A 60,500-nucleotide genomic window follows, 5' to 3' on the forward strand; every position below is an offset into this window, starting at 1 on the left:
AGGTGCTTGGAAAATCAGCCAGTCAGGAATAGCCTCACCCCAGGGACTATATTTGTGAGACTTGGCACATAGACGATAGGCCCAAGCTTCAAAGAGTGGGCAAACCATCTGAACAGGCAAATTGCAGAAGACATTACAAATGTCCAATAAATGTGAAAGATGTTCAACCTCATAAATTGCAGAAAAATGCAAATTAAAACCACAATAAGGAAGGTCACATAATATCAGATAGTAAAAAAAAAAAAAAAGAAAAGAAAAAAATTCAAGGTAATTCTTTGTGCACTGCTGGTGGGAATGTAAAATGATTGAAGCACTTTGGAAAACCATTTGGAATTGAAAGGTTTCTGCTGAGCTGTGAAAGACGCTGGGATTCTTGGCCTCTGGAGGAGAGGAATTCAGTCTGGGGCCAGTGATTAGGCTTGATTGCACAGAACTTTTGTGTAATATAATTTTCAGTTCAGTTCAGTTGCATAGTTGTGTCTGATTCTTTGTGACCCCATGGACTGCAGCACGCCAGGCTTCCCTGTCCATCGCCAACTCCCGGAGCTTTCTCAACCTCATGCCCACTGAGTCAATGATGCCATCCAACCATCTCATACTCTGTCATCCCCTTGTCCTCCTGCCTTCAACATTGTCCAGGTTCAGGGTCTTTTCTAATGAGTCAGTTCTTCACATCAGGTGGCCAAAGTATTGGAGTTTCAGCTTTAGTATCAATTTTATTAAAGTATAAAAGAGATAGAGAAAGCTTCTGACATACACATCAGAAGGGGACAGAAAGAGTGCCCCCTGCTAGACTTTAGAAGGAAGTTATATACCTACTAGCAGGCTGCTAATTGAGAAAGGAAATGCCTCAAAACACAGACAGTGGCACCAGGCCCCTCATCCACAACATGCATTTTGAGATAACATTGGCACAAGGTGAGTCATCCCAGGCCATAAAACGATTGACATGAATCTTGAAGAAAGGCAGGTTTCCAAGCAAATACATAGTCTCATTAATACAGATTTGGAGAACAATTGTATGAGTAAAACATACTGGTTTGTTGAGCCATTGTAGGTTCTGAACCAACTTGAAGAAAGACAGAGTCTAGGGTAAATACATAGTTCATTAACATAGCTTAAGAAAAACATTTCCGTAGGAAAAACACATTGGCAAACTCAACATTTGAGAAAAGTTAAGTTCAGCTGTTGGAACAAGCTGTTGTCACGGCAACACAGAATTTTAAAAGAAACTTTTTAATTTTGTATAGAGAAGGGGAAAAAACTGACACTTGTAGTTTGTTTCCTCCATTTGGGGGCCTCTACCCTTCCTGCCTGTTACCCTCTCAGAATCGTTTAAGAAAGTTTAAATATATGTGTTTTCTGTGATCCAGAAATTCCGCTTCTACAGGCACATTGGAGAAAGGATAAACAAACTGTGGAATAATACACCAAATAAATTATCCCTGGATGACAAATGCCCAGTCCTAAGAGTCAGGCAGTCAAAAATCCTCCTGAATATCAGCCAATCAGAGACAACCCCATGCTTCTTCCCAACAGTCAATCAGCAAGTCCTCACTCCCAGAGCCTGTTCTAAAGTGGACAGTTGAGACCAACCTTACTCCAGCCATTGCAGGAACAGGCTACAAGTCCATTGATGCCTCCACATTCCTGCCTCTCATGTCTGCCGTCTCTAGACGCCCAGCTCCTCTGAACCTTCTCAAAACTCTGGCTTCATTCTGGAAATCTGTACCTTATAAAGTACAGCTTGCCCTCACAGGTAAATGTGAAGTTCACCTTATTTGAACAAAGCTAGTGTAGGTGATGGAATTCCAGCTGAGCTATTTCAAATCCTAAAAGATGATGCTGTTAAAATGCTGCACTTAATATGCCTGCAAAGTTGGAAAACTCAGCAGTGACCACAGGACTGGAAAAGGTCAGTTTTCATTCTGATCCCAAATGACAATGCCAAAGGATGTTCAAATAACTGTACAATTGCACTCATTTCATATGCTAACACGATTATGCTCAAAATCCTTCAAGCTAGGCTTCAGTAGTACATGACCCAAGAAGTACCAGATGTGTAAGCTGGATTTAGAAAAGGGAGAAGAACCAGAGATCAAATTGCCAACATACACTGGACCCTAGAAAAAGCATGGGAATCCCCCCAAAATCATCTATTTCTGCTTCATTAACTACCCTAAAGCCTTTGACTGTGTGGATCACAACAAACTGTGGAAAATTCTGAAAGAGATGGGAATACCAGACCACCTTTCCTGTTTGCTGAGAAACCTGTATGCAGAACATGAAGCAACATTTAGAACCAGATGTGCAAGAACGGACGGTTCAAAATCAGGAAAGGATTATGTCAAGGCTGTATATTGTCACTCTGCTTATTTAACTTTATGCAGAATGAATCATATGAAATGCTGGGCTGGATGACTCACAAGCTGGAATCAAGATTGCTAGGAGAAATATCAATAACCTCACATATGCAGATGACACCACCTTAAGGGCAGAAATCGAAGAGAAATTAAAGAGCCTCTGATGAAATTGAAAGAGGACAGTGAAAGAGCTGACTTCAAAGTCCACATTCAAAAAGACTAAGATCATGGCATCCAGTCCCATCACTTCATTGCAAATAGATGGGCAAAAAATGGAAACAGTGACAGACTTTATTTTCTTGGGCTCCCAAATCACTATGGACAGTCACTGCAGCCATGAAATTAAAAGATGCTTGCTCCTCGAGAGAAAGCTGTGACAAAGCTAGACAGCATATTAGTAAGCTGAGACATCACTTGGCTGACAAAGGTCCATATACTCAAATAGATGGTTTTGCCAATAGTCATGTACAGATGTGAGCATTCAACCGTAAAGAAGGCTGAGCACCGAAGAATTGATGCTTTTGAACTGTGGTGCTGGAGAAGACTCTTGAGACTCCCTTGGACTGCAAGGAGATCCAACCAGTCAATCTGAAAGGAAATCAATCCTGGATATCCATCATAAGGACTGATGCTGAAGCTCCAATACTTTGGCCACCTGATGGGAAGAGCCGACTCATTGGAAAAGACCCTGATGCTGGGGAAGATTGAGGGCAGGAAGAGAAGGGGATGACAGAGGTTGAGATGGTTGGTTGGCATCCTTGACTCAAGGGACATGGGGTTGAGCAAAGTCCAGGAGACAGTGAAGGACAGGGAACCCTGGTATGCTCTTCCTTCATTCCTGAACTTCCAAATTTCCCTCTGGTGTCATTTTTCTTGATCATTTCTTGTAGAGCAGGTCTGCTGTTGACAAGTTCTCTTAATTTTCTTTCATATGAGAATGTATTTTGTTCTCAGTTCTGAATGTCAGTTTTGCTGATTGGAAGTCTGAGTTGACTGTTACTTTCAAGACATTGTTCCAGTGTCTTTTGGCCACTGTATTTCTGATGAGAAATATGTTAAATTTATATCCTTTTCCTCCTCTGAGTGATGTGTTGTTTTTCTCTAATTGCTTTCAAGATACTTCATCTTTTGTTTTTGGCAATTTGATTATGATATTTTTGACATGATTTTCTTTGTGTGTATGCTCTTGGAGATTATTGCATTTCTCACATCTGTTTATTTCTTTTACCCAAGTTGGGGACAATTGTCCTATTATTTCTTCAATATTTTGTACTTACCAGTAACATCCTCTGTTTCTTATACTCCAATGACATGAATATTAGACCTTTTGGTATGATCCTGTAGGTTCCTGAAGTTCTGGCCACATTTTTCAGTATTTTTCTTTTTGTCCTTCAAGTTGGATAATTTCTATTCAGTTCAGTTCAGTCACTCAGTTGTGTCCGACTCTTTGCGACCCCGTGAATTGCAGCACGCCAGGCCTCCCTGTCCATCACCAACTCCCGGAGTTCACTCAAACACACATCTATCGAGTCGGTGATGCCATCCAACCATCTCATCCTCTGTCGTCCCCTTCTTCTACTGCCCCCAATCCCTCCCAGCATCAGAGTCTTTTCCAATGAGTCAACTCTTCACATGAGGTGGCCAAAGTACTGGAGTTTCAGCTTTAGCATCATTCCTTCCAAAGAAATCCCAGGGCTGATCTCCTTCAGAATGGACTGGTTGGATCTCCTTGCAGTCCAAGGGAGTCTCAAGAGTCTTCTCCAACACCACAGTTCAAAAGCATCAATTCTTCAGCACTCAGCTTTCTTCAAAGTCCAACTCTCACATCCAAACATATACATGACCACTAAAAAAACCACAGCCTTGACTAGATGGACCTTTCTTGGCAAAGTAATGTCTCTGCTTTTGAATATGTTATCTAGGTTGGTCATAACTTTCCTTCCAAGGAGTAAGCGTCTTTGAATTTCATGGCTGCAATCACCATCTGCAGTGATTTTGGCGCCCCCCAAAATAAAGTCTGACACTGTTTCCACTGTTTCCTTATCTATTTCCCATGAAGTGATGGGACCAGATGCCATGATCTTCGTTTTCTGAATGTTGAGCTTTAAGCCAACTTTTTCACTCTCCGCTTTCACTTTCATCAAGAGGCTTTTAGTTCCTCTTCACTTTCTGCCCTAAGGGTGTCACCGTTGTTCAAGTTCACTGACTCCTCTGTCATACCCATTCTGCTATTGAGACTATCCAGATAATTTTAAAATTTCTAATGTATTTTTTGGTTCTAAAATTTCCACATGGTTCTTTGTTATAGTTCCTCTACAGTTTTTACGTACTCTGTAAAGTACTAAAGAAACTTTATAATCTTTAAAACATGTGCGTGCATGCGTGCTAAGTCGCTTCAGTTGTATCTGACTCTTTGCGACCCTATGGACTGTAACCTGCCAGGCTCCTCTGTCCATGGGACTCTCCAGGCAAGAACACTGGACTGGGTTGCCATTTCCTACTCCAAGGGACCTTCTGACCCAGGAATTGAACTCGGGTCTCTTATGTCTCCTGCTTTGGCAGGGGAGTTCTTTACCACTAGCAGCACTTGGGAAGCCCCTTTAAAACATATTTCTCTACTAAAAACTTCTAGCACACTGTTCATTTCAGATGTATTTACCTTTGCTTCATGAGACATAGTTGGCATAGCTTTTTTTTACAGTCTTTTAAAAAGATTTTGAGAATTCTAACGTCTGAGTCTTTGCATGTTGGTATCTGCTGTCTAGTCTCTGAGAATTGGCTGCATTTTCTTGGTTCTTAGTATGTATAGGAAGTTTAGGTTATATCTTGGATATTTTAAAGACTGTGTTGTTTAGACTCTAGGTCTTTTTAAGTTCCTGAAAATAATGATTTATTTGTTTTACCAAACAATCCACTTGTTTAGGTTCAAACCACAAGTTTTATCTCCCCTTTGGTGAACCATAATATTCAAAGCTTTGCTATCCTTATGCAGGTACAGCTCAGGAGTAAGCCTGAGACTTGTGTCAGTTTATGCATAGAATTAGGGGATTCCTTTCTCTATCTCTCTCTTCTGTGGAATTTCCCTCCCCATTCTGCAGCCTTCAGGAGCTTGTTTTCTTGGTCCTCTGGCCAAATGGTGTCATTTCTCTTGGATATTTAGCTGCCTACTCTGCTGTCATATGGTTCTGGACTGGGGCCACCGTTCAGGGCAAACCAAGAGAGAGAGAAAAAATCCTCAGAAATCCCCCCCACTACTCCCCCACACTCTTCGGATTATAGTTGGGTACTGTGGTTCTGGGTGCAAGATCCTTATACTGTTGGAAGTTCATTCTAAAGAATATGTCAAAAAAAAAAAAAAAAGAATATGTCATCTCTCAGATCTTTGGGAACTTTATTTGAATTAGGAGTTACTTTAACTATTTGAGAGCTTTCGCTCAGATGGCAAAGCGTCTGCCTGCAATGTGGGAGACCTGGGTTCGATCCTGTAGCAAAGAATTTGAAAACTCTGAATTATGTGTTTGTGTGTCTGTCCAGTGGGTGAGGTGTCTTGGAACCTTTGATTTCTGTGTCCAATGACCTGAGTTCCCTAAGTTGTTTGGGGGTATATTTGTGAAGTCTCTGTTTTTTGGGCTGGTGGTGGTCCTATCAGTTTCAGTGTGTGATGTTATTGATTTATTAAAGTACTGTTTCCAGTGACTGAAGTCTCTAAGCCATTTATGGACCCAAATCCCAAGGAGTGAGAGCTCTAAGGTGTTTGTAGTTCCTGTACTTGAGTGTGAGGTCTCTCAGTTGTTTTGGTATCCAGATCTCAAAAGGTAAATTCTCAGAACTCCTTTGGCATCTGTCTTGAATGGTACAAGATTCCTGAACCATTTGATACATGCTTTAAAGCACCATATTTCTGTTCTTTCTGGAAAATCTCAATTCCAAGGTTAATCCTCTGTGCCTTATGGTATGTTGTATCTGAGCTCTTTTGGAATGTGTGTCCAGGCTGTGAGAGATCTGAAAAAATATATATTTTTCTCAAGAATTTGAAGTCTTTAAAAAAAAAAAAAAAGAATTTGAAGTCTTTGAAATATGTGAAGAATTTCTTTCCATGGTGTTAGGTCTCTGAAGCATTGCAGTGGGGCAGATGTGGGGGTGGGGACTCTGTCCCAAGATATGATGTCTCTGAGCTGTTTGAATTATTGCATCCCTGGGTGTGTTCCTAGTGGCTCAGATAGTAAAGAATCTGCCAGCGATATAGGAGACCCAGGTTTGATCCCTGGGTCAAGAAGATCACCTGGAGAAGGAAATGGCCACCCACTCCAGTGTTCTTGCCTGGAGAATCCACATGGACAGAGGAGCCTGGTCGGCGACAGTCTATGAGGTCACAAAGAGTCAGACACGACTGAGTGACTAAAACTTTCCCTTTCACATTGGGTGTGTTCCACAGGGTGATGTCTTGGAGGTGATTCTATATCTGTGCCCCAACGCTTGAGGTCTCTGAGTTTCTTTGGGATGTTTGATATTGGTACAAGGATTATGAATTATTTTTTAGTCAGGGTCCAAGAAATGAGTTCTTTTTGCTGTTTGAGAATATGAGCTGTCTGAAGGGTATGAGGCATCTGAGTTCTTTTGGGTGTGTGTTCCATGCCATAAAACCCTTGTCACTTAGGGTATACGCACACATTTGGTGGTTTCTGTGTAAGGGTGTGATGCCTGTGACTAATAAGTGGTCTGTTAGAAACTGTTCAATTTTATGTCTCAAGTTGGAATTGTGTTTGCCAGTTGGTTTCCATGAAGTTTGTGAAGTTTGTGAGTCTGTTACCAATTTAGGAGGTTTCTGAACAGTTCTTTTAGGTGTTCTGTGTCCAAGGTGTGAGATGTCTGAAATCTCTAAGTGAATTCAGAATCTCTGGTGACTATGTCTAGGCTGCAAGGACTCTCTGGAGACATGTACCCATAGTATGAGATCTCTGGGCTATTTTGGATCCTGGTCCCAACATAGGAGGTCTGTGAACTCATGGGTATTTGTGTTCATGGCTGGAGGTCTCCAAATTTTTTTTTCTGGTCTCTGTCCAAGGGTGTGAGTTCTCTGAGCTCTTTGGGATCTGGGTCCCTGGATGTGAACATTTTCAGATTTGCGGATCTATATGTAAAGTGTGAAATCCCTGTTTTTTTTGGGGGGGGTGGGGTGGGAGGTTCTGTGTCACATGATGGGACTTCTGAGCCATTTGGGATATGTTCCCAGGTATGAAGAATCTGTTTCTATGGACGATCACTATTAATGGTATGATGTCTCTGACCTCTGTTCTAAGGAGTGGGATCTGTTTAGCCATCTGTGTAACTGTGTGGAATCAGCTGTCCATGGATTGGGGTTCCACAGTGTGAGACCTCTGCAATGTTTGGGGATTTGTGTCACGTCTTCTGAACTGTTTAAGTGAGATGAATCTCAAGGAGGTGAGATCACTGAGGTAGTTGCCACCCATGCACCTGAGTGGTTTGAGCCCCTAGGGGGTTATGTGTTCCTAGGATGGGAATAGTCAGAGCTGTCTGGGGTATGTGTTCAGGTCTGACAGTCTCTAAGATATTAGGATTCTATGTGACAGGATGTGAGATCTCTGCTTTGGATTTTCTCTGAATTTGTGAGGTCTGTGAGGTTGGCAAGAGTAGGGGGTGGAGTGAGTGGACTCGATCCAAAGCTTAAGGCCTCAGAATTGTTTTCTGCTGTGCCCACAGTGTAAGACAAATGAGCTCCTTGGGACACTGTGTCTCAGGGTGTGAGGTCTCTGCAGTGTTTCCGAATCATTGTCCCAGCCTATGAAATCTCTGAGTTTCTTGGGAATCACTGTCCAAGGCCTCAGAATCATGTTCTGTGTCCAGCTGTGTGAGGTCTTCATGCTTGAATAGTGTGGTACCACAGAATGAGATTGTTGAGGTGTCCATAGTTCTTTTTCTTGCAGTGTCAGTTTTCTGAGCTGTTGGAGTGTATTTTCTGCATGCGTGTGAGGATTTGTGCTTTGTGGGGGGATGTGGGTCCAGAGTTTAAAGTTTCTTAACTTTGCAGAAGTCTCTGTCAAAGATGTGGGACCTCATAACTCTTATGGGTCTAAATCTTACCACATGAAATCTTTGAGCTATTTGGCAGACGTTTTCATGTGTGAGGCCTTTGATGTTTGTGTGGGTCTCAGCTATAGGACGGAGAAGGCAATGGCACCCCACTCCAGTACCCTTGCCTGGAAAATCCCATGAATGGAGGAGCCTAGTAGGCTGCAGTCCATGGGGTCACACAGAGTTGGACATGAATGAAGTGACTTAGCAGCAGCAGCAGCTATAGGAATAAGGTTTTGTGTGTGTGTGTTTTTTTTTAAGTTATTGGATTATAGTTGTTTATCATTAGCTTATGGGCTTCCCTGCTGGCTCAGCTGGTAAAGAATCCACTTGCAATGTGGGAGACCTGAGTTCAATCCGTGGGTTGGGAACATACCCTGGAGAAGGGAGCAGCTACCAACTCCAATATTCTGACCTGGAGAATTCCATGGACTGTATAATCCATGGGGTCACAAAGAGTCAGACACAACTGAGCAACTATAACTTTCATGTGCTTTTACAGAGCCTCAGCAGAGTGAAGCCACAGTGTACAAGGAGCCTGGGGTCCTCTGCCACTACTTGGAAATCCACCTGTCAACCAGCAACACAGGTATTAGTCTGTGATGTTTATTATTGTGTTGCACCACTGACATTGGGGTGTTGGTTTGTTACTGCAGGAGAATTCATTCCTGAACACACACATACAGTACTGTGTGGATTGAATCCTCTGTGGAAATGGGCTCTGCAAGCTGAGGAGCTCAAGGACAGGGCAGCCTTCTTCTGGGAGGGCCTCCTAGCTTCTAGGATTTGCTTTTCCTTCCTTAATAGTAGACACAGCTCTGACCAGGTGAGGGGATGGGAGAGCATTTGCATTTCCAAGTTGAACACCGGCTCTGGGCAACACTGCCAGGAACAGAGAGACCATGGACACGGAATGCTATTCTTCAGAGACGCAGAAGTGAATGAGGCACTGGTGTTCCATAACCGTGCTCGGCTTTAATAGTGGGCTTCAGGGTCCATCTAGAGTTGGGAGAATTCAGCCACAAATGTCTGTACATACATTAAAGATAGCTTTGATTTCACCAAATGGCTCCAACAGTGGATTTCTTCTCCTTGGAATGAACGCACTTTCTGTTGTAAATGAGACCCATCATGCTCCTTTCCACCCCCACCATTGGACACAGTGCTTCTCCTAGGACAAAGCCCCTGGGGCTAGTGGGGCAGCAGGCATGGTTTCCCCAACTATCAGGGCCATTTGATGTTATGACACAGGGCCACACAATTTGCTGCGACAGTTCTTGTTTAGAGGTGTCAACTACAAATTGGCATTTACCAAGAGCATGGCCAACGACTGAACAACAAAGGCATTTGCCATCTGCCTCTATAGAGACTGAACCCTCAGCTGCTATAGCTGTTGACCTTCAACAATCCCTGAGGGAGTTCAGGGTGGAGTGAGGCACTCTCTGCTCCAGGGAATCTGGTGGGACGGGTCTTTAGATGGATGTTTTTAAGAACAGATTTTATGATCTCAATCCTTGCATCTCCTCATGTCTAGAGAAGCACTAAATCCCTTCATGGTGACATCAGATCCTTGTGACTAACAAAAACCCTTTTGTAAAATGAGTGCTTCATGGTATTGAACTCCCCTTTCGCCAAAACCTTATATATTGACTTTCACAACCTCTGCTGCTTTGCAGCAGTCTCTCAGAGCTATTTGAGATGCTGCCTCCCGGGCTGCAGTTCTCATTTTGCCCCAAATAAAACTTAACTCACAGCTCTCAGGTTGTATATATTTTTTAGTCAACAGTTATGGTGACCATGAAGGGACCCAGAGTGGACTTCCTTCCTTTGACTGGACTCCATGAGGAACCGGAGCTTTGGTACCAGCAGCGGCTCCTTGCACCCGTCTGCCTCCTCAGGGGATGCAGACGAATTTGGGTAAGTCTCTCCTGGTTCTTGAATCTACCATATTGGTTGAGATTCTCAGTTTTATTTGGCAGTGGAGCAGGTTACCTGCCCCCTCCCAGTAGGAAAGATACTGGGGCAGGGGCCCAGGTGAAACATCCAGGACATACCCACTCATGGTCTAGACACTGAGTGGTGCTCTGTTGAAAGATACTGAGGAATTCCCACCCAGTCAAAAGAAACTGGGTGGAGGGGCTGGCTGAAAGATGCCAGGAGAATTGCCCACACAGTGAAAAGCTACTGGGTAGGGAGGGGCTCGACTGTGATAAAATTGAGGAATACCCAGGGCTCTGCTGAAAGATACTGAGGTCGTGACATTGAGGTCGTGCTGCTGTAGAGCAGTTAAGAGGCTGATCTGACACTTTTCTTCAATTTGACTGCCTTTATAGAATTTGTCAGGATAAAAGTGAGGAAAATACACGAGAGCTTTGCTCTGAAAAAAATGGACAAGACTCCTCCTGGCCAGTTTCGGTTTTCTCAGCTGACTGAGAAATTTACAGGAGTAGTGGAGGCCTAGTCCTTATACTGTGCAGTGGTCCCATAGGGAAGCCCACTCTTTAATTAAAATACTTGCTCATCCGGGGGGTCACACATAAGAACTGGCCATTCAGCGACCTGAGCAGCCATGGTGGTCTTAGATTGCTGGAGGCAAGATCCGAGACATGTAAGACAAGCTGAAACAACTCTGGGGTGACTCCTGGAGGAGTTAAGCTCACAAGAAGCACATGGGTCCACTATACAAGTTCACTAGTGACTTTTATCCCTGACAAATTCAGCTTAAAATGGGAAACAGAATCTCTCAAAAACAGAAACAAAGGGGTGTTAGAAAGCCAGCATCTGACTTACACTCTAGCCAGATTCATGTACAATATGCATGGAACTCATACCTCCAAGTACCTAGTTAATTGGAGAAATTATACTAAAAGAGATCTCAACCCAAAATGGCCAAATTGGGAATCTTTTGATATTCTAAAATTGATATTTTTTGCATGCACAATTAGAAAAGGCCAGCCATACTTTGACTGGTATCTAAAGCTTCTAAAACAGGAAATGAGAGAGTAACTTCTTCGCAGAAAATCAACAAGAAATTGCTTGAAACTATATCAAAACTAAAAAAGGGCTGCTAGCTCTGACTTTGCCAGGTCGTAGGTCTAGTCAAACTGGGAAGTCATGTTTGACATTTATGCCATTTGGTTTTTTATTTCTGGGCATCACTTTACCATCTTTTTGGGGCACTCTTGCCACTTGGCTTTTGATTTCTGGGCATCTCTTTGCCTTTTGTTTCATTTGGAGTGTGACTCCTGCCTGGTGAAGTTCTGGTTTGCTTTTGTTTTGTTTGTTTGGCTTGAGTGCACAGACATCTGGTACAAACTGCTCAAGCTAATGTGGGAATTGCTCACTATAAGGTTCCACACTCCACCTGGGAACCCCTTGGGGAAAAAAATTTTCCTTGACTGATCAATCTATAGCTATGATCCAATGACAAGAAAAATAGCCTAAAATATTAGATCTTTTATTGACATAGGATAGGAAAATGGACTGAAGTTCCCTTCTGTCTAGGACTTCCTCCTGTAATCAACAGCCTGGGGCTGATCAAACTAAGACCCCCTACTTCCCCAGAGGGACAATCCCTGCTGGGACCAACCTGCCCTTGTTATCAGGGCCAAGGTGAGCACTATCTGGTCTAAATTTTGGCTATAAAACTATGGTCATACACACAAAAATTACAATTTTTGACAGTGTGGTCACTATATTCTTTAGATTCCAGATGAAGCTTGAAGAAAAAATTATCTCTTTAAGAATTCTTGCCCTGAGGAAGTAACTCCTCCTATACCTTTAGACCAGAGCTCTCTGGATCACTTATCTAGACCATATCTAATTCCTGAAACCAAAAGGAAAAAAAGGGAGGAACAAAGCCTTTTAAAATCTTATTCCAACCATTTTTTATTCATAACTAAGTTTGGAAAACAAAGCTATAGGATCTCTTGTGTCTATTTGGATATATGTATGTCTCAGTGTGTATCTTTTTTTAAAAATAATATTACTGATTGCTGAGATCAGTGTGTAAATGAGTTCTAATCTAATTGGGCTTTAAAAAGTATGCACTTACAAATCAAATAATTCTAAATGCAAGAGAAATTAACCTAAATGAATTTCAGGTTCATGTGAACTGAGAAATATTCAGTATTAAATACCTGATATTAATGTGTATTTGTTGACCTAAATAATGTAGACATGTCTATGAGTAATTATCATTAAGCAGAATATTTTCATTGTACCTAGGTTAATATAAGTTAAATATTATTATATCTGTTACAAGTCTGTCAACAAAGAAATTACCTTGAGTGAAGAAACTTCTAAAAAATGTAAATGTAATATGAGCCTTTAGATAAACTCTATTAAGAATAATTATGCTTTAGGAATGTCTGTCTAAAATAGTCTCTCCAGATTGGGGTAACTTTAACTTCTAAGGGTTGTGCTAAACTAAGTGTTGGAAGTCCATTGAATAGCTAAGTCATTTCCAAATAAAATAAGATTTTGAAACATTTACTACTAAACACTTATTACCTTTTACAGAGAAATTAAAGAGATTTGGGATTAAAAATGATGTTTGGTGCCATCCTAAAATGTTTTCTGTAAGAAAACAAAGGTTTTAGAAATAATCACTGATATTTATGCTCAGCAATCTATAAAATGCTAACATAAAAGTCAGTTCTTGGTTGCTTAAGGGAAGTAGAAAGTGTGTTTTTGGAAAATAAGGTATGAGGAATGGAATTGCATTTTGTGAATGGAAAAGGAGGCAAGCCTGACTTACAGGTGGCTTTTTAGGATGGAAGAACATAGTAATGGGTACAGAAAGTGATAAGGTTTGTGAAAAGTGAACCATGAGGAAAGAGTTTTGTATATGGTTAGGACTAACTTTGTATATGGTTAGGGCTAAGAAAAACATCTACTTCTGCCTTATTGACTATGCCAAAGCCTTTGACTGTGTGGATCATAATAAACTGTGGAAAATTCTGAAAGAGATGGGAATACCAGACCACCTGACCTGCCTCTTGAGAAACCTGTATGCAGGTCAGGAAGCAACAGTTAGAACTGGACATGGAACAACAGACTGGTTCCAAATAGGAAAAGGAGTACATCAAGGCTGTATATTGTCACCCTGCTTATTTAAATTATATGCAGAGTACATCATGAGAAATGCTGGGCTGGAAGAAGCACAAGCTGGAATCAAGATTTCCGGGAGAAATATCAATAACCTGATATGCAGATGACACCACCCTTATGGCAGAAAGTGAAGAGGAACTCAAAAGCCTCTTGATGAAAGTGAAAGAGGAGAGTGAAAAAGTTGGCTTAAAGCTCAACATTCAGAAAACGAAGATCATGGCATCTGGTCCCATCACTTCATGGGAAATAGATGGGGAAACAATAAAAACAGTGTCAGACTTTATTTTGGGGGGCTCCAAAATCACTGCAGATGGTGACTGCAGCCATGAAATTAAAAGACGCTTACTCCTTGGAAGGAAAGTTATGACCAACCTAGATAGCATATTCAAAAGCAGAGACATTACTTTGCCAAGAAAGGTCCATCTAGTCAAGGCTGTGGTTTTTTTAGTGGTCATGTATGGATGTAAGAGTTGGACTGTGAAGAAAGCTGAGCGCTGAAGAATTGATGCTTTTGAACTGTGGTGTTGGAGAAGACTCTTGAGAGTCCCTTGGACTGCAAGGAGATCAACCAATCCAACCTAAAGGAGATCAGTCCTGGGTATTCTTTGGAAGGAATGATGCTAAAGCTGAAACTCCAGTACTTTGGCCACCTCATGTGAAGAGTTGACTCATTGGAAAAGACTCTGATGCTGGGAGGGATTGGGGGCAGGAGGAGAAGGGGACGACAGAGGATGAGATGGCTGGATGGCATCACCGACTCGATAGATGTGAGTGTGAGTGAACTCCGGGAGTTGGTGATGGACACGGAGGCCTGGCGTGCTGCAGTTCATGGGGTCGCAGTCGGACATGACTGAGCGACTGAACTGAAATGAACTGAGGACTAAGTTTAAAATAAAGTTAATTAAGTTTACCTTTTAAGTAAAGTAAGATGGTGCAAAAACTTTAATTTAGCTTTTCTTTCTGTTAAGAGGACACCTTTTCTTCAGATATTGAACTGCCTATGATAGTAGATTTAAATTTCTTTATCTTTTAAATGACCTGTTCTGAAATCCCTTATTGTTACTTTGGCTAAGTGAATAGCTGTTGTTTCTCAATGACCTATAATCCTATCTGACTAAGTGTTCTAAACCTTTTGATACTTGTTGACAAAGCTTCCTAAGTCATTCTAATGTAGAAGATTTGTACCTAACTTTGGGATGCTTCAGAGGGCCACTGAAATATCCCAAAGAGAGATATTATACTAATTAGGTTCATTTTGTATACAGAATTACATGAGATGTATTGTAAAGTGAGTAATAAGTCAGGTTATATTGTATGGTAAATGTTATTAATATAGATATCCTAGAAACTGTATGGAGTTCCTAAAAGTCTGATATGTTTGGGTAAAATGTTATCAAGCATAATTCTAGTTACTATCTCAAAATATTGTCATAGCATTAAACAAGTTTCGCCTCTTCTAGAAGATTTATAAAAAGGACTTTGGGATAAATACCAGTTTCTGAACTGGGTAAAAGATTCTAATAGAAAACCTGATGACTTCACAAAGGTTAACAAAAGGACTGAAGGAAGTAGTGAATATGCTTATAAGTTTTATGGTTTCTATCTGAAAAATTACTGATTTGAATCTGTGTTTTCCAGGTGTAATGAAAAAAAAAACCGTCCCCTCAAACTAATTATGACAGTAATTTGGTAAAATTATATTTTATAAACAAATTGAAACATTTATCTTTTCTCTATATCTGAACCCTCCAGAGATTGGAAGCTCTTAGTTTCCAGTAACTTTATCAGATAAGTTAGGAAGATTATCTCAATAACAGGTACAGAAATCTCAAGGAATTTTGGAGACCTTGAGAAGGGAGGAATTTATTTAGATCTGTTAGGCAAAATCTGTGATAAGCCTTTGGCATGGCTTTCCTAGCCCTGAAAGCTTTTATTTTAAAAGTTCAGTCTGAGACTCTATAAAAGTTTCAGCAAAGCAAAATGTCTATGATCAATTATGGTTACATAAGTCATCAGGCCAAGTTTATTGAGACCAGACCCATACTACAAACAGGTCTTAATTTGATTATATTTGGTAAAAATGATGGTGATTTTAAGGAGAAAGAGATGTTTCAATGAATGTTAAATCCCAGTTTGTTAATGGAGGGTTATCTTCTAAGTCTTAGTTATCTACTAAGACTCATTTCCTGGATAGTTCTTTGCTGTTAGGGTATATTAATGTAAAATTGAATTGAATTATTAAGGAACTTTAATAATGGCTTCCCTGGTGGCTCAGACGGTAAAGCATCTGCCTGCAGTGCAGGAGACCCAGGTTTGATCCCTGGGCTGGGAAGATCCGTGGAGAAGGAAATGGCAACCCACTCTAGTACTCTTGCCTGGAAAATTCCATGGACAGAGGAGCCTTGTAGGCTATAGTCCATGGGGTCGCAAAGAGTCGGACACAACTGAGCAACTTCACTTCACATTAAAGAACACTCTAGCGTTGTTTCTGAAGTAATCTATCTTTGGATGCATATCAGATGCCTCACACATGACCTACAATCAAGACTGGAAGAAGACATAATTTAAGGAAGACAATTTCAGGAACTGTCTCCAACCTAGATGGAAGGACCTTTCTATCAGGTACTCTTAACTAGCTCATGCCCAGTGAAATTGAAGGGAAATTGACTCTTGGGTTTAACTCCCACTTCCAAAGGCCCCTAAGCTGGACTGGTCCATAGAGAGGCCTGCTGATCTCAAACTCACCTTAAAACAATGCTCAAACAGAGGAAGCTACTAGGACGAGAAGAAGATGACATCAGAAGTAGACAGCTTGCCCAAGATGGTGATCTGACTTTTATGATCATTTATAATGTTTTCTTGATTCCTTGGACATATGCCTATCAATCACATGTTTTCAATCATGGACATGATTCTATGCTAATTTAAAACTCAATCCAATTGTTGGGTTGTGGCCAATTACCTGTGCCTAGTATTTCTGTGTTACCTTGGTGGATTTCTGTTCTCTAGGGCTCTGATTGGATACCCCCAGGATATTTGTTTTAGATGAGTGTTCAGTACTGTTCTGTCTATTTGTGATATTACTAGATGGGGTCCTCTCACCTGGCCAACTAATAATACCTGCTCTGATGCTGGCCATAGATTTAAGTATTCTCTTAGGATCATTTAAACTCAATCGGAATGATGAGCTAAGTCTCAATAAAAAGTTAACCTCTCATCTGTTAAAAGGAAAACTCCCACAATTATGGGGAGGATCTACATGGTTAACACCAGGCTATGGTCATTTAAGTTTAAAGGCTCCTCTATGTTGGGAACAGTTAACTCATACTAAAAATGATCAACCTGGTAATTATGAGACAAGGCTGGGTGCTTTATGAACTATGCCTATTATTACCCTTAGAGAGAGTGATTGGTATGGAACTCAGTGGATTTATAGCACTAATTTATGGCCTTGACATCTATAGGGATGGATACGAAGGTGTAGCCTGGGATTCCCATGAATTTAAGGTCATACATGTTAACAAATTAGAGGTAACCCTAACTAATCTACCATTGGTATGATCCCAGTGGGTCAAAGATCTGTATTCTACTGGTATGACCATTTAGCAGCTTGTGTGTGTGTGTGTGTGTGTGTGTGTGTGTGTGTGTGTGTGTGCCTTCAATGGGGTTGGAAGATATAGTTGATGATATCTAAGCCTTAACAACTTTCATAAGCTTTAAATGATAGTAATCGGGCTGTTAGTCTATTGAATTCTGAGATCTCTATGACGAGAAAGGCAGTGCTACACAACTGCAAAGCCATTGATACCTTACAGCATCTCAGGAAGATATCTGTGCTAAAATTCAAACTGAATGCTATATTTTCATACCTGATAAATCCTTTAATCCTCTTTTGATGAACCACATGGAAAATCAGATTTCTGCTTTAAGTGACCCATTCCCTAGTCTTAACAATCTTTAAAAAAAAAAAAACTGGTTTGGTGTGTGAGGCTCATGGCTAAAATATTTAATTCCACTAATGTTATTAACTATACCATTTGTATTTTGCTTGTTTCACAAGAGTATCATTTCTTGTATTACCAAGCATATGACTTAGCCTCCAATGAAAATGATAACTAGACTTGAAGCAGTTGGTCAAATGTATAGCCCGATATATGATCAATGATTGTAATAGTGTAAGTCTAGGTATGAAAAGGTGCAATGAGAGGGAATACTTTCCTGGACCATAACTAGAGGACAGGTGTCCAGAGATCTTTGACTATTAAGACCTAATCCAGTAATAGCACATTGAGTGTCTTATCAACAAAAACCTTCTTCAGAACTGGGAACGAGCCTTCCCAGCAATGCAGGACAAAATGGTCATGAAATGCCCTGCAAAATATGGTTGGATTTATGACCACAAGGGGGTCATGTCAACTACAAATTGGCATTTACCAAGAGCATTGCCAACAACCGAACAACAAAGGTATTTGTCATCTGCCTCTATGGAGATCAGGACTTCCCTGATGGCTCAGATGGTAAAGCATCTGTCTACAATGTGGGAGACCCAGGTTCGATCCCTGAGTTGGGAAGATCCCTTGGAGAAGGAAATGGCAATCTACTCCAGTACTATTGCCTGGAAAATCCCAGGGACAGAGGAGCTTTGTAGGCTACAGTCCATGGGGTCCCAAAGAGTTGGACACGACTGAGTGACTTCACTTTTCTATGGAGATTGAACCCCATGCTGCTATAGCTTAGGGTTGACCTTCAACAATCCTTGAGGGAGTTCAGGGTCGGGTGAGGCACTCTGTGCTCCAAGGAACCTGGTGGGACAGCTCTTTAGATAGTTGGATGTTTTTAGGAACAGATTTTATGATCTCAATCCTTGCATCTCCTCATATCTAGAGAAGCACTAAATCCCTTCATGGTGACATCAGATCCTTGTGACTAACAAAAACCTTTTGTGAAATGAGTGCTTCACGGCATTGAACTCCCCCTTCACCAAAACCTTATATATTGACTTGCCCCCACTGCCATTTTAGAGCAGTCTCTCAGAGCTATCTGAGATGCTGCCTCCTGGGCTACGGTCCTCATTTTGCCCCAAATAAAACTTAACTCACAACTCTCAAGTTGTATATCTTTTTTTTAGTCGACACCTTCAAGTGGGAAGACTTTATTTTCTCCCATTACCAGAACATTTGTGGCTGGCAATCGCAGGCTCAATGATATTGCAAACAGGTTTGACTTTTCTTTCCCTCTTTCATCTTAACCACTTTTAAGCATAGTGACTTTTGTCATCACATTTATTGCCTTGTGGTCCCAAGATGGCTGCTGCACTTTCAGCCCTCACATCTATATCCAATACAGGAAAAGGGGATCAGGACAAAGGCTTTCTTTCTAATTAGGCATTGTCTTGTTGTGTCTTCCAGCTTCTGGTAGCAGCTGGCATTTTTTCACTTGTGGCCCCATCACTCCAATATCTTCCTCCATGGACATAATGCCACCTCCTCTGTGTATGCATCTCCTCTTCTGCTATCTAAAATCTGCTTCAGGCTCCCTTGTATAACACTTGGTGGTTACTTTTAGAGCCCACCAGATAGTTAGGATAATCTCCCTGTCTCCAGATCCTTCACTTAATCACATCTACAAAGTCTTCTTTTGCAAGTTTTCAATCGTTGACAGGTTTCAACGATTAGGAGGTGGATGATTTTGTAGGGCTATTAGTTAGCCCAGGCTTTCCAGATGATGCTAGTGGTAAGGAACCCACTTGCCAGTGCAGGAGACCTAAGAGATGCAGGTTGGATCCCTGGGCCAGGGAGATTCCCTGAAGAAGGGCATGGCAACGCACTGCAGTATTCTTGCCTGGAGAATCCACATGGATAGACAACCCTGGTGGGCTACAGTCCATTAATTCACAAAGAGTCAGACACAACTGAGTGACACTTTTGCTTTGGTGTCATGTCTTGGAGGTGGTTCTGTATCTGTGCCCCAACACTTGAGGTCTCTGAGTTTCTCTGGGATGCTTGTTAATGCTACAATGGTTATGAATTATTTTTCAGTCAGGGTCCAAGATAAGAGGTCTTTTATCTGTTTGAGGATATGAGCTGTTTGAAGGGTATGAGGCATCTGAGTTCTTTTGGGTGTGTGTTCCATGACATAAAACCACTGTGTCACTTGGGGTATATGCATACATTTGGTGGTTTCTGTCTAAGGGTGTGATGCCTCTGACTAATAATTGGTCTGTTAGAATTTGATCAGGTGTATGTTTCAAGTTGGAGTTGTCTTTGCCAATTGGTTTCCATGAACTCTGTGAGTCTGTTTGAAATCTTCCCAATTTAGGAGTTTCCTGAACAGGGTTTTTTTTTTTTTTTTTTTTTTGGTGGTGGTCTGTGTCCAAGGTGTGACATGTCTGAACACTCTAGGTGAATTTAGACTCTCTGGTGACTATGTCTAGGCTGCAAGAACTCTCTAGGGCACCTGTACCCCATAGTGTGAAATCTCTGGGATATTTTGGATCCTGGTCCCAACACAGGGGGTCTGTGAACTCATGGGCATCTGTATTCGTGGCCTAATATCTCCAGATTGTTTTCTGGCTTGTGTCCAAGAGTGCAAGTTCTCTGAGCTCTTTGGGGTCTGGGTCCCAGGATGTGAACTTTCTACAATTTGGGGATCTATGTTCAGAGTATGAAGTCTGTGTTTTTTGGGGTGGAAGGTCCTGTGTCACATGATGGGAATTATGAGCCATTTGGGATATGTTCCCAGGTGTGAAGAGTCTGTCCCTATGGACAATCTCTGTTAAGAGTATGATGTCTCTGACCTCTGTTCTATTTCTAAGGGGTGGCGTCTATTTAGCCATCTGTGTAACTGTGTGGTATCACTGTTTGTCCATGGATTGGGGTTCCAGAGTGTGAGTCTTCTGAGCTGTTTGGGGTTTTATGTCATGTCCTCTGAACTGTTTTGGAGAGCTGACTCTCAAGGGGATGAGATCACTGAGATACTTGCCACCTGTGCCCCTGAGTGAATAGTTTGAGCCCTTAGGGGGTTGTGCGTTCCTAGGGTGTGAATTGCCAGAGCCGTCTGGGGTATGTGTTCAGGTCTGAAGGTCTCTGACATATTAGGATTCTATGTGATCAGATGTGAAATCTCTGCTTCAGATTTTCTCTGAACTTGTGAGGTCTGTGAGGTTGGTGAGGAGTTAGGGGTGGAGAGAGTGGACCCATTCCAAAGCTTAAGGCCTCAGAATTGTTTTCTGTTGCAACCACAGTGTAAGATCACTGAGCTCTTTGGGACTGTTTCTCAGGGTGTGAAGTCTCTGCAGTGTTTCCCAGTCATTGTCTCAGTCTATGAAATCTCTGAGGTTCTTGGGAATCATTGTCCACGGCCTCAGAATTGTGTTGAGTCTGAGTGTGTGAGGTCTTCTGAACTTTGCGGAAGTCTCTGTCAAAGATGCGGGAACTCATAACTCTTAATGGTCTAAATCTTATCACATGAAATCTTTGAGCTATTTGGCAGACATTTTCATGTGTGAGGTCTTTGATGTTTGTGTGGGTTTCAGCTATAGGAGGAGAAGGCACTGGCAACCCACTCCAGTACTCTTACCTGGAGAATCCCATGGCCAGAGGAGCCTGGTGGGCTGCAGTCCATGGGGTCGCTCACTTTCATGCACTGGAGAAGGAAATGGCAACCCACTCCACTGTTCTTGCCTGGAGAATCCCAGGGACAGTGGAGCCTGGTGGGCTGCCATCTATGGGGTCGCACGGAGTCGGACACAACTGAAGCGACTTAGCAGCAGCAGCAGCAGCAGCAGCAGCTATAGGAATGAGATTTTTTTTGTAAAAAAAAAAAAGTTATTGGATTATAGTTGTTTATCATTAGCTTATGGGCTTCCCTGCTGGCTCAGCTGGTAAAGAATCCATTCGCAATGTGGGAGACCTGGGTTCAATCTGTGGGTTGGGAAGATACCTTGGAGAAGGGAGCGGCTACCAACTCCAATATTCTGACCTGGAGAATTCCATGGACTGTATAATCCATGGGGTCACAAAGAGTCAGACACAACTGAGCAACTATAACTTTCATGTGCTTTTACAGAGCCTCAGCAGAGTGAAGCCACAGTGTACAAGGAGCCTGGGGTCCTCTGCCACTACTTGGAAATCCACCTGTCAACCAGCAACACAGGTATTAGTCTGTGATGTTTATTATTGTGTTGCACCACTGACATTGGGGTGTTGGTTTGTTACTGCAGGAGAATTCATTCCTGAACACACACACACAGTACTGTGTGGATTGAATCCTCTGTGGAAATGGGCTCTGCAAGCTGAGGAGCTCAAGGACAGGGCAGCCTTCTTCTGGGAGGGCCTCCTAGCTTCTAGGATTTGCCTTTCCTTCCTTTATAGCAGACACAGCACTGGCCAGGGGGTGGGGATGGGAGGGCATTTGCATCTCTAAACTGGACACTGCTCTGGGCAACACTGCTGGGGGCGGAGTGACCCTGGACATGGAATGCTGTTCTTCAGAGACTAGAGATGAATGACGTGCTGGTGTTCTATAGCCTGCTTGGCTTTAATAATAGGTTTCAGGGTCCATCTAGAGTTGGGAGAATTCAGCCGCAGCATTAAATATAACTTTGATTTCACTAAATGCCTCCAGTAGTGGATTTCTTCTTCTCCTTAGAATGAAGGCACTTTCTGTTTTAAATGAGACCCATCATGCTCCTTCCCACCCCCACCACTGGATCCAGTGCTTCTCCTAGGACAAAGCCCCTGGGGCTAGTGGGGCAGTGGGCAGGGGTTCCCCAACTGGGCCACCTTCAGGGCCATTTGATGTTCTTATGATATAGGTCCACACAATATGCTGCGATAGTTCTTGTTCAGACAGTATTATTTCTACCCCAAAGGAAATGCCTGCCTGAATTCATAGGCAGTTCCGTGGTTGGGACTCTGTGCTTTTTCACTGACAAGGGCTGTGGATCAATCCCTGATCAGGGAACGAAGATCCCTGAAGCCTTGCAGCAAAACCAAAAAAAAAAAAAGAAAAGAAAAATGCTCTTTCCACCAGATCCAGACATTTAAACCACATAGGCTCTGCAGCTCTGTTTCCTTGTTTACAAAATGGACATGCTAGAACCTAGCCTGGCAATTTCAAAGGGATAGTTAAGAGATTATCTGAAAGGTTTTTTTTTTTTTCCAGTAAAGCATTCTTCTCCCTGCAAGTAACAGAAAATTCTATTAGACGGCCTTCAAGTGGGAAGGCTTTATTTTCTCCCATTACCAGAACATTTGAGGTTGGCAGTCACAGGCTCAATGATACTGTAAACAGCTTCGAATATTCTCTCCATCTTTCATCTTGATCATCTTTAAGTATACTAACTTATGTTTTCATGTTTATGCCTTGTGGTCCCAAGATGGCTACTGTACCTCCAGCCTTCATATCTATATCCAATCCTGGAAAAAGGGATCAGGAAAAAGGCTTTCTAATGGGGCACTGTCTGGTTGAGTCTTCCAGCTTCTGGTGGCCGCTAGCATTTTTCAGCTTTGGCCACATCACTCCAGTCTCTTCCCCCATGGTCATAATGCCACCTCCTCTGTGTGTGCATCTCCTCTACTATCTATCTCAAATCTCCCTCAGGCTCCCTCTTATAAGGACACTTGTGGTTACATTTCAGTTCAGTTCAGTCACTCAGTCATGTCCCATTCTTTGTGACCCTGTGAATCACAGCATGCCAGGCCTCCCTGTACATCACCAGCTCCCAGAGTTCACTCAAACTCACATCCATCGAGTCGGTGGTGCCATCCAGCCATCTCATCCTCTGTCGTCCCCTTCTCCTCCTGCCCTCAATCCCTCCCAGCATCAAGGTCTTTTCCAATGAGTCAATTCTTTGCATGAGGTGGCCAAAGTATCAGTCCTTCCAATGAACACCCAGGACTGATCTCCTTTAGGATGGACTGGTTGGATCTCCTTGCAGTCCAAGGGACTCTCAAGAGTCTTCTCCAACACCACAGTTCAAAAGCATCAGTTCTTCAGTGCTCAGCTTTCTTCACAGTCCAACTCTCACATCCATACATGACCACTAAAAAAACCATAGCCTTGACTCGATGGACCTTTCTTAGCAAAGTAATGCTCTGCTTTTGAATATGCTATCTAGGTTGGTCATAACTTTTCTTCCAAGGAGTAAGCGTCTTTTAATTTCATGGCTGCAGTCACCATCTGCAGTGATTTTGGCGCCCCCCAAAATAAAGTCTGACACTGTTTTTACTGTTTCCCCATCTATTTGCCATGAAGTGATGGGACCAGATGCCATGATCTCTGTTTTCTGAATGTTGAGCTTTAAGCCAACTTTTTCACTCTCCTCTTTCACTTTCATCAAGAGGCTCTTTAGTTCCTCTTCACTTTCTGCCATAAGGGTGGTGTCATCTGCATATCTGAGGTTATTGATATTTCTCCCGGCAATCTTGATTCCAGCTTGTGCTTCTTCCAGCCCAGCATTTCTCATGATGTACTCTGCATAGAAGTTAAATAAGCAGGGTGACAATATACAGCCTTGATGTACTCCTTTTCCTATTTGGAACCAGTCTGTTGTTCCATGTCCAGTTCTAACTGTTGCTTCCTGACCTGCATATGGGTTTCTCAAGAGGCAGGTCAGGTGGTCTGTATTCCCATCTCTTTCAGAATTTTCCACAGTTTATTGGGATCCACAGAGTCAAAGGCTTTGGCATAGTCAATAAAGCAGAAATAGATGTTTTTCTGGAACTCTCTTGCTTTTTCGATGATCCAGTAGATCTAAATGTGGTTTCATTTAGAGCCCGTCAGATAATCAAGATAATCTCCATGTCGAAGACTCTTCACTTAATCACACCTACAAAGTCTTTTTTACCATATAAATGAACAGTCACAGGTTTCAAGGATTAGGAGGTAGATAATTTTGTAGGGCTATTAGTTAGCCTGGACTTTCCAGGTGGCAGTAGTGGTAAAGAACTCGCTTGCCAGTGCAGAAGACCTAAGAGACTTGGGTTGGATCCCTGGGTCAGGAAGATCCCCTGAAGAAGGATGTGGCAACCCACTCCAGTACCTTTTTACCTGGAAGATCCCATGGACAGAGGAGCCTGGTGGGCACAGTCCATAGGGTCACAAAGAGTCAAACACAACTGAAGCGCCTTAGCAGGCACGCATGTGTTAATTAGCCTTCTACAGTTGAGGATGACAGGAAGGGGCCCTTGAGTAAGTGACATCTTGGTTGAAATATAAAGGATATGAAGTTAACCAAGCAGAAGAAGGGGAGACAGAATGTGCCAGTGACATGTGTAAAAGCACTTGGAGATGAGAACAGTCAATGTTTTTTTATTTATAGAAAAGAAAGTGAAATTTATTTAATGAAAACTAGAATTATAAAATTAGCAAATACAGGCACAAAAAAATATACACAAACAGCAGCAGCACTATGTATTGACTCACATAGGGGAATATCAGTGGTTCAAGGGCACTCAACACATCTTGTCAGTTAAAGGGAAAAAAATCCAAACATACGCACACACACAGGCAAACAAAAAACAAAAACAAGAACCCAGCATTTTTCAACAGTACACTTCAATCTACAGCAAACACAAATTCAGAACTGCTTTACTGTGCTTCCTTTTTTAATACAAAAGATGCCCATGTTGCATTAAATATATCTGTATTTTTCAGTGTTTACTGTTGACTTATTTTTAAATATATTAATGGTATTACATGCAAATCTTCCCTCTATTTAACAGCCTTTCCTTTGTCTTTTTTAATTTTTAGTATTGGAGGTATTTATTATTTTTGTTTGTTTAACCATTTATCATTTATTAATTATTATTATTTTTTAACTTTATAATATTGGATTTACCATCATGTGTCTAGCTTCCACCTACCAAAGATTTCTGGTTGGTAGGCAGACAGGTGCCTTATTCTCTGGGAAACTGAATGCATTGGTTTTAAACACTGGCCAGAAAATGTTTGTTTGCCATTTCAACACATGGAAATAGTTACAATGATGCGTAAATTGCCATTTTCTGCAAAACGCTGTGCAATGCTGGTGTCAAAGACTAGGCAGTCACTGTTCCTAATGGCTGTTGTAATTCCCTCATGAATAGATCGAGGAGTGGCTTCCCAAGCCAATCGCCGCCTATGAGCATTTAGCTCAAGTCAATAAGCAGAATTTTTAGCTTGCTCGCGTGTTCCTATCAGCTGTACAATCGCAAAGAATTGCTGGTGACCATCTTGGTTTTCCTGTTTCTCCAAGACTAGCATGAAGTCAAAGTCAAAACAGGACTGCACCATCACCCAGTCAACAGCACCAGGAAGATGAATGTCTATAGCAAGGAAAACTATATCCTCTCCCTGTAGGGTTGTCATGGACTCACGGTGATGCGTCAGATGTGGCACAACAGCATCCAAAGAGCCTTGCCATTTACAGGCAACACCAGGGAATGGACAGGAACAAGGCCTAAACTCACAGAGCTCTTCGTGGTCGGCCTGCCTTTTCTGTGTAGAGTTAGTTCACAGAGTTAGTTCACATCCAGAAGAGGAATATGTACATGCAAAAGTACTGAATTGGCCACTTTGTCCATAGCCAAGTTGCAAGTGGACCCCAATGGGCCCCGGCAAGTCGGACAATGTGTGAGCTTTGGGCGACAGTTGCGACAAATGAGACGGCCACATTGACAGGGAAAAATGGTCGGCAACACATAGTCAAAGCAGACCGGTCACTCAAAAAGACTCACCAGGTCATAGTTGGCCACAGCGGTGTCAGGGCAGGCACACTCTGGGAGGATGGCATACATGTTGAGGTTGCAGTAGGTAACGCTGGTGCAGCCTCATGGCTCATTTCTGTGGGCGGAGAGCACACTGCAAACCCTGGTTCTGGCTCAAACGCATTTCTTTGCCAACGCCAACCGCCGCCACCACCTCTTCCTCAGGCCACCACTGAAGGGACACTCTGGGAAGCCTTTGTTGGGCCACAGTTTTACACGTCATCAAAGCCTCCCAGCGCTCCTGCTAAATATTGCACACTAAAGACAGCCCCCCCCCCCTTGAGGAGGCACTACCTGTACACCGGTGGCCTGGAGGCGGCAAGAACAAACAATATTTTTTTTAAGTATGTTTATTTATTTGGCTGCCCGTGTCCAAGTTGCATGACAGGAGATCTCTGATCTTCACTGTGGTTTGCGGGATCTGTTTAGTTGCATCCTGTGAAATCTAGTTTCCTGACTGGGAATTGAACCCAGGACCTCTCCTTTAGGAGCAGAGAATCTTAGCCACTGGACCACCAGGGAAATCCTAAGAACAAACAATTTTAACCTGGGAAAACCAAGCCGTTTAAGGTAGCAGACCAGCCTGTCGATCAATAGGCACATTGCCAAGGCCCAGATTAGCCCAGCCAGGCAGAGGGAAGAGAAGGAAATAGGCAACCTGGCAATATCCTGGTGCAGCTCCATAATCGTGTGTAATGGACAGGCTGAGGGCTGGTCTGTGCCTCTCACCAGACCTGGAAACTTGGGCCGCCAGCCCCTACTCATGCACTCAGGAAGGCAGGTCTCTGGACCACAGTGTCTCCACCAGCACAGGTCAGTGAGGGCTGACAGTGGTTAAGATACTGGCTTCTAGAGTTGGGTGACCTGGGACCCCTGGCAGGGTGGCCTTGTGCAGTTTACCTATCCTCTCTGGAGCGCCCTCTCTTTCTTGTACTCCAGGTAGTAGGTGTTTGCAAATGTTAGTAATTATGAATACCGAGAGGTATTATGAGCCTTGGGATATTTCAGGGGAGAGAAGTAAGAAGAATGTGGGGCCTCTAGGTCTGCATTTAGGGCGCCAGAGCTCACTTCCTCTTTTGTAAGCTGATTTAGTCTCTTATTGGTCAAGCTGGTTCAATTTGATTTCTGTTACTTGTAAACAAAAGCATTTTATCTGATAATGATTTTTCTTTTTCTTTTTTTTTACATAGAGAATTAAGAAAAATTTTAAAGTGGAGGGTGTTGTGATGAAAAATTTAGCTGAAGTTCAGCAGTTTTTTGTTTTTGTTTTACATTTTGCATTTGGAGCAAGCAGAATGATGCCCTTACCCCCCAAAGATGTCCCAGACCTAATTCCCAGAACCTGTGAATATGTTAGGAATTCCCAGGTGGCACTAGTGCCACAGATCCCACGTGCCAATGCAGGAGATGTAAGAGATGCGGGTTCGATCCCTGGTCAGGAAGATCTCCTGGAGGAGGCATGGCAACCCACTCCAGTATTCTTGCCTGGAGGATCCCATGGACAGAGGAGCCGGACAGGCTACATTCCATAGGGTCGCACAGAGTCGGACACAACTGAAGGGACTGAGCATGCACCCACATGAATATGGTGCATTACGTGGCAAAAGAAAAATCAAGGTTTCAGATGGAATTAAGGTTGTAAATCAAGTGACCTTAAAATAGGGAGAGTATCATGGATTGTTTGGTGGACCCAGTGTAATCACAGGGGTCCTTCAAAGTGAAGAGGGAGTCAGAATCGATAAGATGGGAGAACTCAGCTGAAGTTATTAGCTTTCAAGATGGAGGAAGTAGGTCAGGAACTGAGGAATGCAGGGGCCTCTGAAAGCTGGAAAAGGCAAGAATACACAATTTCCCTTAGCGCATCTAGAAAGGAACGCAGGCCTGCTAACAGTGAGACCCATGTCAGATTTCTGACCTCCAGAGCTGTAAGGTATTAAGTAGTGTTGCCTTGAGCCACTAGGTTTGTGCTGATTTGTTACAGCAGCAATAGGAGACTCATACAGCATCCTTTTATTTTTCTCCTCTTAATGTCATTGAAGAGAAACTCAACACCTTTGACTTCAACTAAGATATGTAGTATAAGCCCACTTGTGTAAATTGTTTTTATTTCTCTCCTTTCTCTCTGCACCCACCAATCTTGCCTTCTATCTGTTTGCTGCTGCTGCTAAGTCACTTCAGTGGTGTCCGACTCTGTGTGACCCCATATACGGCAGCCCACCAGGCTCCCCCGTCCCTGGGATTCTCCAGGCAAGAACACTGGAGTGGGTTGCCATTTCCTTCTCCAATGCATGAAAGCAAAAAGTGAAGGTAAAGTCGCTCAGTCGTGTCCGACTCTTCGCAACCCTATGGACTGCAGCCTACCAGGCTCCTCTGTCCATGGGATTTTCCAGGCAAGAGTACTGGGGTGGGGTGCCATCGCCTTCTCTGATACATGTGTAGAAAAACATGGTGAGAGAAAATGGTTATTTCTTGGTGGTGAGACTTAGAATAATTTTTTTTTCTAGAAGGTTTTTGTTTGTTTTAATTAGAGGATAATTGCTTTATGGTATTATGATGGTTTTGCCATACATCGACATGAATCAGCATTAGGTATACATATGTCCCCTCCATCTTGAACCCCCCTAGAGTGATTTTTTTAAAAAAATGTTTCATCTTTGTGCTTCTTGGCACTTTTGGGGGGCTTTTATTTTTAATGAGCAGGCATTATTATCATTATTTTTAACCAAAATGATAAGGCCATGATTATTTATGTTCGTTGCCGAAGTCGTAGCCACCATTGAACAATCTGTGCATCCCAGATGAGGGCTCCTCAGCCAAGCAGCACAGCCCAGATCTAGCCTACTCCTTCCTCCTCTCCCCACATTGTAGACAAATAGATAAAATTTGTGCCTGGCTGTTCTGGGCTGAACTGTTTTCTTCCCAAATTCAGATGTTGAAGCCCTAGTCCCCAGTAGCTCAGAAGGTGACCATAACTGGAGATATGGCCTTTAAAGGAGTGATTAAGTTAAAATGAGGTCAAGTGGGCCCTGATCCACTATGATTGATATCCTTTTAAGAAGGGCAAGATTAGGACAGCAATAACACAGAAAGACCAGGTGAAGACACAATGAGTAGGTGGCCATTTGCAAGCCAAGGAGATAGGCCTCAGGAGAAACTAACCATACCAGCACTTAGATTTGGGGCTTTTAGCCTCTGGAACTGTGAGAAAATACATTTCTGATGTGTCAGCCACTCATCTGTGATATTCTGTTATGGCAATCTGAGAAGACTAATACACTGACATTTACCCGCTACTTTGCTCCAAAGAAACAACTTCTGTGTGATAATAATTTCAAAGTATGTTCTGAGAGGGCTGATTTAATTCCTCAAAGATACTTTATTTTCAGTCTTATAACCTCTTAGCAAACCTGTCAACCTGTGACAGATCAGAATGGTGCTTATGACTCCTCAGCTGACAGAAAACACAGGCCCATGGGGTATCATGTGGATCTCCTGGTGCCAGCTCTGTACATGGCATAGAAATGCTGAGATCAGGGGCCAAAAAATACATCATTCCTGTCTAGAACAGAGTCCATCACATCAACAGTTTTCTCTGGAAGTATCACATTTGATTTTGGCCCTGATCTCTAAGATATCCTCATCCTGTTGTTCACAGAGCCTTTTAAAAATCTATTTTATTTTTAAAATTTATTTATTTATTTTTGGCTGCACTGGATCTTTGCTGCTGTGAGCAGACTTTCTCTAGTTGTGGTGAGTAAGGACTACTCTCTAGTTGCGGTGTGCAGGCTCCTCATTCCAGTGGCTTCTCTTGTTGCAGAGCACAGGTTCTAGAGCCTGTGGGCTTCAGTGGTTGGCGCACATGGGCTTAGTTGCCCAAGAGCACGTGGAATCTTCCCAGACCAGGGTTGGAATCCGTGTCTCCTGCAATGGCAGGTGGACTCTCAACCACTGGACCACCAGAGATATCCAAAAAATGTTATATTATATTATATTATATTATATTATATTATAATGTATATATTATACAATGCTGTGTTAGTTTCAGGTGTACAGGAAAGAAACTCAGTTATATATTTACATATATTGATTCTTTTTCAAATTCTTTTACCATTTAGGCTGTTAAGGAATATAGAGCAGACAGACTTTTATAAGTTAAAAAAAGATTGAAAATCTTATTTAATTTTTATATAAATTTATTTATTTTAATTGGAGGTTAATTACTTTATAATGTTGTATTGGTTTTGCCATACATCAACATGAATCCACTACAGGTGTACACGTGTTCCCCATCCTGAACCCCCCTCCCTCCTTCCTCCCCATACCATCCCTCTGAGTCATCCCAGTGCACCAGCCCCAAGCATCCATTCATGCATTGAACCTGGACTGGCAATTCGTTTCATACATGATATTATACATGTTTCAATGCCATTCTCCCAAATCATCCCACCCTATCCCTCTCCCACAGAGTCCAAAAGTCTGTTCTATACATCTGTGTCTCTTTTGCTGTCTTGCATACAGGGTTCTCACAAAATCAAACTGAACCCTTCCTGGCTCTCCCTCATTAATTCAAGGTATGAAATTTTGTGGATTTTTAAAGCACATTCTTATTAATTAAAATGTAGCTCAAATTTAAAATGAGGATCCAGCTGCCAATATTACTATTAGGACTTTAAGCTGAGAAAATATTCACCAATCATTCTTGAACTTTATAGCTGACTGTGCAATGGTGAGGTCAGTGGACATGCAGGTCCCTGAGGCATCACCTAGCAAGCCAGGCAGAGAAAGCCTCCAGGACCTGCCCGAGGTCCATTGCTCCATGGTGGGTGAGAAGAACGGGGGAGCTACATTTGACCTTCTAATGGGCAGAGAGCAGTAGGGTAGGGAAACCCAGGAGAACTGCTCTGCAACGTGGCTGGAAGTCTTGGTTTTTATGGTTATGGGATTTGTATTTGGGTTGTCTTTAGCCAATCGTTCTGATTCAGAGTCCTTCCTGGTGGTGCACACCTCGTTCAGCCAAGATAGATGCCAGTTAGAAAGACTCTGGGAGGTGGCTGAACATGTGGTGTCTCCTTTTGACCTTTCCCAAACTTTTCCAGTTGGTGGTGGCTTATTAGTTCTGTGTTCCTTACCAGGATCTCCAATCATAAAACAACTCATGCAAATGGTTACTATGGTGCCTGGCCAGGGTGGGCAGTTTCAGTCAGTGTGCTTTCCCTAACAATTTCGTTGGTCTTTATACTACTGTGCAGTGTAAATCCGATGAATCCCATTGTGTGTATATAGGTGTATATGTGTGTGGTGGGGGGTCTGGTCCAACGGTAGGGAGCAGGGTTCCCAGGCATCTTATATATACAGGGCCTGTCCTGTATTTATTTTGTGCTATGTCCCTGCATTGCCTTTGTCAGGATTCCCCAAATCTTGTATTTAGCTTTTTTCCCCTTATTGACGTACCAACACTGGACGTGCATGTCTCTCAGCAAGAATACTGGAATGGGTTGCCATTTCCAACTCCAGGGGATCTTCCCACCCATGGATCAAACTCACATCTCTTGTGTCTCCTGCATTAGCAGCCAGATTCTTTACCACTAGTGCCACCTGGGAAGCTGGCAAAAACTGCACATTTGGAACCATTTTTCTGCCTCAGTAACTGGTTCTTTGTCTTTTTCCTTGTGTCCCTCAGCATGTGGGATCAAACTTGTGCTCCCTGCATTGGAAGCATGGAGTCTTAACCACTGGACCACCAGGGAAATTCCAATATTTGCTTCTTAAATTGCTAAAATGGCAACACTACTGAAAATCATACCTCCCCAAACAAAGATCTGGAAAATCTCTTACAGTTGCTCCTGCAGGTTTGAGGGAGGAAAGACCAAAAAGGGTGACTGAGAATGAAAAATACACACTGCAGAAAGGAAAAGGCTGTTTTGTGGGCAAAGTCTCAAGTTGTGACCAGGTAATCACCATTTAGATATAACTTCAGCTGTGTTCAGGTGCTTGGAAAATCAGCCAGTCAGGAATAGCCTCACCCCAGGGACTATATTTGTGGACTTGGCACATCAGCGACAGGCCCAAGCTTCAAAAAGTGGACAAACCATCTGAACAGGCAAATTACAGAAGACATTAAAGATGTCCAATAAATGTGAAAGGCATTCAACCTCATAAATCACAGGGGAAATGCAAATTAAAACCACAATAAGGAGCATAACATAATATCAGATTGTTAAAAAAGAGAGAAAAGAAAAAAATTCAAGGTAATTCTTTGTGCACTGCTGGTGGGAATGTAAAATGATTGAAGCATGTCAGAAAACTATTTGGAACTGATAGGTTGCTGCTGAGCCATGAAAGATGCCAGAAATGTTGGCCTGTGGAGAAGAGGAATTCAATCCATAGCCAGTGACAAGGCTTGATCTCAGAGCTTTTGCATAATAAAGTTTTATTAAAGTATAAAAGAGATAGAGAAAGTTTCTGACATAGACATCAGAAGGTGGCAGAATGAGTGCCTCTCTGCTATTCTTTAGAAGGAAGTTATATACCTACTGAAAATGAAGTAGCTCAGTCGTGTCCGACTCTTTGTGACTCCCGTGGACTGTAGCCTACCAGGCTCCTCCTTCTATGGGATTCTCCAGGCAAGGAAACTGGAGTGGGTTGCCATTTCCTTCTCCAGGGATCTTCCTGACCCAGGGATCGAACCCGGGTCTCCCACATTGCAGGCAGACGCTTTAACCTCTGAGCCACCAGGGAAGCCATATACCTACTAGCAGGCTTCTAATTAGAGAAAGGAAATGTCTCACAACTCAGAGAGTGGCACCAGGCCCCTCACCCACAACATGCATTTTGAGATAACGTTGCCACAAGGTGAGTCATCCCAGGCCATTCATGATCGACATGAATCTTGAAGAAAGGTGGATTTTCAAGCAAATACATAGACTCATTAACATTGAGTAGGAGAACAACTGTATGAGTAAAACATACTGGTTTCTTCAGCCATTATGGGTTCTGAGTCTTAGGCAGAACCAATTTGAAGAAAGAGAGTCTAGGGTAAATACATAGCTCATTAACATAGCTTAAGAAAAACTCATTGGTTAGCTCAAGGTTTGAGAAAAGTTCAGGTGGAACCAGGTGTCATCATGGCAACATGGAATTTTAAAAGAAACCTCCTTTTAATTTTGTATAGAGAAGGGGAAAAAAAATCTATCACTTGTAGTTTGTTTCCTCCATTTGGGGGCCTCTAGCCTTCCTGCCTGTTACCCTCTCAGAATCATGTAAGAAAGTTGAAATATATGCGTTTTCTGTGATCCAGAAATTCTGCTTCTTCAGGCATATTGGAGAAAGGATAAACAAACTGTGGAATAATACACCCAATCAATTATCCCTGAGTGACTAATGGCCAATACTAGAGTCAGCCAGTGGAAAAATCCTCCTGACTATCAGCCAATCAGAGACAACCCCACGTTTCTACAGAACAGTCAATCAGCAAGTGCTCACTCCCACAGCCTGTTCTAAAGTAGACAGTTGACAGCAGCCTTACTCCAATCATTGCAGGAACAGGCTACAAGTCCAATGATGCTTCCGTATTCTTGCTTCTCATGTCTGCCATCCCTAGATGCCCAACTCCTCCGAACCTTCTCAAAACTCTGGCTTCATTCTGGAAATCTGTGCCTTATAAAGCACAGATTGCCCTCACAGGTAAACGGAAATTTCACCTTAAAAGAACAAAGCTAGTGGAGGTGATGGAATTCCAGCTGAGCTATTTCAAATCCTAAAAGGTGATGCTGTTAAAGTATTGCACTCAATATGCCCACAAATTTGGAAAACTCAGCAGTGGCCACAGGACTGGAAAAGGTCAGTTTTCATTTCAATCCCAAAGAAAGGCAATGCCAAAGAATGTTCAAATTACTGTACAATTGCACTCATTTCATATGCTAACAAGATTATGCTCAAAATCCTTCATGCTAGGCTTCAGCAGTACCTAAACCAAGAAGTACCAGAGGTATAAGCTGAATTTAGAAAAGGCAGAGGAACCAGAGATCAAATTGCCAACATGCTCTAGATCCTAGAAAAAGCACGGAAATTCCCCCAAAATCATCTGCTTCTGCTTCATTGACTACCCTAAAGCCTTTGACTATGTGGATCACAACAAACTGTGGAAAATTCTGAAAGAGATGGGAATACCAGACCACCTTACCTGTTTCCTGAGAAACCTGTATGCAGAACATGAAGCAATGGTTAGAACCAGATGTGCAACAACGGACTGGTTCAAAAGTGGGAAAGAAGTACGTCAAGGCTGTTTATTGTCACTTAGCTTATTTAACTTATATGCAGAGTGAATCATTCAAAATGCTGGGCTGGATGACTCACAGGCTGGAATCAAGATTGCTGGGAGGGGGACTTCCCTGGTGGTCCAGTGGCTAAGACTCTGCACTCATAATGCAGAGGGCCCCTGTTCAAGCCCTGGTCAGGGAACTAGATCCCACATGCTGCAACTAAAGACTGAAGATCTCACATGCTGCAATTAAGACCTGGTGTAGCCAAATAAATAAATAAATAAATAAATTTTTTTTTTTAAAGATTGCTGGGAGAAATATCAATAACCTCACATATGCAGATGATAGCACCTTAATGGCAGAAAGCGTAAAGAAACTAAAGAGCCTCTTGATGAAAGTGAAAGAGGACATTGAAAAAGCTGGCTTAAAACTCCACACTCAAAAAAAAAAAAAACAACTAAGATCCATGGGGATGATCCAGAGAGATGATATGGGGTGGGAGGTGGGAGGGGGGTTCATGAACTCATGTACACCTGTGGTGGATTCATGTCAATGTATGGCAAAACCAATACAGTATTGTAAAGTAAAATAAAGTAAAAATGAGAAAAAAAAACACAAAAACTAAGATCATAGCATTAGGTCCCATCACTTCCTTGCAAATAGATGAGCAAAAAATGGAAACAGTGACAGACTTTATTATCTTGGGCTCCCAAATCACTGTGGACATTGACTGCAGCCCTGAAATTAAAAGACGCTTGCTCCTTGGAAGGAAAGCTATGAGAAAGCTAGACAGCATATTAAAAAGAAGAGACATCACTTGACTGACAAAGGTCCGTACACTCAAATAGATGGTTTTCCCAATAGTCATGTATGGATATGAGTATTGGACCATAAAGCTGAGCACTGAAGAATTGATGCTTTCGAACTGTGGTGCTGGAGAAGACTCTTGAGCATCCCTTGGACTGCAAGGAGATCAAACCAGTCAATATGAAAGAAAATCAATCCTGGATATCCATCATAAGGACTGATGCTGAAGCTGAAGCTCCAATACTTTGGCCACCTGATGGGAAGAGCTGACTCATTGGAAAAGACCCTGATGCTGGGAAAGATTGAGGGCAGGAGGAGAAGGGGATGACAGAGGATGAGATGGTTGGATGGCATCCTTGACTCAGTGGGCATGAGGTTGAGCAAAGTCCGGGAGACAATGAAGGACAGGGAAGCCTGGTATGCTGCAGTACATGGAGTCACAACAAGTTGGACACGACTGAGTGACTGAAGAACAAAGAGGATTTTGGCTTTGTAATAATTTTTAGTGGTTGCTCTAGGGATTACAATGAATATACCTAACCTTTCACAGTCTTAGAGTTGATATTTTAGCACTTCAGGTAAAATGTGGAAGCTTTGCAACATGTAGTTCCTTTACCCTAGTTCTTCTGTTACATTGTCAACTGTATTACATTTGTATACTCTGAAACATCAAGAGACAATGATAACATTTTTGTTTAGAAAAGTCATTCATATTTTAAAGCATATATGAGGAGAAAAATGGTGTTCTATGTTTACCCAGGTATTTACCATTTCTGTTGCTCTTCCTTCATTCCTGAAGTTCCAAGTTTCCCTCTGGTATCATTTTTCTGGATCATTTCTTGTAGAGCAGGTCTGCTGTTGACAAATTCTCACAATTTTGTCATCTGAAAATGTATTTTGTCCTCAGTTCTGAATGTCATTTTTGCTGATTGGAACTCTGTGTGACTGTTAAAATCAAGATGTTGTTCCACTGTCTTTTGGCCATCATATTTTTGATGAGAAATATGTGGAATTTATATCCTTTCCCTCCTATGAGTAATGTGTGTTTTTCTCTAATTGCTTTCAAGATCTTTTGTTTTTGGCAATTTGATTATGATATTTCTTGACATTATTTTCTTTGAGTTTATGCTGCTTGAAGATCGTTGCATTTCTCAAGTCTGTTAATTTATGTCTTTCACCCAAGTCGGAGATGATTTTCCTATTATTTCTTCAACATTTATCAGTATCATCCTTGGTTTCTGAGACTCCAGTAACATGCATATTAGACCTTTTGATAATTTCCTATAGGTTCCTGAAGTTCTCACAATATTTCCTTTTTGTTCTTCAAATTGGATAATTTCTATTCACCTATCTGCAAGTTCACTGACTCCTCTGTCATACCTATTCTTCTATTGAGACTATCCAGATAATTTTTAAAATTCTAATGTTGTATTTTTGGGTTCTAAAATTTCCACATGGTTCTTTGTTATCATTTCTCTATAGTTTTTACATACTCTGTAGAGTATTTTAAAAAAAATTACAGTCTTTAAAACAGGTGCATGCGTGCATGTTAAGTCGCTTTAGTCTTGTCTGACTCTTTGTGACCCTGTGAACTGTAGCCTGCCAGGCTCCTCTGTCCATGGGGTTCTCTAGGCAAGAACACTGGAGTAGGTTGCCATTTCCTTCTCCGAGGTAGCTTCCTGATCCAGGGATCAAACACGCATCTCTTATGTCTCCTTCATTGGTTGGGGAGTACCTTACCACAAGTGCCACTTGGGAAGCCCCTTTAAAACTTATTTCTCTTCCAAAATCTTCTAGCATACCATTCATTTCAGGTGTCTTTTAAAAAGGTTTTGAGAATTCTAACATCTAAATTTTTACATGTTGTTATCTGTTGTCCAGTCTCTGAGAATTGGCTGCATTTTCTTGGTTCTTTGTATATACAGGAAGTTTAGGTTATATCTTGGATATTTTAAAGATTGTGTTGTTTAGACTCTAGGTCTTTTTAAGTTCCTGAAAATAATGATTTATTTGTCTTACCAGACAATCCACTTGTTTAGGTTCAAACTACATGTTTTATCTCACCTTTTGTGGACTGTAGTATTCAAAGCTTTGCTATCCTTATGCACGTACAGCTCAGGAGCAAGCCTGAGACTTGTGTCAGTTTATTCATCAAATTAGGGGATTCCTTTCTCTATCTCTCTTCTGTGGAATTTCCCTTCCCATTCTGCAGCCTTTGGGAGCTTGTTTTCTTGGTCCTCTGGCCAGAATGGTGTCATTTCTCTTGGATATTTAGCTGCCTACAGTGCTGCCATATGGTTCTGGAGTGGGGCCACCATTAGGGGCAAACCAAGAAAGAAAAAGAATCCCCAGAGATTCCCCCCCACACTCTTCAAATTATAGCTGGGTACTGTGGTTCTGGGTGAAAGATCCTTATACTGTTGAAAGTTCTTCCTAAAGAATATGTGATCACTCAGATCTTTGGGGACTTTATTTGAATTAGAATTTAACTATTTGGGCACCTGTAGCAAAGAATTTTGGAGAAGGCAATGGCACCCTACTCCAGTACTCTTGCCTGGAAAATCCCATGGGTGGAAGAGCCTGGTAGGCTGCAGTCCATGGGGTCGCGAAGAGTCAGACACAACTGAGCGACTTCACTTTCACTTTTCATTTTCATGCATTGGAGAAGGAAATGGCAGCCCACTCCAGTGTTCTTGCCTGGAGAATTCCAGGGACCGGGAGCCTGGTAGGCTGCTGTCTATGGGGTCACACAGAGTTGGACACGACTGAAGCAACTTAGCAGCAGCAGCAGCAGCAAAGAATTTGAAAACTCTGGATTATGTGTGAGTGTCTCTGTCCAGTGGGTGACATGTCTTGGAACCATTGGTTTCTGTGTCCAATGACCTGAGTTCCCTAAGTTGTTTAGGGGTATATTTCCAAGTGTTAAGTCTCTGTTCCTTGCAGGGGTGGTGGTATCAGTTCCAGTGTGTGATGTTATCAATTTATTAAAGTAGTTTCCAGTGACTGAAGTCTCTAAGCCATTTATGGACCTGAATCCCAAGGAATGAGCACTCTAAGCTGTTCATAGTTCCTGTATTTGAGTGTGAGATCTCTCAGTTGTTTTGGTGTCCAGATCTCAGAATGTAAATTCTCAGAACTCTTTTGGCATCTGTCTTGCATGGTACAAGGTTCCTGAACCATTTGAGGTACATTTTTAAGCACAATATATCTGTTCTTTTTGGAAAATCTCAATTCCAAGGTTGATCCTGTGTGCCTTATGGTATTTTGTATCTGAGCTCTTTTGGAATGTGTGTCCAGGCTGTGAGAGATCTGAAAAATATATGTATTTTTCTCAAGAATTGAAGTCTTTGAAATGTGTGAGGTATTCTGTCCCACGGTGTGAGGTCTCTGAGGCGTTGGGGTGGGGATGTGGGTGGAGGGTGAGGGCTCTGTTCCAAGAAATGAGGTCTCTGAGCTGTTTGAATTATAGTGTCCCTGGGTGTGTTCCTAGTGGCTCAGACAGTAAAGAATCTGCCTGCAATACAAGAGACCCAGGAACGATCCCTTGGTTGAGAAGATCCCCTGGAGAAGGAAATGGCCACCCATTCTAGTATTCCCAACTGGAGAATCCACATGGACAGAGGAGCCTGGTGGGCTACAGTCCATGAGGTCACAAAACTGAGTGACTAAAACTTTCACTTTCACATTGGGTGTGTTCCACAGTGTGATGTCTTGGAGGTGGTTCTATATCTGTGCCCCAGCGCTTGAGGCTTTTGAGTTTCTTTGGGATGTTTGGTAGTGGTACAATGGTTATGAATTATTTTTTAGTCAGGATCCAAGAAATGAGGTCTTTTAACTGTTTGAGGATATGAGCTGTCTGAAGGGTATGAGGCATCTGAGTTCTTTTTGGTGTATGTTCCATGCCATAAAACTCCTGTGTCACTTAGGGTATTCTCACACTTTTGGTGGTTTCTGTGTAAGGGTGTGATATCTATGACTAATAAGTGGTCTGTTAGAAAAAGGATCAGGTTTATGTCTCAAGTTGGAGTTGTCTTTGCCATTTGGTTTCCATGAAGTTTGTGAATCTGTTCGAGATCTGTTATCAAGGTAGGAGGTTTCTGAACAGTTTTTGTTTTGTTTTGTTTTGTTTGTGTTCTGTGTCCAAGGTGTGAGATGTCTGAACTCTCTAGGTGAATTCAGACTCTCTGGATTCAGACTCCCTGGTGACTATGATTAGGCTGCAAGGACTTTCTGGGGGACCTGTAACCCATAGTGTGAAATCTCTGGGATATTTTGGATCCTGGTTCCAACACAGGGGGTCTGTGAACTCATGGGCATCTGTGTTCATGGCCTGACATCTCCATTTGTTTCCTGGCCTCTGTCCAAGGGTTCAAGTTCTCTGAGCTCTTTAGGGTCTGGGTCCCAGGATGTGAACTTTCTGCAGTTTGGGAATCTATGTTCAGAGTATGAAATCTGTGTGTTTTTTTGGGGGGAGGTTCTGTGTCTCATGATGGGAATTATGAGCCATTTGGGATATGTTTCCAGGTGCATGAAGAGTCTCTTCCTATGGACAATCACTGATAAGGGTATGATGTCTCTGACCTCTGTTCCATTTCTAAGGGGTGGAGTCTGTTTAGTCATCTGTGTAACTGTGTGGTATCACTGTTTGTCCGTGGATTGGGGTTCCAGAGTGTGAGACCTCTGAACTGTTTGGGGTTTTATGTCATGTCCTCTGAACTGTTTTGGAGAGCTGAATCTCAAGGAGATGAGATCGCTGAGGTACTTGCCACTGATGCCCCTAAGTGAATTGCTTGAGCCCTTAGGGGGTTGTGCGTCCCTAGGGTGTGAATTGCCAGAGCTGTCTGGGGTATGTGTTCAGGTCTGAAGGTCTCCGACATATTAGGATTCTATGTGACAGGATGTGAGGTGTCTGCTTTGGATTTTTTCTGAACTCGCGAGGTCTCTGAGGTTGGCCAGGAGTAAGGGGTGGAGAGAGTGGACTCAGTCCAAAGCTTGAGGCCTCAGAATTGTTTTCTGCTTTGCCCACAGTGTAAGACAAATGAGCTCCTTGGGACACTGTGTCTCAGGGTGTGAGGTCTCTGCAGTGTTTCCGAATCATTGTCCCAGCCTATGAAATCTCTGAGTTTCTTGGGAATCACTGTCCAAGGCCTCAGAATCATGTTCTGTGTCCAGCTGTGTGAGGTCTTCATGCTTGAATAGTGTGGTACCACAGAATGAGATTGTTGAGGTGTCCATAGTTCTTTTTCTTGCAGTGTCAGTTTTCTGAGCTGTTGGGAGTGTATTTTCTGCATGTGTGTGAGGATTTGTGCTTTGTGGGGGGATGTGGGTCCAGAGTTTAAAGTTTCTTAACTTTGCAGAAGTCTCTGTCAGAGATGTGGGACCTCATAACTCTTATGGGTCTAAATCTTACCACATGAAATCTTTGAGCTATTTGGCAGACGTTTTCATGTGTGAGGTCTTTGATGCTTATGTGGGTCTCAGGTGCAGGAATGAGGTCTTTTTTGTAAAAAAATAAAATTATTGAAGTATAGTAGCCTTATTTTTAGCTCATGGGTTTCCTTGGTGGCTCAATGGTAAAGAATCCATCTGCCAGTGCAGGAATGAGGGTTCAATCCTTGGGTCAGGAAGATGCCCTGGAGATGGAAATAGCAACCCACTCCAGTATTCTTTTCTGAGAAATCCCATGGACAGGAGAGCCTGGCAGGCTACAGCCCATGGAGTCACAAACGTGTTGGACATCACTTAGGGACTAAAACAGGAACATCAACAAAACAACAAATAGTTGTTTAACAATGTTGTGTTAGCTTCTGCTGTACAAGAAAGTGAATCAGCTATATATATACATATATCCCCCTTTTCTGGATTTCCTTCCCATTAGGGTCACCACAGAGCATTGAGTAGAGTTCCTTGTGCTATTCCATAGGTTCTCAAGAATAAGGCTTTTTATTTATTTCTGGGTTCTGTTTGCAGGGTCTGGGTCTCTGAGGTATTTTTGTGAGTGTGTCATGCCATGATGTTACACCTTTAAGGAGTTTCAGGATCTGTGTCCTGACGTGTGAGGTCTCTGAGCTGTTTAGGGTCTGTGTCCAGGGTCTCAGTTTCCAGAGCTGTTCCAGTCTTTGTGTTTCAGGGTGGGAGGTATCCAAGCTCTTTGGATTCTGAGCTCCATATGGTGATATCCTTGAACCATTTGGAATGTGAAATCTCTTTTCCTTTCAGAATTATCAGTCCCAGGATGTGGTGTCTTTATCAACTGTTAAGAGATTACTTTCTTTCTTTTTTTCAATTTAATTAATTTTTTTTTTTTGGCCACTCTGCACAGCATGTGAGATCTTAGTTCCCTGACCAGGGATGGAACTCATGCCCCTGCATTGGAAGCATGGAGTCTTAACCACTGGATTGCCAGAGAAGTCCTCTTTCTTTTAAAAAAAATAATTCACTTTATTAAAGTATAGTTGATTTACAATGTTGTGTTAATTTTTGCTGTACAGCAAAGTGAATCACTAGATATTACTAAATATAGTAATATATAGATATATATTCTTTTTCATTCTCTTTTCTGTTATGGTTTATCATAGGATATTGAATGTAGTTCCCTGTGCTGTACAGTAGGACCTTGTTGTTTAGCCACTCTCTAGATAATAGTTTGCATCTGCTAACCCCAAACTCCCAATTCATCCCTCCTCTACCCGCCTCCTCCTTGGCAACCACAAGTCTGATCTCTAGGTCTCTGAGTCTGTCTCACAGACAGTCTCATAGATAGGTTCATTTGTGTCATATTTTAGATTCCACATATGAGTGAGATCATGTGGTATTTGTCTTTCTTTCTGACTTACTTCACTTAGTATGATAATCTCTAGGTCCATCTATGTTGCTGAAAATGGCATTATTTCATTCTTTTTAATGGCTGAATAATATATATATACACATACATACATCTGTCAATGGATATTTAGGTTGCCTCCATGTCTTCCATATCTTGGCTATTGTAAATAGTACTGCTATAAACAGAGATTAGGGCTGCATGTATCTCTTTTAATTAGAGTTTTCTCCAGATATATGCCAGGAGTGGGATTGCTGGATCATCTGATAACTCTATTTTTAGTTTTTGAAGTAATTGCCATATCATTTTTCTGTCGTGGCTGCACCAATTTACATTCCCACCAAGAGTGTAGGAGGGTAGGGATTACTTTCTTGATTATGATGTCCCTGCCCTATTTGGGGTCAGTTTCCAAAATTATTTATGGGAATGTGTCACAAAACAGGACATCGCTATTCTCTTGTCAGGTCTCTATCCCAGAATGTGCAGTCTTGGAAATGTTTTAGAAGTCTGTGTCTAGTGTATAAAGTCTGTCAGGTGCTGGGTACCCATGTCTGGAGATCTGTGAGTGGTTTGAGATTCTCGGTTTTAATGCGCAAGCTGTTTGAGGTCATGTGCATCCTGAGTTATAGGATGTCAGATTTTTGAGTAAGCTGAGTTTTGTTTCCAGGCATGAGGTTTCTGATCATTTTGGTGATCTCAGTTCCAGAGACTGATGTGTCTATATTAGGGTCTATGTCTGAACAGTGAGGTCACTGAGTTGTACCAGTGTCCCTTTTCCAAGGCATCTGTGTTTTTTGAGTGTCTGAGTTCTTGAGTATGAAGTCTCATAGGCTATTTGTGGTTTATTTCTATGAAGTCTTCTATTTTTTCATTTAACTTGTGTTGTAAAGTCTCTGAACTGTTTCCAGGTCTGCATCCAAGGTATGAGGCCTATGTTGTTGTGAACTTTGTGTCTTGTGTTTTGGGGTACCTGAGATATTTGGGGGCCTTTGTAACATAGGGTTATATCTCTGCAGTGTTTTGAAACTTCTCTTCCAGGGTGTAGGGGGTCTATGAATATTTGGATGTCGGTGTTCCTGAGTATAAAGTCTCATTAGCTGTTTAGCAAAGTGAAGTCGCTCAGTCGTGTCCGACTCTTTGCGACCCCATGGACTGTAGCCTACCAGGCTCCTCTGTCCATGGGATTTTCCAGGCAATAGTACTGGAGTGGATTGCCATTTCCTTCTCCAGGGGATCTTCCCAACCCAGGGATCGAACCCAGGTCTCCTGCATTGTAGATAGATGGTTTACCCTCTGAGCCACCAGGGAAATCTAGAGACCTGTTTCTGGAGTCACAGGTTGCTGTACTATATTTATTTATTTGGTCATGCTGCATGGCATAAGGATCTTAGTTCCCCCACTAGTTCCTGAACCTGTGCCCTCCGCAGTGGAGGTGTGGAGACTTAACCACTGGACCACTGGGGAAGTCCCCACTATTCTATTTTTTGGGGACAAGACACCCTGTTTTGTCCCAGGGTGTGAGAGTCTCCTGAGTTGTTTGGGAACTTATGTGCAGGATGTCACCTTTTTGAGCTCCTTGGGGTCAATATCCTAGGGAGTGTGATCACTGAAGTGATTATAATTTGGGGCACAAGATTTGTGTCTGAGTTGTTTCTCTGAGTTGTATGGGTATAAGGTCTCAGAACACTTTGCAGGGCCAGTGCTCATCTCATGTCTTTGAGCATTTTTTTCACTTGCATTCCTACTTGCTTTCCCATTAACAGTATGTCTTTTAAATGGTCCCTCCAGCACCCTCATTCTGTTTGTGTCCAGGCCTCTGAATTGTTTTGTGGTCTATGTCAAGAGCCAGAGGTCTTTGTCTAGATTTTTAATGTAAATCTCAGTTGACAAGATCTCTGAGCTGTTGGGGGGTCTGTGTTTGTGGTATGAGGTATGTGAGCTATTTGGGGTTTGTGTCCCAGTGTGAGGGGTCCCTGAGGCATTTTGGTGTCCCAGGGAGTAAAATCTCTAAGATGTTTATAGGAGTCTGTGACCAAAGGATGAGATCTATGAACTGGTTATCTATACCTCATCATGTGAGTTCTCCAAGTTCTTTTGTGCTATGTCCTATGATGTGACATTCCTGAGCCATGTGGGGTATGTTTCCAGTGTTGAGGTCTTATTTTGTCTCACAGCCCATACTCTGTGGTATTGAAGAGGAAAAGTTAAAACTTTACATAACCTCTTGCTCTTTCTGCCTCTGTAACTCAGCTTGCTCCTTGCAAAGTCTGGATCACGTCAGTCACATAGTCTCAGAAAGTGGGGACTTACAATACTAGGAACTGGAGCTTATCTCACTCACCCTTGTCCTGCTCTTTGCAATCGCCCAGTGCCTGCAAACCTGCAAACCCACTTAATCATGCCTGTCCGTATAGAAAACTCTGTAACCCCTTTGGTCACGGCTTAGAGCTTGGGCCCACTCTGGGCCCAACTCCTCTGGGCTCACTGGCATAATAAACCTGAGTTCTCCAACTCTCCAAGTGTGGTGCTTGGTTTCTAGATTACTGGTTTCTGCAACAGTATGACATCAATTACCCTGCGCCCCAGTTGTGTGTTTCTCATATTCATGTGCACACAAACCTGCGCATGTGTATTTCCTTAGAACGCATATTGAGAAGTGGAACTGCTGGGTCAAAGGACTCAATTTATTCAACCCCCACCCCACCCCTCTTTGAGCACCTACTGTGTACAGGGCACAGTTTTAGGTGCTGTGGGGACACGGGGGAACTAGAAATCTATATACATCCTGGTAGTACTGACATTCTAGTAGGAAGAGGTGTCTTTAAAAAAAAAATTATAGATGCTGGCACATAAATGCACACTTCTATCAGTGGCATCAGGGGAACGAATGCCTTTTTATGGGCCAGGGATCTGCAGCAGAGGGTTGGATCCCTCAGCATGGCTCTCAACAAGATCACTAGGCTAGGATGCTCTATTGAGGGACATTTGAGAGGGAGATGAGGGATGGAACATGGGCAAGGGGAGGAAGATATGAAAGAGAGAGACAGTCTGTAGTTATGTCAGCGTGAATCCAAGTGTGAATGATCCTTAGAGTGTTGACATAAAACAGCTCTTTTTAGGTCACACACACAAAGAGCGTCAGGTTTGGGAATGAAGTTACTGACGAGACTGCACCTCCGGGACACTCCATCGCGCGACGCAGAGATGGAACAGTCCGCTGTGGGAGGTACCACGGAGGTGGGTAGGTAGTGTACTTTGGAAGAAACCACTTCATATCTGGGGACACGAAATATCCCGCGCGTTTATCGGCCCCTTCCCCAGACTGAGAATAGCGATGCCCTGACCGACCTTGGCCCTGGGATCCGGGGTAGGGTAAACTCCACCCTCAGTCACCGCCGTGATCTTATGTTTGATCCCGCTTGAGTTGGCTACCGCTTCTAAGCAACAGCGGGGTGGGTGGAGTGGGGTGAAAGGTCGTGGAGTGGTGATTGGGTCCTAGATGAGGAGGGCGGGATCAAATCTTGCCCTGAGCTTTGATTGGCCGCCGCTAGATTGCCTACAGAAGCTCTTCCAGGGTACCGAGGTTTTCTGGAATCTCTTAAAGGCTACGAGCCCGGGGTCCACCGGCTCCGGGATGCCATTGGCTGCTGGCTTGGCGCAGGCGCTATGGCTCCCGGGTTGGCGTTCGGGATTGCTGAGGCAGGGCTTTGGCTACTGGAGACTGTAGGTTCGAATCCCATCTAGGAACTTCAGTTTGCGCACCTGTAAAAGAAGCTGGTATTATTGGCTGGCACAGAATGTATTGGGTAATCTTTTCTATTCTCTTCTACCTGTTGTTTCTCTTTTTAGAACAATGCATATTGCATCCCATTATATTGATTTCAGGATCCACTCACCATTCACAACAGCAACTGAGAAAAATTCTTCTCCAGGGTTCCTGACATCACTGTATTAGGCTGCCTTTGTAGGTCTGAGTCCAGCAGAGAAGATTCAAGGCGATCTCATGATCCTCCTCCAAGACATCCCCTCCTCCCCCGGGAGAGGATGACTTGGACGTTTCCTACCCCTTCTGGACCAGGCCTGACTCAGGGTGTGTGGCAGTGTGTGTGTGTGTGTGTGTGTGGAGGAGTAGGGTGAGGGGCTGGGTCATAAATGACTACAGAGAGATGCATGATTTCACGCTCTAGGACAGAAGGATGTGTGACAATTAAAGGAGAATTTTGAAGGGGAGAAAGACAACTCAAAGGAGGAAACTTTGATGATGGGATTTTAAGCATCAGGCAGGGAAGGTGCTTGGCTGAGTGTAAGTGAGTAGGAGGAAAATGATTTTTAAGTCAGTCGACTTATAATTATTACATGCTGTGTGCATTTTGGAGGACTGTGTTCAGAATGTGAAATCTCGTTGTTTGGAATCTCAGTTCAAGGTATGATGTCTATGGCCCTACAGTGAAGTCTCAGCTGTTTTGAGGCTCTTGTCACAGGGGTTGTGGTTTTACAGACGTTTGTGGATCTCTGTCCCAGGGTATAAAGTCTCTAAGCTGTTTGAGGGTCTTTGTCCTTGGGTAAGTGGGTTTTTTTCCCTTAAAGTTGAATTCCTTTTTTTTTTTTTTTGGCATTTCTTTGACTAATAGAGGTACATAATGTTGTTTTCTGAGCTTGTGGAACCATGTATTTAAGGTTTATAAATTCCTTTCTATGTCCTTTGATCTTTTTTCCTTTAAAAAGCTTATTTTAAAAATCATTTTAGACTTAGAGAAAAATTGCACAAATACTGCAGAGTTCTTGTATACTCTTTGCCCAGCTTCCCCTAATGTAAAGCACTTACATAAAGATGATACAGTTCTAGAAGCAGGAAATGAATGATACTATTGTTCTTGAGCTGTTCACTTATCTGGTGTGTGTTCAAAGCATGAAATATCTGAGCATTTTGGACCCAGAGCTCTCTTAGGTTTGCTGTCCCATACTTGATGTCTCTGAGCATTTGGTTTCTGTTTCTAGATGCTAGGTTTTTCATCTTCTTGGTGGTCTCTGCCCCAGAGAATAATGTTTTTGACTTATTAGGGGTCTCTTGAAGGCATGTCTTCTCTGAGCTGTTTAGGCTTCTGTATTCAGGGTGTGAGGTCTTTGAGGACTTTGGGGGTCTATGTACAAAGCTGTGTGTACTCTGCTACTTTTTATTGGTCTTTATCAGAGATTCTGAGGTTAGTAAGTACTTTTGGGTTCCATGTCTAGGGCGGGATTCTTCAACCTCAGCACTGTTGACAGTTTTTTTTTTTTTTGATATTGCTTAAATTTATTATGTAAGTGAAAACTCAGACCATGAATCTTAAGATTATGATATTCTACGTAAATTTCCCCCAAATCAAGAATAAGTGGATATGTATAGCATAGGGAATTTTACTCAATATTCTTTAATAACCTATATAGGAAAAGAATCTGAAAAAAGAATGAGTATATGTATATGTATAACTGAATCACTTTGTTGTACACTTGAAACTAACACAACATTGTAAATCAACTATACTCCAATATAAAATAAATTTAAATTAAAAAATAAATAAAATGTGTGAAAGGAAAAAACTGTGTTTTAAGCCAATGTGAGTAGATTTCTGTTATTCATAATAGAATTAAATCAACTGTTAAGCTTAAAAATAATAAAAAATAAAGAGGAATACACAGAAAAAATAATAATTGGATAAATAATACATTTAAAATTGAAATATAATTGATCTACAACATGATGTTAGTTGCAAGTGCATAGTAGTGATTTGATATTTCTATGCATGACAAAATGATCACCACACACTATTGACATTTTGGATTGGAAAATCCTTTATGGAAGACATTGTAGGATATTGTTTTCATTTGCTAGAGCTGCTGTAAAAACAGCACCACATCAAGGGCAGGAACAGAGACACAGAGATAGAGAACGGCTGTGTGGACATGGGAGTGAAGGGGCGTAGGATGAATTAGGAAAGTAGTATTGACATATATACATTACTGTGTGTAAAATAGCTAGCTAGTGGGAGCCTGCTGTATCATGCAGGGAGTTCAGCTCAGTCTGTGATGACCTAGATGGGTGGGATGTGGGTGGGGTGGGAGGGAGGTCCAAGAGGAAGGGGATACATGTGTGTGTATATATGTATATAGCTGAGTCACTTCATTGTACAGCAGAAACTAACACAACACTGTAAAGCAACAATAAAAATTTTAAAATAGTATCAAAACCTCAGTATCTCAAACAACTGACATTTATTTTCTCACAGTTCTAAAGGCTGGAAGATCAAGGTGTGAGTCCAGTTGGTTCTTTGTTGGGGGGTGAGAAGGAGAATTTGTTCCATGCCTTTTTCCTAGCTTCTGGTGGTTTGCTGGCAGTCTGACATTCCTTGGCTTTTGCTGCATCACCCCAATCTCTGCCTTCATCTCCATATGGCATTCTCCCTGTGTATGTCTGTGCCCAAATTTCTTTTTTATATAGACACCAGTCATATTGCATTAGAGGCTCACCCTACTGCAGTATGACCTTGTCTTATATTTGTAATGACCCTACTTCCAAATAAGGTCACATTCTGAGGTCCTAGGGATTAGAACTTCACCATGTGAATTTTGAGGGACACAACTGAACTCCTAACAGATGTTTAGCATGAGAAAGAAAAGAAAGGAGGGAGAGAGAGAAGGAGCAGTCCCCAACATCCAGAAGTTGTCCTGGCACCCACAGGTAGGCTGTTATTCTCTTATTAGACATAAAAAAATCTCATAGAATACTAACCTCAGACAAGGTTATTCTGAGACCATGCCAAAATGAGACAAAGCCAAGCCATGTTATAATGTTGTCTGCTGCTACTGCTAAGTCGCTTCAGTCGTGTCCGACTCTGTGCGACCCCATAGACGGCAGCCCACCAGGCTCCTCTGTCCCTGGGATTCTCCAGGCAAGAATACTGGAGTGGGTTGCCATTTCCTTCCCCAATAATGTTGTCTAAGCATAGGCAAAAACAAGGTCACTGTGCCATCCACACGATAGCAAACATCCCTCTCTCTTGGTTAAAATGAGTCGGCCCTTCACATCAGGCAGCCAAAGTGTTGGAGCATCAGCTTCAGCTTCAGTCCTTCCAGTGAATATTCAGAGTTGATTTCCTTTCGGATTGACTGGTTTGATCTCTTTGCAGTCCAAGGGACTCAAGAGTCTTCTCTAGCATCACAGTTTGAAAGCATCAATCCTTTGGTGTTCAGCCTTCTTTATGATCCAGCTCTCACATCTGTACGACTACTAGAAAAACCATAGCTTTGACTATACGGACTGTATGGAAGAGCTGACTCATTGGAAAAGACCCTGATGCTGGGAAAGATTGAAGGCAAAAGGAGAAGTGGGTGACAGAGGATGAGATGGTTTGATAGTATCACTGGCTCAGTGGACATGAATTTGAGCAAACTCCAGGAAATAGTAGAGGACAGAGGAGTCTGGCATGCTGCAGTCCATAAATTCACAAAGTTGGACGTGACTAGGGATTGGACAACAACTTGGTTAAAATGAGTGACTGCTACTTTTCTATCAATTTCAGCATTATCCTTACTCTAGGCTGCCTTCCTCATAGATTTAAAGGCTTATTGAGATACCAAATAATAAATCTGCTCTCACTTTCTGACAGCATCCAATCTGGAGTAAGCCTGCAGTTCCTTAGACCCTTCCCCAAACCACTCAACCTAAGCCCAGATTCTATGATTTGTTCTCTCTAACACCCTCTTAACCTAGATGTCCCACGGTTCCCCACATTCTTGCTCACTGCAATGAGTAATAAACCCAACTTGTGTAACTACAGGTATATTCCTGGGGGTGGGGGGTCTTTGGCTAAAGGGCAATGACAAGCAGCATCCTTGATCTCCACCCTCTAGATGCCAATAGCACCTCCGCCCTCCCAACTGTCCCTAGATGTTGTCACATATGGTGGCTCAGACGGTAAAGGATCTGCCTGCAATGCTGGAGACCCAGGTTTGATCCCTAGGTTGGGAAGATCCCCTGGCAAAGGAAATGCCTACCCACTCCAGTATTCTTGCCAGCGGAATCCCATGGATAGAAGAGCCTGGCGGGCTACAGTCCATGGGGTTGCAAAGGGTCGGACATGACTGAGCAACTAACACTTTCACTTACTTTCAGACCCTGTTTCAGAGTCTGGAACCCCTAAGTCCTGGCTGGATGGTAGGAGAGTCTAACTTTTTGAATCATCTTTCTAAACCTTGATTTACTGAAGTTTTAGAAGACTTAGCTCTGAGTCAATAGGACAATATACAGTCCACACACCTACACTCCCTTGACTTCTGAAAGCAGAATTCAGGGGTAGGGGGAGGAATGCAATCCAGGTAAATGCCATCTCTGGTCAGGGGCCAGTGTGGGTCTGAGATTGTCTCAGTTGGAATGTAGGAGTAACATGCATGTATTATTTACTATAAATGTGTGTTGGATTCAAGAAAGAGTAAATAAAATACTCTCCAGAATTGTGTCTCCATCTCTACAAAATTCACAATTGTACTTCACTTGTTCTCTTGAGAACAGACATAATAGACTGTATACCATGATGCAGGGGTGCGCAATGAGGAAAAAACATTGTTTCTCTTGTGAAAACTATAAATCTGGTTATAAGACAGACAGGTTTGTGCATTTATGCAAGAGGTAGGTTCTGAGCTCTGGAGAAAGGCTTTGGGAGAGGGCGCAGAGGCTTAAGGGGCTTCCCAGGTGGTGCTAGTGGTAAAGAACCTCCCTGCCAATGCAGGAAATGTAAGAGGTGTGGGCTTGGTCCCTGGGTGGGGAAGATCCCCTGGAGAAGGGTATGGCAACTCACTCCAGTATTCTTGGCTGGAGAATCCCATGGACGGAGGAGCCTGGTGGGCTACAGTCCACAGAGTTGCAAAGAGTTGGATACGACTGAAGTGACTTACCACACATGCACACAGAGGCTCAATGAGTCAAAGAAGCCTTAAGACAAATTTTTTTTAAATAGTTTGAACTAAATAAAAATGAAACTAAAACTCCCTAATTTGTGGAATGCAGCAAAGCAATGCTTACTTAGTTGTTGTTCAGTCACTAAGTTGTGTCCAACTCTGCAACCCCATGGACTGCAGCACACGAGGCTTCCCTGTCCTTCACTGTCTCCTGGAGTTTGCTCAAACTCATGTCCATTGCTCAGACTCACATCCAACCATCTCATCCTCTGTTGCCCCCTTCTCCTTCTGCCCTCTAGGGAAGTTTAAAAGGCATTTTGGCTTCTGCCTTGCTCTTTCTGGGATCTCTTGCTTTAGTGGAAGCCATCTACCATATTGTGAGGATACTCAAGCAGCCCCTTGGGGAGACACCTGTACCACATAACTGAAGTATCTCAGCCAAAAGCCAGCACTAATTCATTAGCCATGTAAGTGATCCAACCTGCAAGTGGAGCTTCTGGGTCCACTCCAGCCTTCAGATGACTGCAGCCCAAGAGATCCAAAGCCAGAACTGTGCAGCCAAGCTTCTCCTGAGTTCCTGACTCCTCAAAACTGTGTGAGATGATTAACATTTACCATTGTTTTAAGCTGCCAAGTTTAGGGGTGTTTGTGGTGTTTCTGAGCTCTTTGAGAGTCTCGGTCCAGGGTTCCAGAGTCCTGAGTTTCTTGTAAACTGTATGCATATCTACATGTTGTAAGCATTCTGTGCTTCACACTTTCAGGTCTCTGATCTCTGGGTTCTCTCTCTCTCTGTTTTAGATGTCTGAACTAATTGAGGATCTAGGTCTAGAATTATGGGAGTTCTGGGATGTTTTTCTGTTCACTTCCAGAATGTGATCATAACTACTTGGGATTTGTGATCCTAAGGTATAATGTCTCTAAAATACCTTGTATTGGGGTCCAGGATTTGAACTTTCTGAGCCCTCTGGCAGTCTGTGTTCTGGGTGTGAGGACATTGAGGCCTTTAGGAGTTTGTGTCTCAGATTTCACAGCCATGAACTCTTTGGAGGATGCATACAGGTTTTGTTTGTTCTTTGAACTATAGGGATTTTTAGGACCCAGAAAGAGATATCACCGAGGTGACTAGAGTCTGCATCCAGAGTACTGGGTGACAGAACAGTTTGGGCCACCACGTTCCTGGATATGAAGTTTCTGTGGTGTTTGAGAGTCTGTGTTCAGATATTAATATGACTGATTTTGAGGGCAGGGGGAATCTGTGTCCTAGGGTTTCAGCCCCCTAAACTGTTTAAGGGTGTTATAATGTTCCTGTGCTGTTGTTCGATGTATGTCCCAAATGTGTGGGATCCCTGACATGACTGTGGCTGAATGTTGCAGTATACAAGGTCTCTCTTCATAGGTGTATATACCAGGGTGTGAGGTCTCTGAGCTCTTTGAGTGTGTGTCTGAGATCATGAGGTCTCTCTGATGTGTTTGGGTGTTGGTTCCCAGGATGAGAGACTTCTGATTTGGTTGTGGGTGTATATTCCAGGATATGAGTTGTCTGATCTGTTTGGGTGTGAATGTCCAGAGTGTGACATCTCTGTTCTGTTGTGGGTATACATCCAGTGATATAAAGTTTTGAGCTGCTTGTGGGTATATATCTCAGGGTATGAGTTCTCTGATCTGTTTGTCATTGTATGCTACAGAATTTGAGGTCTCTCTTCTTGGGTGTATGTCAAGAGTATAAAGTCCTTGATCTATCTTGGAGGCTTATACCCTTGTTGGCTCAAGTAGTAAAGAATCTGCCCAAAAATGCAGGAGACACAAGAGATTCAGATTTGATCCCAGGGTCAGGAAGATCCCCTGGAGGAGGAAATGACAACCCGCTCCAGGATTTTTGCCTGGAGAATTCCATGGACAGAGGAACCTGGCAGGCTACAGTGTATAGGGTCACAAAGAGTCAGACACGACTGAAGTGACTGAGCATGCACACTTGGATATTAAAGCTCTGATCTCTTTGTAGGTGTTTGTGCCTATGTATGAGCTCTCTGATCTGTTTGTGGTATGTGTCCCAAGATATGAGGTCTCTGAGCTCTTTGTGGATATATTGCCCTGGTTATCATATTTCCCAGATTTTTTGGTGTGGTTTTCTGAGAGTATAAGTACTCTGATCTGTTTGTTAGGTGTGTGTTACATGATGTTAGGACTATTCTAGCTGAGGGTGAATGTCCCAGAGTGTGAGGTCTCTGCTTAGTTTGTGAGTGTGGGTGTGAGGTCTCTAAAATGTTTGTGGGTATGGTTCCCAAGATGTAAGTTCCTTGAAGTCTTTGTGGGTGTATGTCCCACAGTATGAAATCTGTCATGTATTTCTGGATGTATGTCCCAAAATGAGGTCTCACTTCTCTGCCCCTGTATATGTCTCAGTATATGAGGTCTCTCTTGATGGGAATATGTCAAGGATATGGGTGTATGTCAAACTCTCTGATATTTTTCTGTTTGTATATTCTGGGGAATGAGGTCTCTGATCTGTGGGGTTTTATTTGGGGGAGAGTTGCATAATGTGAGTTTTCAAGTATGTTTGTGACTGCATGACTTACGATGTGGGTCTCTGATCTCTTTGGATATGTGTATCCTGTGGTATAAAGTGTCTGAGCTCTTTGTTGGTGTATATCCCAAGTGTGAGGTCTCTGATATGTTGGGTGGTATATTTCCAAGAATGTAAGGTCTCTGATCTGTTTGTTGGTGTATACCAGTATGTGAGTCTGTTTTCCTTGGTGTATGTCGAGGCCTGTTTGTGTGTATATTTCCCAGGTTATGAGGTCTCTGATCTGTTTCTGGGTGTATGTCACAGAGTAAGAAGTCCCTGATCTGTTTGTCCATAGAAGTCTCTGTATGTAAGGTCTCTGATCTTTTCATGACTATATCAAGAGTTTGAATTCTTTCATCTCTTATGGTTATTATTCCAAGGTGTGATGTCTGTGTTGTGTTTGTGGCTTTCTGTCTTGGAATTTTAGGTATCTGGGTTGTTTCTGCAATATCCCAGGATGTGATGTCTGCTGTTTCATTGTGTGTGTGGGTCTCAGTTGTGAGGTCCTGATCTGTTTTATGGGTATATTGATCAGAATGGAAGATCTGTGTTATGTTTGTGAGTGTCTGTCCCAGAGCATGAGGTCACTCATTTGTTTGTGCATGTAGGTCCCAGGATCTGAGATCTTCATGTCACTATAATTACCAGTATGTGAGGTATCTTTCATGAGTGTATGCCAAGAATGTAAGTCCTCTGATATGTTTGTGAGTTGAATAAACCTAGTTGTAAGGTTTCTTTTTGTCTGTGGGTTAGGTCTCAGTGTGTGAGGCCCATGAAGTCTTTTGGGGTGTAGGTCCCAAAGTGTGAGGTCTCTTATCTGTTTGGGGGATTGTTTAATGGTTTAAGACTTTTTTAAGGTTATGATCCTTTTTGTCATTGTATGTTTAAGGGTGTGAGATCTGTGACTGTTTGTCATTGTATGTTCCAATATGTGAGGTCTCTCACATGGATGTATGTGAAAAAAATGTAGTCTTTGATCTATTTGTGGTAGTATGTCCCTTGGTGTTCTTGACGTCCCTTGATGTTCTCCTCTATTCCTGTTCTCTATTCCTTTCTCCAGAGAGAGAGGTAAGTTCTCCCATCTGAGCAACAGTATATGGCCTGTGATATGAGGCCTCAAATTTATTTGTTGGTATAGTCCCAGGATATGCACGCTCTCCTCTCTTTTGAATGATGTATTCCAATTTGAAAGGACTCTGCTTTGTTTCTGGATGTTTTTCCCAGTATATGGGGTCTCTGATCTGTTTGTGGTGGATACTGCAGGATTTGAGTTCTTTGGTATATTATGTTTGTATGTCTCAGGTTGTGAGGTTCCTAGTCTCTCTGTGGGTGAACATCACAGAAGGGGTTGTCTGATCTGTGTTTGTCAAGGGTGTAATGCATGATCTGATTGTGCATTTATGTCCCAGGATGTAAGGACCACAGCTGTTTGCAGGCATTTGTCCCAGGATGTGAGGTCTCTGATCCTTTGGGGTATGTTTGTCCAGGGGTAAGATTTCTAATCTGTTTTAGGGTACATATTCCAGGATGTAAGGTCTCTGATCTCATTGTGGGTGTAATTCCCAGGATTTGATTGAATGATTCTCTGATCGTTTGCGAGTTTCTCTACTTTTTAATAGGTGTGCATCCCAGGCTGTCAGTCCTCTGATCTTCTAGGAGGATTATTTCCCAAGATTTAAGATTTCCTTCTTTCTTTTTGGCTGTGCTGGGTCTTTGTTGCTGCATGCAGGCTTTTCTCTAGTTGTGGCAAGCGGAGGGGGGCGCTACTCTCTAGTTGCATTGCACAAATATCTCATTGTGGCGGCTTCTCTTGTTATGGAGTGCAGGCTCTAGGGCACTCAGGCTCCAGTAAGTTGCAGCTCCCAGGCTCTAGAGCACAGGCTTTATAGTTGTGGCTCATGGGCTTATTTGCTCTACGGCATGTGGGATCTTACCAGATCAGGGATAGAACTCATGTCTCCTGCATTGGCAGATGGATTCTTCACCACTGAACCACCAGGGAAGCCCAGGATTTGAGATTTCTATTTTGTTTGTGGGTATATATGAAGTTTTAGATCTCTTAGGGTGTGTATGACCAGAGAATGTAAGGCTTGTGACCTCTCTGTAGGTGTGTTTCATGGTATGAGGTCTATTCTCTGTTCATTCCTATGTTTCAGTATGTGATGTCTGCTCTTGAATTTTTGTCAAGAATGCAAGTGCTCTAATCCATTTGTTTTATATTCCAGGACTTGAAGACTCTGATCTGCTTGGTGGTGAATATCCCAGAGTGAGGTGTCTGAGCTCTTTGTATGTATATGTCCCAGGGAGGGAGGGTTATGATGGGTTTGTGGGTATATATTGTGAGGTTTCAGATCTGTTTAGAAGTGAATTCCAGCAGGTGACGTATCTGAACTCATTTTGAGTGTATGTACCAGGCTTTGAGAGCTCTCACATGTTTGTCAGTATATGTGCTAGTGTGAGAATGCTAATCTGTTTCTAGGTGTGCTACCCTACATGTGAGGTCTCTGAACTCTTTGTAGGCTTATGTTGCAGGATTTTAGGTCTATGATTTCTTTATGGCTATATTTTCCAGGTTTTTCGGTCCCTGATCCGTTTGTGGGTATATAAATCACATATGAGCTCCCTGATTAGTTTGTGGGTGTGTGTCTCCCAGGACATCATGTCTCGACTGATTTATGCATGTACATCTCTGTTCAGCTGAATCCTGGCCCTCAGTAATATCCATGTCTCAGTCCCTAGTGAAAGTGTTAGTCACTGAGTCATGTCTGACTCTGCAACCCCAGGTTCCTCTGTCCATGGGATTCTTTAGGCAAAAATACTGGAGTGGGTTGCCATTTCCTTCTCCAGGGGATCTTCCTGACCCAAGGATTGAACCTGGGTCTCATGCACTGCAGGCAGATTCTTTACCATCTGAGCCACCTGGGAAGCCTGTGACTATGTTAACTTTCTGGCAGAAGGGACTTTGCAGATTTGATTAAGTTAATCACCAGGAGGCTGGGGGTTTATCCTGGATTATCCATGTGGGCCCAGAGTAGTCACTAAGGTCCTTACGTGTGGGAGGCATGATGGTGAGAGTCAGAAATGACACTGTGACAATGCAGGCTGTCTAAGAAGGTGATGTAATGATGGAAGCAGAGTTGGAAAAGGAGATTTGACAGCTGAAACAGAGAGAAGAGAGATCAGAGAGACATTTGAAGATGAAACGCTGCTGGCTTTGAAGATGGAGGAAGGGGCCATGAACCAAGGACTGCAGACAGCCTCTAAAACTGGAAAATGAAAGGAAGTGCATTTTCCTGGAGCTTCCTGAAGGGAAGTAGCTCTGCCGAAAACTTGACTTTATCTCTGTAAGACTCAATTTTAGGTCTCTGACCTATAGAAGTGTACAATAATAAATTAGTGTTGTTTTACAATACCAAGATTTTAGTGATTTGTTATAGGAGATGAACAGTGTCCTGGCTTGTGATGTCTCTATCTGATTGTCAGTGCACATCCCAGGATGAGAACTCCATTATCTGTCGGTGAATGTGTGTCAGATGGTGTGAGGGTGTGCCCCCAAATTTTTGGTCTCTGAGCTGTTTGTTCCTGTATGTCTCAGAATGTGAGGTCTCCAATCTGTTTGTATGTTTGTGTCCTAGGATATGAGGTCTTTGAGCTGATTCAGGATGTGTGTCCAGTACTTGAGGTCTTTTTTTCACAGGGGGGTCGTGCCACTTATGGGATCTTAGTTCCCTGACCAGGGATTGAACCTGGGCTTACAGCAGTAAAAGCACAAAACCTATAACCATTGGACCGTCAGGGAATGCCTATAGTATATGAGCTCTTTAATAACATATCTGGGGTTTGCATTCCAGGTTATTAGGTCTCTGGTGTATTTCAGAGGTATTTCTGATGTTAATGAACTTTCTGCTTTTCTCAGTGATATATCTACCATAATATGAAGTCTCGAACCTATTTTGTTATGAATATCTAGAGTGCGAGATTTCAAAGAGCTCACTGTGAGTTTATGTCGCTTGGCTTGAATCCTCTGATCTCTTGTGAGTACCTATGCTTGGCTTTGAGCTCTCTGATCTCTTTGTGGGTATATGTCACAAGATATTTGTTCTGTCATCTGTTTCTGGATCTTTTTCATAGCATGTCTTGTCTCTGATGTTCTTGTGAATATCTGTTGCAGGATTTGAGATCTCTGATCTAGTTGTGGTTGTATATGGTCTCTGAAGTGTTCTGGAGTATATCCCATGATGTGAGTCCCCTGATCTGTTTGTTGGTATATTTCTCAGAGTATGAGGTCTCTGGTCTCTTTGAAGGCATAGACTGCAGGGTTTGAGGTTTGTGGTCTCTGTGGTTATGTGTCCAGGTTTTGAGGTCTCTAATCTGTTTGTTGAGGTATATCCCAGGGTGTGAACTCTCTGATCTCGGTGTGTGTTGGATAGGGGGAGCAGTACATGTCTAATGGTGTGAAGATTCAGATCTGTTTTCTGGTAAATGAACCAGGTTGAAAGGACTCTGATGTGTTTGAGGGTGTTTTCCCAGGACGTGAGTTCTTTGATCTGTCTCTGGACACAGATCTTAGGACATGTGGTCTCAGAGCCCTTTGTGGATATACATCCCAGGTGTGAGTTCCCTGAGCTGATGGAGGCTATATATCCCAGGGTGTTAGGTACTGATATTTTTGGTGTTATTTGCAAGCATATGAGATTTCTGATTTGATGCTTTTGAACTGTGGTGTTGGAGAAGACTCTTGAGAGTCCCTTGGACTGCAAGGAGATCCAACCAGTCCATCCTAAAGGAGATCAGTCCTGAGTGTTCATTGGAAAGACTGATGTTGAAGCTGAAACTCCAATACTTTGGCCACCTGATGTGAAGAGCTGACTCATTTGAAAAGACCCTGATGCTGGGAAAGATTGAAGGCGAGAGGAGAAGGGGGTGACAGAGGATGAGATGGTTGGATGGCATTACTGACTCAATGGAGATGAGTTTGAGTAAACTCTGTGAGTTGGTGATGGACAGGGATGCCTGGGATGCTGCAGTCCATGGGGTTGCAAAGAGTCAGACATGACTGAGCAACTGAACTGAACTGAACTGATGCTAAAACATATGATGGGATGAGAGGTTTATTATGTGTTAAAGTATGTATATCCAAGGTATGAGGTTTCTGAGTTCTTTTTGAGTGTATATCTCAGAGTTGAGGTCTCTGATCTGTTTGCAGGTATATGCCCCAGGATTTGAGCTCTGTCATCTCCTTGTGGATATATGTGCCAAGATATAAAGTATCTTTAATCACTCTGGGAGTATGTTCCAGGATATGAGCTCTCTGACATATTGTGGGTTCTTATTGTTGAGTTTGAGGTCTCCAAACCATTTTTGATAGTATTTCTCAGGTGAGGTCTTTGATCCATTTGTGTGTGTATCATGGTAACTGAAGTTTTTTTCCTAGTCTCTTCTGCTTATTAGGCAAAGATATGAGGTCTGTTTGAGTGGGAGTATGCGTTCCCAATTTGTGAGGTTCCAGACCTGTTCCATACACCTGTTTGTGGGTGTATGTCCCACGATGTACATCTCTCTGCTCTCTTTAGATGTCTGTCTGAGGGTCGGAGGATCCCTCTCTAGATGTGTGACTCTGGATGAGGGATGTGAACTATTTCTGGTGTATGCCCCAGGATTTTAGGTCTCTGAGCTTTTTGTAGGTGTGTGTTTTGTGATATGACGTCTCTAATTTTGAATGTCTGTCTCTGCTCCGCTGACTTAAAGCCTTCTAAAGATGTCTAAATCCTTGTCCAATGTCTTCAACCTTGAAAACTATGAAAATGTGACCTTACATGTTAAAAGGTACTTGGCAGATATGATTAAATTAAGCATCTGCTTTTTAAAATGTATTTTTAATTGAAGTATAGTTGATTTACAATGTTGTGTTAATTCCTGCTGTACAGCACAGTGGCTCCGTTACACACATATATACATTCTTTTTATATTCTTTTCCATTATGATGTATGCCAGGATATTGAATATAGTTCCCCATGCTGTACAGTAGGACCTTGTTAAATTAACCATCTTGAGATGGGGAGATTTTCTTAGACTGTCTAGGTGGGTCCAATGTAAGCACAACATCCTAAAATGAGGGGATTGTTGTTCAGTGGCTAAGTTGTGTCCAACTCTTTGCAACCCCATGGACTGCAGCACACCAGGCCTCCCTGTCCCTTTCCATCTCCTGGAATTCACCCAAGTTCATATCCGTTGAATCGGTGATGCCATCCAAGCATCTCATTCTCTATCACCCTCTTCTCGTTTTGCCTTCAATCTTTCCCTGCATCAGGTCTTATATTCCAGTGATTTGACTGTTTGTGTCAGGTGGCCAAAGTTTTGGAGCTTCAGCTTCAGCATCAGTCCTTCCAGTGAGTATTCAGGGTTGATTTCCCTCAGGATTGACTGGTTTGATCTCCTTGCTGTCCAAGGGACTCTCAAGAGAGGGACAGAATGGTTATTGTCAGGAATGGAAATGACAAAAGCCAGATCAGACACAGTGATCTGATGTGAAGATGTTTGTGGGTATATGTCCCAGCTTATGAAGTCTTTGAGTTGTTGATGGGAGTCTGTCTTAGGCTGTGACATCTCTACTTGTTTGTATATATGTGTCTGGGCAACTAATAGGCCCCAGCAAAGGGCATGTGCCAGGGAGCCCTAGTCGAGGAGGAAATAATGAGAGAAGCAGAAACAGAGAAGGAGATGTGATGACCCAGGCAGAGATCAGAGAGATTTGAAGATGAAGTGCTTATGGCTTTGCAGGTGTAGGAAGGG

At 42.6% G+C, this 60,500-nt stretch overlaps 1 long non-coding RNA gene, 2 other non-coding genes and 1 pseudogene across 5 annotated transcripts; 2 read left to right on the forward strand and 2 right to left on the reverse strand.

Moving 5' to 3' along the window:
• Nucleotides 1-25,531: 25,531 nt before the first annotated feature.
• On the reverse strand, nt 25,532-26,406 carry LOC105605476 (E3 ubiquitin-protein ligase SIAH1-like; annotated as a pseudogene).
• Nucleotides 26,407-26,766: 360 nt separating this feature from the next.
• On the reverse strand, nt 26,767-26,839 carry TRNAR-CCU (transfer RNA arginine (anticodon CCU)). The gene has a single exon. It is a non-coding gene; the product is annotated as a tRNA-Arg (tRNA).
• Nucleotides 26,840-34,704: 7,865 nt separating this feature from the next.
• TRNAM-CAU (transfer RNA methionine (anticodon CAU)) lies at nt 34,705-34,777 on the forward strand. Its single transcript has one exon. It is a non-coding gene; the product is annotated as a tRNA-Met (tRNA).
• An 11,056-nt stretch (nt 34,778-45,833) lies between these two features.
• LOC105605475 (uncharacterized) lies at nt 45,834-57,120 on the forward strand. Of its 3 annotated transcripts, none has more exons than XR_009598907.1 (3): nt 45,834-46,014; nt 51,442-51,735; nt 55,934-57,120. It is a non-coding gene; the product is annotated as an uncharacterized LOC105605475 (long non-coding RNA). The 3 variants fall into 3 exon arrangements; XR_001025191.5 differs by lacking the exon at nt 51,442-51,735 and having other exon boundaries at nt 55,934-55,994; nt 56,810-57,120; XR_009598906.1 differs by lacking the exon at nt 51,442-51,735.
• Nucleotides 57,121-60,500: the final 3,380 nt, after the last annotated feature.

Source organism: Ovis aries, chromosome X (genome assembly GCF_016772045.2).
Source record: "Ovis aries strain OAR_USU_Benz2616 breed Rambouillet chromosome X, ARS-UI_Ramb_v3.0, whole genome shotgun sequence".
In the NCBI taxonomy this organism is placed as follows: domain Eukaryota; kingdom Metazoa; phylum Chordata; class Mammalia; order Artiodactyla; family Bovidae; genus Ovis; species Ovis aries.